The following is a 72,089-nucleotide window of genomic DNA, read 5'->3' on the forward strand; positions in this document are numbered from 1 at the left end:
CCTCAAAGAGGCTGCAGCATCTTTTGTTCCCATCTTTGTGTCCATGTGTTCTCATCATTTAGCTTCCACTTATAAACGAAAATGTGTAGCATTTGGTTGTCTGTTCCTGTTTTAGTTTGCTGAGGATAATGGCCTTCAGCACTATCCATGTTCCTGCAAAAGACATGATCTCATTCTTTTTTATGGCTGCATAGTCTTCCATGTTATATATGCAACACATTTTATTTATATAGTCTATAATTGATGGGCCCTTAGATTGATTCCATGTCTTCGCTAAATTTAGATGCTAAACAAATCATAAGTTTTCTAAATTTGAATCTACTCAAGAACACAATATTAATTTATATAGCTATAGATAGGAGTTTTATCAAATATTTTTCTCATTAGTGGAGATAATCCAAAGAACAGTTAGAGAACTTTAAAATTCAATCTATACATTATTTGAATTCTCATTATTTAACTTCTTTAGTTTGAGCACAGGTAGAGAACTTCAAAATTCAATCTATATATTATTTGAATTCTCATTATTTAACTTCTTTAGATTGACCTCACTTTTGCAAGGATAAATTTTAATGTTTATCTCCAAACTTTGTTTTCAATGATTCAATTTGATAAAGGTTACGTTTTATGGTACTCCATTTGTTGAATACTTTTATTAAAATTTCTATGTGGTTAAAGAAGGGAACAGAAACACTTTTCCAATAATGGTCTATACTACTCTTGAACATTTAGATTGAAATTGTTCCACAAATGCTCAGCATTTCTAAAGTCTGTCTGAAAATGAGTAGCAAAAAGAGAAAAACAAATTGTTATGCTGAAGTGTTTGTTTTTATTCAACAAATTGGAAACAAATTAAAGTCCAGTTCCTCTCTCCCTTCATTCTTTCTCTCTCTCTATGCATATATAATTAAATCCTTATTAGAATTACTACTTGTGGATTTATATATTTAAATAGCAAGTACTATATATAGTTACTTGTGCATTTAATTTTTGGCTTCTAAGTAAATTGCCAAAGCATCTCAGTTTGTTTTACATGCATTGTGAATTGTGAGTGTGCTTCAACTAATTTTATATACATTTCTGTTCCATAGATGCCTTAACTTACTAAGAACATTGCTTTTTACTATGATGCTCTTAACCAGCAAAATCTTTACTTATATTATCGGTACCAATATATTATTTTATTCTTTAACTTTTGAATGAATCGATAACATCTTTTTCAATAATGCCATTTTTGACAGAATTAACTTCTGGAAGCTTTACTTTTTTCTGTAAATTAAATAAAAAATAAATCATTATTAGAATTAACTAAATTCTATTTTAGCAGCGGATGATATTAACATAAAGCTAACATCATTGAGCAATTCTCCTTTTGCTACTGCATTAATAGTCATCACTTCATTCTTTGTACTTATGTAAGAAAATCTGAAATTGTAATGAGCAAAATTAATATAGATGAAGAACAATCAATCTAAATGAAAAGTCATGTTTCTAGAGTGACATGTAAATTAACTTATCAGATACATGTGTTAAATTATTGTCTTTGATCACAGTATTAAAATAACTAATAAATATTCAGCTGCCTAAGCTTCTTAATTTGATTGGTATTTTCTGGTTTTCATATTGTTGGTGTTTTCACTACTGTGCCCTTGGTGGATTGTAAATGTTCATAAACATTTTACATTAAAACATACAGTATTTGCATTCTTAAGAAACAAAAATGCTGTGTTCTTTTTAAATGAAATGTGTGCTTTAGTTCTTATTAAACTTATTGCTGTTGAAATGTTTTAATGCAAAATTGAAAACATTACAAAACAATAAAATGAATAGTTATAGATTTACAGCATAGAGTGAGTATACGGAATGCTGTAGCAAGAAGACACAGCAGAAAGGCTGAATTTCCATCTCGCTTCTCCAACCTTTCATTTCTGTGTTCAGCCCTGCCCTTGGCTGACCTTGTAGCTTCTTGCTTCTTCTAGGCTGGGACACCAAGTGGTCAGCAGGACCAATAATGTCAGATAATTTCCTCATTAATTATTAGAGTCCTCTTTAGGAAAAATAATATAGAATTCTAAATTCAATATTATTATAATTCCTGGAAACAAGTTTGTGCATATGTGGAGCACTTTGTTTTAATGGCCATTAGCTTCATGGTGAATCAGCTTCTGGGTAGCTAATCAAAGGTTTGGGGCCTGGAGTCTGCTCCAGGCCAAGGAAACAGCAAGTATAATTCAAATATTCTGATGTCCAACAGAAAGAGTATTAAGAAATGAGGTTGCTGAGGAGAGTAGGAACCAGATTATGTAAAAATTTGTAATCCATAGTTAGGAATTTAAATAGGATGAAAGGTAAAGAATTAATAAGTGAATAAAGGAGTGGATTAATTGTTCTTAGGAGTAGTAAGTAAGAGAAAGGTCTCTTCTTTCATCCAAAGGTAACAATCAAATGTAACCTTTATGATTAGATCAGGACTGAGGCATGCTGGTATATGCAGAAATCTAAGTAGTTAGATAGGTGAGGGTCCCTCATGGCCATGACTATCCTAGCTTTCTGTTTTCTTATCCAGAAAATGTGAGAGTTAGGCTAAGGTTATTTATGTCTCCAAAATTTACTTCTAAAATTATTTGAAAATGTTCTTCTTTTGATTTTGATATTGATGTGAAGAAAGGTTTTCCATAACTCCCAAATGAATTTAAGGTTTCTCTTTTTAATGTGATACCTTTTCTCGTATTTAGATGCAATGTTATTTGATCATTTAATTTTATGAGATGTTTTATAACATATTCATATCTTTACTTTCTGTCTCAACTATAACCTGCTTTAACCTAGTGACAAGATAGTGACAAGGACCTATCTTTTGTATGATCTTCTCAACAATTCTATTTAATTTTTAATTTTTATGGGTATATAGTAGGTGTATATATTTATGTGGTACATGAAATGTTTTAATACAGGCATATAATGCATAATAATCACATTAGGGTAAATGCAGTATCCATCATCTCATGCATTTATCATTTCTTGGTGTTACAAACTTTCCAATTATACTTTTTAAGGCCTACTCATCTTTGAACTCTGAAAAGTGCCTTTCAAAGTCTCTGGTACATGTCTATTATGTCTCTCATAAAGCCTCTGGTGCAAGGCAAACACCCAAAACTTAGTGGCTAAAACAACAAACTATTATTATTTCTTATAATTCCATGAGTAAACTTGGCATTTCTTCCATTCTGTGCTGGCTTGGTCTAGAATGGCCTGACTCATGTCTGGTTTTTTGTATATGACTTGGTCCATGGGATCTCAGCTGAGATGTCCTCAATGGCTGGTCTCTCTCCTTCTGGTCTCTCAACCCCCAGAAGACTTGTCCAGACTTAGGCGCATGGTGGCAGAAATTGTCTCAGCCCCAAGGGAGGAGAAAAGCCAATCTACAGGCACTTTTCACTCCTCTGACTGTGTCGTATTTGCTAATATTCTATCGGTCACACCAATTCACAAAACCAGCCCCTGGTTCACAGGGAAGATAAATATTCTCTACCTCTTGATAAGGTGAATTTCTTTCAATGTATCCAATTCAATTAGCAGCTGGTGATTTCTGTAAGCATATGTGTGCTTCACCCTGAAGGTGACATTGAAGCAGGAAAGCAAGCTACTTCCATTTTATCCGTCTGGCCCTGACCTGGCTAGAACTACAGCTCTAGGGAAAAGTAAAGGGGAAAAACTGTGAAGAATGTGGCTCTGTTTACTAGGTTAATGGGAGGATAGGAAAGAAACATTTCCAGTTTGTGAATATCTCCAGTATTGTAAAAATACTGGAATGAAATAAAAAATGAACAAGAAATCCTGTGATACTTTACCTAATTGAAGTTCCATAAATACCGTTTGTAAGTGGCTTATTTTATACAGCTAAGGCTTGTTAATGTTCAAGAGTGCAAACACCATACATGTTGCTATTTTCCATGTCATGATTTAAATTCTATCTATGCCACTGCCTAGCATGTGACCTTGAGAAAGGTATTTAAAACAACCTCAGTTTTCTAATTTCTTAAATGAGATCATTATAATTTTTAAAAGACTGCTCCGAAGATTAAACAATATAACATATATGACTCAGGCATGCTAAGCCACCAGAAGTTGGCTCCTTTGTTTATTTTCTTATGTATACTTTGGTTTATGTAGTATTAGGCACTTTTTTGGAAGATATGGGCTTTTAAGTTCAAAGTTTTAAACTGCTTTCTCTGTTAATAACAAACACATATGTACTGTGTTGTTACAGCTCTCAATAGGTAACAAGTGATGTGCTAAGTGGTCTATTAAAAATGAATCAGTAAAACCTCAAAAGAGATCCTTGAAGCTGGTACCATGATTTAATAGTAATGGAAACTGGGGATAGAAGTGTTGAATAGTTTTACCAGAGAAGGAAACCACAAATAGAGATATTGAATACGGTACACATCAGGTAAAAGAAGAAAGAAAAAATGAAGCCGTGGTTGTAATACACAGCAGTGTGTCTCTAGATATGTCCCCCTAACCACAATGCCAGGCTGCTAATTGATGGCGAAGATTCATTGCAGTTAAAATGAATTTTAAAAACTAATTTTAAGTATATAATATTAATTAAAATGAAATGTGATTGTAATTAACTTAAAATAGTTTCCAGATTTTTTCTCTTTATACTTGTACTTATTTCCCCTTAATCCATTCAGGTTGCAATGACAGAATACCATGGACGGGGTAGCTTATAAACAGCAGATGTTTATTTCTCACAATTCTGGGGACTGGGCAATCCGTGATCAAGGAACTGGCAGATTTGGGTGTGGTGGGGGGGTCTTCTTCCTGGTTCATAGAAGGCCATTTTGTCAATGTAATCTCACATAATAGAACAGATAAATGAACTCTTTGAAGTTTATTTTATAAGGTTACTAATCCCATTCATGGGGGCTACACCCTCACGACCAAGTCACTTTCCAAAGCCTGCACATTCACTTATCATCATGTTGGGTACCAGGTTTCAACATATGAATTTGGATGAAAGGGAGTAAACACTGAGTCTATGGCACTCCTTAACTGTTTTAGAAAAAATATCTAGAAAAGTAAAAACCATCTAGATTAAATTGCTTGTTTTCCTATAATTTTTTTGTGAGGTGGCTTAAACTAGAGACAAATTGTCATGGAATTTCAATTTTAATAGGTTCACTATAGTTCCCTGCTGGTCAGAAGAAACAATGTTTTCTAAGCTTGTCCTGACAAGGGTGGGGTGTGTTACACAAGACTATAACTCTGCTCCAGCAAATTTTGGATTTAGAAATGGGTTGTCACTTTGAAAAGGACAGGGATGTAATAAAATATTCAAAAGATCAAAGGCAAATTTTGTTACACCTAAAATAGTTATGCTTTTGCACAAAGTTTCAAATATAAGCCAGGCTCCAAAAGTGTACAGCCCTCTAATTGTATTTTCACTTGTTAAATGCTAAGGATGTTCTTGACAGAAATTCTGATAGAGATATAAAAATATCTGTTAAGAAGAAAAATCTCTCTTACAGAGAAGACAATTCAACTTTTGTCAATTCAGTTTTGTTTAACGTAACTGAGTCAGTTAGATATACTCATATAGTTTGATACAAAAAATGTAATATACTGGAAAAAATCCAGCACCACTCAATTTATGGAGGTGAGAGGACATTGTCTTTCTCTAATCCTGCTTTCTATTTTCCCCTTTCTGCCATTTTTATTCACATCACTGAATGTTTCATGCTCTTCTTTGCCTTCACTGAACATTACTTACTCTTCAATTTTCTGCAGAATTGGCTTCTTGGCCTTCTACACCCTAGTTAACTAAGGGTCAGATTGAAACTAGACCGGTAGTCTTCTTTCTTAACACTGCTGCTTCTTTTGAGATCACTGGCCATTGCCTCGTGCTAAAGTCTTTACATATCTGAGATCCTATTAATGGAATATACAGCAAAACACCCTATCTGGGATCCTATTAATGGAATATACAGCACAACACCCTTCTATATTCCTGTCCTGGACAACCTTATATTTTGGATGACTGACTCAACTCCCCTCTATTTTCTGTTGCTGCTGTGTGTATGGAATAACATAGTCAACATCCACTCTCAAGCTCACTACTGTAGCTACTCACACATACTCTGGTTATTAGCTCATCAGGGTTCTTACACAGAATACCCTGCAGAATAAGCTTCTTGAGGTAGGGGACAGTTTCTCTGGGGTTAAACACTCTGTCTTCAACAATAAGTATAGTATCTGGTATATATTACATACTTAACTCAGTAGTTATTAAATAAATAAATACATAATTACATTATATGAGGAAAACTTACTCCAATATCTTGTCTACATTCCAAAATATCATTATTTTATCACCTCCTATCTTTCCAGCTCTCTTGGGACCCAAATTTTAATCTACATTTTACATCATGTACTATTCCTATCCTTTCTCTATTTTCTCCTACTCTCTCAGTTATTCTCTTTGTTTCATATATTTTACTGACACCAATACGATGAACCCCTCCTTGCCAAACACTCTTTATTATTACATGCCCCTTCGTAGGCAGTACATAGTCATAAGGCAAAACTGACCCAATCCCATAAGCTGCCTCTAATGGCAGCAGTGGCCCATCTGGGGTGGCCACTGCCTAGGCACCAGCTGCAGCAGAGAGGTACAGCCAGGGCTTCATGCTCTGCAGAGTCAGCAGCAGCCAGGATCAGGCAGTAGTCCTACCCCATTTTGAGTTGGTGGGGCAGGAGCCTTGTGCTCCCAGATACAGCCTTAGCCACCTAGCCGTGGCTGTGGACCCAAACATGCCTGTTCTCTCTGGGCCTGGGAAGCTCCCCTGTCCCCACAGGCTTGGAAGTGCTGCTTCTGCTGCCTGGTTTCTCCTCACTCTCAGCACCTGCTCCAATTTCAGAGCAAGATTGTGGCTGAGACGGGGCACTGTCAAAACATGGCTGGATGTATACATGCTCAGGGTGCCACTGACATGCCAGCCCCCTGCTTCCTGAGCCCCTTCTGGAATTTGGGCACTGACAAGCATGGGAGGGAGACTAAGGGGAAATGGAGGGTGGTTCAGGGTTAGGCTACAGGCACCCCTCGGCATGAACAGTCTGGGTGCCATGAACAGTGGCAGGAGGCAGACAGTGGCAAGAGTCAGAGAGGCTCCTGGGCCAAAATGAGCAGGTGCCTGAGTGCTTTTTCTGGGCCAGCCCATGGCCACTGATGTAATCAGCATGTACTTTAACCCCTCTGGAACCCATAAAAGCCTTGGACTCAACCAGACTTAGGCAGATGATGGGACTACCTGCCTGTGGAGAGGAGTTGCCCACTGTGGGTCTCCTCTCTGCTAAGAACTGTACAGTCATTGGCACTGCCTGCCTGCAGATAAGAGCTATCTATCCACTCTGGGTCTCCTCTCTGCTGAGGGCTGCACAGACGTTGGGACTGTCTGCCTGTGGAAAGGAGCTACCCACTTCTGGTCTCCTGGGAGCTGCCCTCTTATTCAATAAAGCACCCTCCAGTTGTCCACTTTGTCCACGTATCTCATTTATTCTGGACACAGGAAAAGAACTCAGGACCTGCTGAATGGCAGGACTGAAATAACTGTAACACAAACAGCTGAAATAGGCCTCTTCTCACCCCACTTGACACATTGCAGGTGATGAGGAGAGAGTAACAGTGGCCCTCTGGGGAACCCAGAGTTAGGAGCTCCCCAAGCCAGGTCTGTGACACCCTCTTTGGGGCTCTGTAGTTCATGGCATCTCCAAGCCATCCCATTCCCCTCTGTCCTCAGTGGAAGACACTTGTGGTACTTCTGGTCCAGCTACTGCAGCTGGCATGCCTGCCTGTGTGCAATGGCTGGAACCCACACTCTTGCCTGCTCACACATGCCTTGCCACTCTGTACCTGGCTCACCCTTGGTAGGTGTGGGATCTGGGCTGGTAGAGCAAGCTGCGCATAGCCTGCCAGGCTGAGTGGGCAGAATGAGCCCAGCAGGCCCTAGAAAAACTCTGGAAAAGGTGCCACTGGCTACAGACGTTTCTGGCTGGCAAAGTGACAGCCCAAGGTTCCCATGACACCTCCTCCAGTCTTTTGCTTAAAATGTCAAGCACCAGCAAAAGAAACACACAATCAGGCATATGAATAAAAGACAAATTGTAGTCAGTTGTAGGGGGATCCTTGATTCCACTAAACAATGCTTTCGTTGTTTGTAATCCCATTCCTCATCAAGAATGTGCTAAATCTTTGTTATTTCTCCCCACCTCCTCACTCATCAGCACACCACAAGATGTGAGTGTACACTCATCAAGTCTGAACTACAACTGCATGACTTCTCCCTTTGCAAATACGTTTGTGACTCCATTCTAATGTTCTTTCTTTCAGATTCAGATGTGTGGCACAACTTTAGACTCTTTATTACAAAAGCCAGTGGATGATTTTTGAGTTCTTCACTCACAGCAACTCTTCTTGAATTTTCACTGACTTGACTTTATCGGCGCCATCTCCTAAATTTTGTTCTAATTCTGGCCTGTCTCAGGAACTCTAATGTAAATCTACATCTTCCCATAGAACAACTAAAAAGGCTATTGAACACTTTTTCTATTTACTTCTTAAAGGTTACTGTTACATAGCTGTTTAGTTCGATTTTAATTTTATGAAAAAAATAAAAAATAGCTTTATTTTATGAGTACCTAAAAGCTACAGGTTTGTATTTGCATACAATCAAAATTTGTCTTAGCCTAATGTACTCTGATAATCCCCAGATTATAATTTTAAATTTACCTGCGAATTTTAGATTTAGTTTATATATGACAGTAGCTAGATAAGGCTGTTTTGAATATAATTAATCTTTCCTAGAGATGTTCCTGCTGTAACTTTTCAGCTTGTCTTTGAGGTGGTATAAAGAGAAGGCAAAGTTAGAATGCAGGAAGAGTGGCCAATCACATTATTATAGACATGTGCTTTGGAAATAGCAAAGCCTTTGATTCAGACAGAACTATGCTAGAATCTAGGAACTGTCCTTTTACTATCTGGTGGACTATGGTAAATTACTTTAGTTCTCTGAGTTTTCATTTCCTCATATTTAAAATAGACACAATAATGACTTCCTCACACAATTCATTTACAAGTATTTTAAGAGCAATGTTTGCACATAATAGGGATTTAGAAATATTACTTTTTCCCCCCTATTTTCTCCTACTTCCATCATATTGCAAGTTAGATTACAATGAAAATTTTTATTTTTTACTTGTATATAGTAAAATTTTCTCTTTTTGGTGTAGTCGAGTTTAGATGAATGATTCATTCATATGAGTATCTCTACAATCAAGGTATAATTTTTCTTTTGAGGATGACTTTATTGTTAACTAACTTAGGTTTTAAGATTCAAGGACATTGAAAGTAGAATTTAAAATGTGGGCTTCTGCAAAATGTTTAAGTAACAAAACTAAATTCAGAAGCTAGTCATATTCAAACAGATTATATTCAATCTTTAGAATTGAAATCAATGTAATTTCCCTACTCTCATTTTAATAATATGGTGACTAGGCATGACTAGGTATACTTTTTTGGTCTTATTTAAATCAATATGGAGAGCAAGCAAAAATAACAGCTCCCTGCTGTAGAATACACCTGCTTCTTCAAATAAAACTAAACCTACTCACTAGCTTATTCATCAAAACCATTAGCTTTGGAAGCAAAACTCATTTCAATGATCACCAATCCAAATGTATTATGCTATTTCCTAACTTCTGCCCATTCCCCATCTAGAGTGGACAACTGTCCAAGTTTTCTCAAGACTTAAGTTTTAGCACTGTAAGTTCCACATCCTGGGGAAACCTTTAGCCCCAGGCAAACCAGGACAGTTGATTACCCTATCTTCCAAAACTTGCCTAGAACGAAATCATGTCCTTTGCAGCAACATGAATGCAGCTGGAAGCCATTATCTTAAGCAAACTAATGCAGAAAAAGAACAACAAATACTGCATGTTCTCACTTATAAGTGGGAGCTAAACATTGGGTACACACAGACATAAAAATAGGAACAATAGACACTGGAGAATAGAAAGAGGGGGAAGGGGGAAAAGGGTAGAAAAACTATTTGTTGGTACTATGCTTACTACCTGGATGATGGATTCATTTATACTATGTACCACAGAGTCACACAATATACCTTTGTAACAAATATGCATGTTTCCTTTGATTATAAAATAAAAGTTGAAAAACAAATCATCCAGTCAGGGCTCCAGTACCCTGTAAATTCTCTTTTAAAATTTATCCTCTTTACCCTCTTAAATTTTGTCAAAACAGCATTCTGTATTACTTCAGTGGGTCTAATATATGCTTTCTTGATCAATAGGTTTTTCTGGTTGATTTTTGGAATAAGCTGTCAACATTCACCAAAACAATCACTGACTCTATTAAGCAACTCAAGAAGTGAGTTAAGATAATTAATAAAGTAAGTTAAGTTGTGTTACACCCACAAATACAAACCAGTGGAATCATTTCTGGGTAACATATTGAGCTAATAAAGTAGAAAAAGGTGTCAATGATTTGAGGTAAAAGATATTGCTACCCTGCTCTTCTTAGGTGGTGATGCCTAAGGAAGAGATAGCACTAGCTGCAATAATGCCCCAATGGTCAAGATGTGCCATTTACTCAAATTGGACCAGGTATGTTCATGGAACTTACCAATCTTTGGTTACAAGTAGGAAGTCTGCACAATCAGCAACTACAACAGTTCTTCTAAAACCAGACAGACAAAAGGCTGCTCTGTCAGGCTATGATGACGTTTTAGCTTTTATTTTCACAGTTAGAGACTCAGCAGCTTTCTGGATAGAAACTGCTGGAGTCTAGGCTATGGCATGCTTGTTTCACTTGCTTGGGCCCTCTTGGCTTCTGTCCACTTTCTTTTTATTGTTACATTTGAGAACAAATATACAGCTTTGTCATTTTCCCAGCAAAAGACTAATTTCCATTCTGGTGTTAATGCTATTATTTTTTTCACTCCTGATGTATAAGAGCAAGAAAATTTAGCTGGGCATGGTGCCTCATGCCTGTAATTCTAGCACTTTGGGAGGCCAAGGTGGGTGGATCACCTGAGGTCAGGAGTTCAAGACCAGCCTGGCCATCATGGAGAAACCCCATCTTTAAAAAAAAAAAAAGAAAGAAAGAAAGAGCAAGCAAATTTTAAGATACAATTCTAACAAGAGTTGAGAGTTGAAAGGGGATTCAAAAATCCACAAAAATGGGTGTTTCTGCTCATGTACATGTATAAAATAAATTGGCAATAGATATGATTCATTTGATATCCATTAATAAGATTCTTAATAAAAGCCTACCATGTGATAGGAATTCAATCAGATTCTCAGAAAATCTTTTATAAGGAAAAATGTGGATGGCTGATCGCTAACAGCTCGGGATTGTAGCTCCCAGTGAAAGTGCAGAGGACGAGAGGATGCCACAGTTTCAGATGAATTTTTGTCACTCATAGACCAGAAGATTCCTGGTGGAGGAGCCCCATGGGTCACCAGCGTGACTCTTGTGGCTGGCGCAGCGGTTTTGCCAGCGCCTTGGTGTGGCAGCTCTTCATGCAGAGTAAACGGGACTGGTTCCCCTTCTGACCGATGTTTGGAGATCCGGGAAGGCAGAGGCACTTATTACAGACTCAAGAAGAAAGCCAGACTGGAGATTCCCAGGCAGAAGAGCACTACCAGTCTTATTGCTGCTGTTTTGGCCGGCACAGTGGGTTGCTCAGATTCCAGTGCTGGGAATCAATAAACTGGACGTCCACTCAGAAACCTAATTGAAAGGTAGTAATTGTAAAGATGACAGATGGATAAATTTCCAACAAAGGGAAGAAACCAGCCTTAAAAGGCTGAGAATACCCAAAATCAGAACCCTTCTTCCTCTACAGGGGATTACAGTTTCTCATCAGCAACAGAACAAGCCCTGATGGAGAAGGACTGTGTGCCATTAACAAAAGTAGGCTTCAGAAGGTGGATGATAAGAAACTTCTGGGAGTTAAGGGAACTTGTTCTAACCCAATGTAAAGAAATGAAGAACTTTGAAAAAAGGTTTGATGAAATGCTAACAAAAATAGACAATATAGAGAGGAATATAAATGAACTAATGGAGTTGAAAAAGACAACAGAAGAACTTAGCAAAATATGCACAAGTTTGAATAGCTGAATTGATCAAGCAGAAGAAAGGATATCAGAGGTCGAAGACCAACTTAATGAAATAAAATGAGAAGACAAGAATAGAGAAAAAAGGATAAAAAGAAATGAGCAAAGTCTTCAAGAAATATGGGACTATGTGAAAAGACCTAATTTAGGTTTGATAGGTGTACCTGAATGTGATGGAGAGAATGAATCCAAGCTGGAAAATACTCTTCAGGATATTATTCAGGAAAACTTTCCCAATCTAGCAAAGCAGGACAATATTCAACCCCTGGTATTACAGAGAACACCACAAAGATATTCCTCAAGAAGAGCAACCCCAAGGCACAGAATCATTAGATTCACTAGGGTTGAAATTAAGGAGAAAATACTAAGGGCAGACAGAGAGAAAGGTCAGGTTACCCACAAAGGGAAGCCTATTAGACTTACAGCAGATCTCTCAGCAGAAACCCTACAAGCCAGAATAGAGTGGGGGCCAATATTCAACATCCTTAAAGAAAAGAAATTTCAGCCCAGAATTTCATATCCTGCCAAACTGAGCTTCACAACTGAAGGAAAAATAAAATCTTTTATGAACAAGCAAGTACTCAGAGATTTTATTACCACCAGGCCTGCTTTGCAAGAGCTTCTGAAAAAAGCATTATACATAGAAAGGAACAACCAGTATTAGCCTTTCTAAAAATATACCAAAAAGTAAAGAGCATCAACATAAAGAAGAATTTATATAAATAAATGGATAAAATAGCCAGTTAACATCAAATGGCAGTAACCCTAAATTTAAGTCAACTAAATCCCCCGATCAAAAGATACAGCCAAAACCTAATGGTATGCTGCATCCAGACCCATTTCACATCCAAAGATACACAAAGACTCAAAACGAAGGGATGGAGAAAGACTTACCAACCAATTGGAGAGCAAAAATAAATAAATAAATAAAAAGCAGGGGTTGCAATTCTCACATCTGATAAAATAGATTTCAAAGCAACAAAGATATAGTGGTAAAAGGATCAATGCAACAATAAGAGCTAACGATCCTAACACCCAGATACATAAGACCCATAAAGAAATTTAGACTCAACAAGACAGAAAATTGATGAGGACAACCAGGACTTGAACTCAGATCCAGAACAAGTAAACTTAATAAATATTTATAGAGCTTTCCATTTTAAATACACAAAATATACATTCTCCACATTAAATACACAAAATATTGATCGGCCATTATTAATACCCATTTTTAGAATAAAGCAATATTTCTGTTCTCTCTCCCTCTTTTTCTTCCTCTTTCTTCCTCTCCTTCACTCCTTTTTTCTTTCTTTTCTTCTTTCCTTTCCAAAAAAAAAAGAAAAAAGAAAAATGTATTCTGCTCTAAAGACTCTACTCATGAGCTGTTTAAGAGACATTCAAACATCGTTTCTCTCACTCACATTGTCCTATAATACAACATGTTGTGAATGTTGTAACTGAGCTAGCATTAAATCACCACCGAGACAAAGATTAGGCCAAATTACAGGGTCTTCATTGCCGGCAGCCCAGGCGGACTCACGTATCTCTCACCTGGGGCCCCAAAAGGAGGGTGTTAAGATCTTTTATGCCATAAACCACCTCCCAGGTAGGGGTGAGGGCGAGGGGCTTCTGGCATTTGGAGGTCCAGGGGACTTTGGAAATTTCGATTTTTACTTAAGTGGTTCACAGAAGTTAAGATAAGGGTTAGTTTACACATTGTCTGGGTAAAGTGGAAGTTACAAATCTTAGTTACTTATTACAAGTCACAGGGGCCAAGATCGCCTTTGTTTGGACTGCTTGCCTGTCACATTAGGGTTACAGAGAGCAGTTTCAATGGAAAGTCGAGGTATGGTCGAGTTATGCAGTTTATGGGGCAATTTCCATGTCACGGTGAAGATGGAAATTTTGACAGAAGTTAAATATAAATGTAAATGTAAATTATAGGACATCAAATCATGGTTATGAAACAAACTAAGTTTATGTAAATAAATGTGTTTAAGCCTGAAAAAGAATGACATGCTAAATTGTCAGTGTGGCTTTATATTAAAAAGAGATCATTATAAATATTTAAAAACTGATGACATAAAGCATAAATATCAATTTAAAGTTAATAAGTATGAGTTCAATCACTATTCGATTTTGAGAGCTGAAATCTGAATGCACCTTGCAAAAGCCATTCTAAAAGTTTGTGCCTGAATTATAGCCTAGAGCAAGTTGGGAAATAATTAAGTACTTGTTTCTTGTGATACTTCCTTTTTCTTATTCAGGGTTCTCACAGAGTGCCTAAAGCAATAAAATTTGGGTTAAAAAGAAAAGCAATTAGCTGAGGGGTTTTGGAGTTCACAGAGACTTTCAGTAGTGAAAAGGTGAAAAGTTAAGGCTGTAAGTTAGGAACCTCACCAGGATCAGTGGGAGTTCTTGGACCAATTTAAAAGTAATCTGATATACCTATGCATCACACTCTCAAAAATGGTGTCTTATTCTCTGACTTTTTCAATCAGTGATTTAGGGAGCCACTGACACTCTAACTCTTTTCAGTATCAAACTTTTTTTTCAGAAAATTGAATAAAATTCCTCTGTTATAATACATAATAAATAAATCACTAAAAGAATCACATTAAATATGTCATAATTTAGTGAAGCCAAGTGTCCATGAGATATGTAACATGTTTAATCAGGAAGCTGAAGAAAGTGGAGTTAATATTATCAGGAAGAAATTAACAGAAACAAACAAAAAAAATGAGGCTGCTGCAATAGAATTTCATTCAAGAATCAGTTCTCAAAAGAAGAGTTGCCTGAGGAAGAAATCAGCATGTCTAAGTGAAATAGCCTTGCAAATGTCATCTCTACTGTTAATCTCCCCCTTATAGTTCATTAGTTTAAGAATTTGGCTTAACACATACATTTTTTTAAAGAGTTCTCTTTTGATTTACACCAGACAGAACCAAAGGCCACAGGAATGCTGACATGATTAGGCCACCCTTGGAAACCACATATTGAATTTAACAGACAGGTAAGGTCCAGATAACTTAGATAACATCTGAAACAAAATTTACAACGGCTCATTGATTTAGAATTCTGTGAAGACTTAATTAGATGTATAAAACCCATTTTATGCAAGAAAAGGCTATATAGATTTTATAACACATACTAAGTAGATCAAGCTATGAAGAATACCTAATGGACTCTAACATTGGCATCCAGGTATTTTACACCAAAACATTAATGACAATTCTTAATCAAAATGGCTAAGTGAAGAGTCTCTAGATTCTCCTCTGGTGGTGTGGGGGGTGGGGGGGGAGGTGGTAAGAGGTTTAACAATGATCTTGATCTATAAATATTTTATTCTTCAAAGTTGTTATTGCTATATCAGACAATTCTTAGGTTGCTTAAGGAAAGGTTTGTAGAACAAAAGATGTACTCGTTGTCACCAGAAATGACTCTACCATGTTGCAGTTCTGACTCTTTGGCCTCAGTGTTTTAGTATGAGCAATCTTTGCTCTAATTAATATGTTTTCACTGTGCAGTCATCATTGTAGGTGTGCTTTCAGAAGAAAGAATCTTTTTTTTGTAAAATAGGCTCTCAGTTTTACACTGCCATGATGTTTCCTCTACAATATCATTAAACATCCTTCAGAAATGTCTGCCAAAACAGATTAATCATTTTATTATCACTTACAATTACAGCATACTTAGAGGGCATCTAGGCAAGCTTCTTACTCAATGTAAAATACTCTTGGGTGGGTGCATGCAGTCTTTTTGGGACAACTCCTAGTGAGAGATGAGTCTGGAGATTATAAGGAATTCCTTTGCATTTTTAAATTACTGTTTTTTATGAAAATTATTTGCATATTTTTATATTATGTTAAGATTAATTTTATCTAACTGGGATTTCCATCCCTTGTTTGAGTTTTTTCCCATGTCTGAAACAACATACAAAAGCCTTTTAATCATTAGAGTACATTTATTACAATCTCTTCCCTCTTCTTACCTCTGATTTATATACATTCCATTCTTTACTGAATAAATAAATTGGTCCATTTTTTTCTCTGTATAGACAGCATTTTTGTAACAAATAATGGAATAAAACCAAGTAATTTAAACAAAAAGCTTAGACTTTTAGAAAAATTTCAGGTATATATTGAAGACTCCTCGGGAAGGGCAGACAAGTTCCTCCACAGATTTTTGAGAGGAAGTAAAAGTCACCAGGAACAGAAACATTTATGCTCTCAGTGTGTCTTTTTTGCCCTTCTGATATTTTTCTTACTTCTGATTCTTGCAGTGGATTGGAATAGGTCTCCTTTCTCTTTGGTGAGCTGGTTTCTCTGGTCATCTTACTCATGGACCACTTTAATTAACTCAGATTCCACTTTACATCACTTCCTTGTTGAACTGACCATAAATAGGCTAGTCTGTGTGTGGTAATTATTCTATGTTGGGGATAGAGATGAAGTGAGCATCTAAACTATCTTAGCCTAGACTGTGGATTAATGCCTACTGACTCAAGAAATTAGTTGAGGTCACATTGCATGAACTTGAAAGCAGATCTTCACCTATGGTTTAAAGTGGGAGTGTTTTTAGAAAAAGGTGAGTGTAAATTAAACAGGTTTGAAAATCACTTTGTCTTTTCCTCTCATAATGATCTAAAGCCTACACATGATATTTTAGATGTGACCTGAACAAAGCAGAATGTGTTGACCAATTCTCTTACTTCCATCCAACACCCAAACAATTCATTTAATGAAGCACTAGAAGGCATTATAATAATATGTCTATAATATTTGTATCTTAATTATTAAAGAGACAAATTATTATAAAGCTTCTGGAAGTCTTCTCATTTATTTGTGTTGTAGTACATGATTAAGGAATACTACTGTATATTCAAATAGTTGCAATTCAAGGTTTATGAACAATTGTTACCTATTGATATACTGAAATAAGAGGACCATCATTAGTTACATGTGTTATCATTGAGACCAGTTAGCTCACAATATCTCTTCCATATGATATTATAATTAGTCAAAAATATTTCAGATTATTAATTTTACCCAATTCTATAAAAATTATTTAAATCACAGTTTTCGTTTTAATAGACAATGTTTTCAGACACATACAAAAATAAAATGAGGTAAAATATCAAATCATTTAACTAATAAATTCTTATTAGTCCATTCTATATTAAAACTCATACTTTGGATTACCTTTTAGGTAATATATTATTGAAAAATAATACATGTGATAGCTTCTATTTTTTAATAGTTTTTTACCATATTCTCAGAAATTTGCTAAGAGAATTGAACAAATGTAACCAAGTGACCAGTGTAGCATCATCAGTGATATCATATATCCCAAAATACAGTGTAAAAGAAAGGACACTGCCTCTGTGGTATTCTTCCTCAAAATATCATCAGTCCAGTCCATTCATAAGAAAGACACCAGGCAATCTCAAATCAAGGCACATTCTACAAAGTTGACTCTTCAAACTGCCAAGCTCTGGGCATGGTGGCATGTGCCTGTAATCCCAGCTACTCAGGAGGCTCAGGCAGGAGAACTGCCTGACCTGAGGAGGCAGAGGTTGCAGTGAGCCGAGATCGCACCATTGCACTCCAGCCTGGGTAACAAGAGTGAAACTCTGTCTCAATAAATAAATAAATAAACAAACAAGGAAGCCTGCTTGAGTCTTCAAAACTGTTAAGGGCAAGAAAAACAGAAACACAAAAATTAAATCTGAGGAATTGCCACTAATAAGAGAAAACTAAGGAAACATTAAAGGAAGGGCAATGTGGTCCCCGGATGGATCCTGGAACATAGAAAAGATGTTAGTGGGAAAATACTGAAATTCATAAAATGTCTTTAGTTTATTCTATAGCAGTGTGCCAATATTAATCCTTGCTTTGGATAAATATAACATGGTTATGTAAAATGCTAACATAAAGAGAAACTAGCTGAAGGGTTTGCAGGATTTCTCTGTGTTTTCTTTGTAAGTTTTCTGTAAATCTAAAATTATTCAAAAGTAGAGTTTATTTTAAAATATATGTTTAATTAAGGATGGTTTTGCACATTACAAACTACACTAGGCTCCATTTTTAAATTTTGTCATTACACTTCTTTATTATTTTATCATTATGCTTCATTTTTGAAAGGAATAAATGAATGGGTATTTGATAATGTTTGAAAGCATTTTGGCTTTCAATTTGTATATGGAGGACAAAGTAGAAAAATAAATAGCTATACAACAGGTCTGTTGTGCAATCCTTTACAAGCTTGGAGCAATAACTGATGTGCTAATATCTTAGAATAGTTTAAAGTGTATTTGATAACATAAATTATAAAAAGGCTGTAATTGTGCAGTATTTTTGAAAGCTTTTTAGATTCGTAGTACAAAGCCTCTTTGAATACCCTGTTATTAATTTCTTTTACCAAGTTTATTTCAAATGTCACACTTAGTGATGTATTCTGAAGGCAGAGTATTGACAATTCACGTTTATAGAGGCCTTGCCCTTGCCAGTGCACTGACAGACTATTTTCTCTACAGAATTAATTTTAATGATACTTTAAACATAAACATTTTTGGGATAATATTCCAGTTGTTTATTCTTTGTACAAAAGGTTAAGATAAGTGGTCAAATCTCCCTACATTGAACACGAATGAACAGTGTTGGTATAGTTGATGTTTATTAATTTGAAATGTAAATTGTCATTTATTTTAAGAACTTTTTGCTACATTTTCCAATGTCTCTGCCCAGCCTTTTTGAATAAGTATGAAATGTATTACCTATGCCCATCAAACTTGTTTATTCCTTCATCCTGTGATACTTGCATCACAGGAAGTGGATAGAAGGAATAAACAACTTTGATGGGCACACGTAATACATTAGGCACTTCTCTAAAAACAGCCTATCATCAAAGGATATCCAAACAGAGTCAGTCTGTGTTTGAACAGAATATCCAGTGCACCAAGATATATATGTGCACATATATATTTATAATCATCAAGCAAACTGACTAAGGATTCTCTATGCCCTTTACAGCCCTCTTTGCCCTGCCACCCTGCCATATGTACTGTTACAGGCTATCTCTGCGATGTAGTCTTCTTAAAAAATTTTATGTCAACCCTGATGGCTGCAATGTTAGTTTTCTATTTTCATAAATACATGCATGTTAAGTAGGGATGTATGTCTACTTAATTTTGTATTCTCCATGGGATGAGTATAGTAATTTTCATATAGAAAATAATCTATAAATATTTATTAAGTTAGGGGACCAATGAACTATGAAAGCTTTCTTTCCATTCCCAGAATCAGCTTCCCTAGTGAAAATGTTGCCTACTGAGGTTAAATAGAACAAAGCAAAATAAAATCTGGAATTGAGAATCAGGAGACGATGTCAGTCTTGTGTAATCCACTAACTTTCAGTAGACACTGAGAACCTTATAAAATACAACCTAAAGTAATTAAAGTTAAACTGAAAGCCATGTAAGACACATGTATGTGTTCTTATTTTCTTTATGTATATTTAACCATCTGTGAAATTGAGATAATTGCAGGGCTGTTCTGAGCCATTGTCCTTCATCATTTCATTCATTCCTTTGTCACGCACTTGCTGATCACTTATGTAGTGAATCACTTAAAAATAATGATATATGCAAATGACAATGTAATAATAAATAACATTATTACCAATCAATTACTGTCACATAAAACAATGATTCACTTTTCTTCTTTTATTAAACTTTGCAAACTTTGGAGAAGGTTAAAATATTCCACTTCAAAAAATTAGGAATGAGTTTCTTTTGTGTGTGTGTGTGTGTGTGTGTGTGTGTGTGTGTGTGTGTGTGTTTTATCATTTTATTAGTTACAGGAGGGCTTTATTTCTCCTTTTGGATTTTCTGTTTTAAAGTTTTCTTTATAGACATTCATGTCATCTATACACAAAGATTGTTTATTTCTTCCTTCCTTATCTGTATACTCTGTTTCCTTTTGTTGTATTATTTCACTAGCTAGAACTTCAGATGTAATGTTAAGTATTAATGATGATAAAGGACATGTTTGTGTTGTTCCCAGACTTAGGGAGAAAACATCCAGTTTCTCACCATTAAGCTGTAGATTATTTGTGGATGCCCTTTATCAAGTTGAGGATACTTCCTACTAGTCCCAGTTTTCTGAGAGTTGGTACCTTCAAGGGTGTTGGATTTTGTCAAATGCTTTTGCTGCATGAATTTATTTGGATCCTGTAATTTTTCTTCTTTAACCTCTTAATGTTCTGTGTTCATGGATTTATTTTAGAAAATGAACCACCCTTGTTTACTGAGAATAAATCCCACTTCCTTGTGTTGCAGAATTCTGTTTAGACATTGTTGGATTATATTGGCTTAAATTTTGTTAAGGACTTAAAAACCTGTATTCACAAGGGATTCCAGTCTGTAGGTTTTCTACAGTCTTTAACTGTTCTTAATATTAGGGTAATGCTAGACTCATAGAATGAACTGGAAAGTGTTCTTTCTGCTTCTATTTTCCAAAAAAGATTATGTAGAATTGGTATTTCTTCCTTAAATGTATGTTAAAATTTACCAGAGAAACCATCTGGGACTGAGGTTTTCTTTCTTTTTTTTTTTAATTTTTTATTGGATTATAGGTTTTGGGGTACATGAGCAGAGCATGCAAGACAGTTGTGTAGGTACACACATGGCAGTGTGCTTTGCTTTTCTTCTCCCCTTCACCCACATTTGGCATTTCTCCCCAGGCTATCCCTCCCCACCTCCCCCTCCCACTGACACTCCCCTTTTCCCCCCAATAAACCCCACTGTTTAGTACTCCCCTTTCTGTGTCCATGTGTTCTCATTTTTCGTCACCCACCTATGAGTGAGAATATGCGGTGTTTCATTTTCTGTTCTTGTGTCAGTTTGCTAAGGATGATGTTTTCCAGATTCATCCATGTCCCTACAAATGACACAAACTCATCATTTGTGATTGCTGCATAATATTCCATGGTGTATATGTGCCACATTTTTCCAATCCAGTCTATTATCAATGGGCATTTGGGTTGATTCCAGGTCTTTGCTATTGTAAACAGTGCTGCAATGAACATTCGTGTACATGTGTCCTTATAGTAGAAAGGTTTTTAGTCTTTTGGATACATACCCAGTAATGGGATTGCTGGGTCAAATGGAATTTCTATTTCTAAGGCCTTGAGGAATTGCCACACTGTCTTCCACAATGGTTGAACTAATTTACACTCCCACCAACGGTGTAGCAGTGTTCCTTTTTCTCCACATCCTCTCCAGCATCTGTTGTCTCCAGATTTTTTAATGATCACCATTCTAACTGGCGTGAGATGGTATCTCAATGTGGTTTTGATTTGCATCTCTCTGATGACCAGTGACGATGAGCATTTTTTCATATGATTGTTGGCCTCGTATATGTCTTCTTTCGTAAAGTATGTGTTCATATCCTTTGCCCACTTTTGAATGGGCTTGTTTGTTTTTTTTCTGTAAATCTGTTTGAGTTCTTTGTAAATTCTGGATATTAGCCCTTTGTCAGATGGGTAAACTGCAAAAATTTTTTCCCATTCTGTTGGTTGCCGATCCACTCTAGTGACTGTTTCTTTTGCCGTGCAGAAGCTGTGGAGTTTCATTAGGTCCCATTTGTCTATTTTGGCTTTTGTTGCCAATGCTTTTGGTGTTTTGTTCATGAAGTCCTTGCCTACATCTATGTCCTGGATGGTTTTGCCTAGATTTCCTTCTAGGGTTTTTATGGTGCCAGGTCTTATGTTTAAGTCTTTAATCCATCTGGAGTTAATTTTAGTGTAAGGTGTCAGGAAGGGGTCCAGTTTCTGCTTTCTGCACATGGCTAGCCAGTTTTCCCAACACCATTTGTTAAACATGGAATCCTTTCCCCATTGCTTGTTTTTGCCAGGTTTATCAAAGATTGTATAGTTGTATGTATGTTGTGTTGCCTCCGGTGCCTCTGTTTTGTTCCATTGGTCTATATCTCTGTTTTGGTACCAGTACCATGCTGTTTTGATTACTGTAGCCTTGTAGTATAGTTTGAAATCCGGTAGTGTGATGGCCCCCGCTGTCTTCTTTTTGCTTAGAATTGACTTGGCTATGCGGGCTCTCTTTTGGTTCCATATGAAGTTCATGGTGTTTTTTTCCAGTTCTGTGAAGAAAGTCAATGGTCGCTTGATGGGGATAGCGTTGATTCTGTAAATTACTTTGGGCAGTATAGCCATTTTCACGATGTTAATTCTTCCTAACCATGAACATGGAATGTTTCTCCATCTGTTTGTGTCCTCTCTGATTTCGTTGAGCAGTGGTTTGTAGTTCTCCTTGAAAAGGTCCCTTACATTCCTTGTAAGTTGTATTCCAAGGTATTTAATTCTTTTTGTAGCAATTGCGAATGGCAGTTCGCTCTTGATTTGGCTTTCTTTAAGTCTGTTATTGGTGTAGATGAGTGCTTGTGATTTTTGCATATTGATTTTATATCCTGAGACTTTGCTGAAGTTGCTCATCAGTTTCAGGAGTTTTTGGGCTGAGGCAATGGGGTCTTCTAGGTATACTATCATGTCGTCTGCAAATAGAGACAATTTGGCTTCCAACTTCCTATTTGAATACCCTTGATTTCTTTTTCTTGCCTGATTGCTCTGGCTAGAACGTCCAGTACTATATTGAATAGGAGTGGTGAGAGAGGGCATCCTTGTCTAGTGCCAGATTTCAAAGGGAATGCTTCCAGTTTTTGCCCATTCAGTATGACATTGGCTGTTGGTTTGTCATAAATAGCTTTTATTATTTTGAGATACGTTCCATCGATACTGAGTTTATTGAGGGTTTTTAGCATAAAGGGCTGTTGAATTTTGTCAAATGCCTTCTCTGAGTCAATTGAGATAATCATGTGGTTTTTGTTTTTGGTTCTGTTTATGTGGTGAATTACGTTGATAGACTTGCATATGTTGAACCAGCCTTGCATCCTTGGGATGAATCCTACTTGATCATGATGAATAAGTTTTTTGATTTGCTGTTGCATTCGGCTTGCCAATATTTTATTGAAGATTTTTGCATCTATGTTCATCATGGATATTGGCCTGAAGTTTTCTGTTCTCGTTGGGTCTCTGCCGGGTTTTGGTATCAGGATGATGTTGGTCTCAAAAAATGATTTGGGAAGGATTTCCTCTTTTTGGATTGTTTGAAATAGTTTTTAGAAGGAATGGTACCAGCTCCTCCTGGTGTGTCTGGTAGAATTCGGCTGTGAACCCATCTGGACGTGGGCTTTTTTTGTGTGGTAGGCTCTTAATTGCTGCCTCAACTTCAGACCTTGTTATTGGTCTATTCATAGTTTCAACTTCCTCGTGCTTTAGGCTTGGGAGGACACAGGAGTCCAGGAATTTATCCATTTCTTCCAGGTTTACTAGTTTATTCGCATAGAGTTGTTTGTAATATTCTCTGATGATGGTTTGAATTTCTGTGGAATCTATGGTGATTTCCCCTTTATCATTTCTTATTGCATCTATTTGGTTGTTCTCTCTTTTCTTTTTAATCAATCTGGCTAGTGGTCTGTCTATTTTGTTGATCTTTTCAAAAAACCACCTCTTGGATTTATTGATTCTTGAAGGATTTTTTGTGTCTCAATCTCCTTCAGCTCAGCTCTGATCTTAGTTATTTCTTGTCTTCTGCTGGGTTTTGAGTTTTTTTGATCTTGCTCCTCTAGCTCTTTCAATTTTGACGATAGGGTGTCAATTTTGGATCTCTCCATTCTCCTCATATGGGCACTTATTGCTATATACTTTCCTCTAGAGACTGCTTTAAATGTGTCCCAGAGGTTCTGGCACGTTGTGTCTTCATTCTCATTGGTTTCGAAGAACTTCTTTATTTCTGCCTTCATTTCATTGTTTACCCAGTCAACATTCAAGAGCCAGTTGTTCAGTTTCCATGAAGCTGTGCAGGTCTGGGTCGGTTTCTGAATTCTAAGTTCTAACTTGATTGCACTATGGTCTGAGAGGCTGTTTGTTATGATTTCAGTTGTTTTGCATTTGTTGAGCAGTGCTTTACTTCCAATTATGTGGTCAATTTTAGAGTAGGTGTGATGTGGTGCTGAGAAGAATGTGTATTCTGTGGATTTGGGGTGGAGAGTTCTGTAAATGTCTATCAGGTTTGCTTGCTCCAGGTCTGAGTTCAAGCCCTGGATATCCTTGTTGATTTTCTGTCTGGTTGATCTGTCTAGTATTGACAGTGGAGTGTTAAAGTCTCCCACTATTATTGTGTGGGAGTCTAAGTCCTTTTGTAAGTCATTAAGAACTTGCTTATGTATCTGGGTGCTCCTGCATTGGGTCCATATATGTTTAGGATCGTTAGCTCTTCTTGTTGTATCGATCCTTTTACCATTATGTAATGGCCTTCTTTGTCTCTTTTGACCTTTGTTGCTTTAAAGTCTATTTTATCAGAGATGAGAATTGCAACTCCTGCCTTTTTTTGCTTTCCATTAGCTTGGTAAATCTTCCTCCATCCCTTTATTTTGAGCCTTTGTGTATCCTTGCATGTGAGATGGGTTTCCTGGATACAGCACACTGTTGAGTTTTGGATTTTTATGCAATTTGCCAGTCTGTGTCTTTTGATTGGTGCGTTTAGTCCATTTACATTTAGGGTTAATATTGTTATGTGTGAATTTGATACTGCCATTTTGATGCTAAGTGGCTGTTTTGCCTGTTAGTTGTTGTAGATTCTTCATTATGTTGAAGCTCTTTAGCATTCAGTGTGATTTTGGAATGGCTGGTACTGGTTGATTTTTTCTATGTGTAGTGCCTCTTTTAGGAGCTCTTGTAAAGCAGGCCGAGTGGTGACAAAATCTCTGAGTACTTGCTTGTTCGCAAAGGATTTTATTTTTCCTTCACTTCTGAAGCTCAGTTTGGCTGGATATGAAATTCTGGGTTGAAAGTTCTTTTCTTTAAGAATGTTGAATATTGGCCCCCACTCTCTTCTGGCTTGTAGTTTTTCTGCCGAGAGATCTGCTGTGAGTCTGATGGGCTTCCCTTTGTGGGTGACCCAACCTTTCTCTCTGGCTGCCCTTAGTATTCTCTCCTTTATTTCAACCTTGTTGAATCTGACAATTATGTGCCTTGGGGTTGCTCTTCTTGGGGAATATCTTTGTGGTGTTCTCTGTATTTCCTTCAATTGAGTGTTGGCCTGTCTTGCTAGGTGGGGGAAATTTTCCTGGATGATGTCCTGAAGAGTATTTTCCAGCTTGGATTCATTCTCTTCATCCCCTTCTGGTACAGCTATCAAACGTAGTTTAGGTCTTTTCACATAGTCCCACATTTCTTGGAGACTTTGTTCATTCCTTTTTGCACTTTTTTCTCCGATCTTGGTTTCTCGTTTTATTATATTGAGTTGGTCTTCGACTTCAGATATTCTTTCTTCTGCTTGGTCAATTCGGCTATTGGAACTTGTGTTTGCTTCGCGAAGTTCTCGTATTGTGTTTTTCAGCTCCTTTAATTCATTCATATTTCTCTCTAAGTTATCCATTCTTGTTATCAATTCCTCGAATCTTTTTTCAAATCTTTTTTCAAGGTTCTTAGTTTCTTTGAATTGATTTAATACATGATCTTTTAGCTCACAAAAGTTTCTCACTATCCATCTTCTGAAGTCTAATTCCGTCATTTTGTCACAGTCATTCTCCATCCAGCTTTGTTCCCTTGCTGGTGAGGAGTTTTGGTCCTTTGTAGGAGGTGAGGTGTTCTGGTTTCGGGTGTTTTCCTCCTTTTTGCGCTGGTTTCTTCCCATCTTTGTGGATTTGTCCGCTGGTCGTTTGCGTAGTTGCTGACTTTTTGATTGGGTCTCTGAGTGGACACCCGGAATATTGATGATGAAGTATTTCTGTTGCTTGGTTTTCCTTCTACCAGTCTAGCCCCTTTGCTGTATGACTGCTGAGGTCCGCTCCAGACCCTGCTTGTCTGGGGTGCACCTCTAGCAGCTGTGGCACAGCGAGGGATGCTACCAGTTTCTTTTTCTGCTATCTTTGTCCCAGGATGATGCCTGCCTAATGTCAGTCTTTTGGATATAGAGGGGTCAGGGAGCTGCTTGAGGAGACAGTTTGTACTTTATACGGGCTTAATTGCTGAGCTGTGAGCTCTGTTGTTCATTCAGGGCTGTTAGTCCGCTATGTTTGATTCTGCTGCAACAGAGCTCATTAAAAAACCCATTTTTTTTTCTCAAATGCTCTGTGTTGAGGGGTTTGGGCTTTATTTTTGGATGTTCGATGAGGTGTCCTGCCCAGCTAGAAGGCAGACTAGCCACTGTTTGGCTGCCGAGGCTCCGCCCTGCTGTTGTGTGATTCGCCCTGTTCCTGCAGGCTCTGCTGTGGTCTCCGCCATGCCCTGCGGCGGAGTCTCTTCGTTGTAGTGCGTTGCCTCAGCAATGGCAGGCTGCGTCAGCAGTGGGCGTGTATCTCAGTAGGGATGGGTTCCTCGGCACCAGCTGGCTGCGTCAGCAGTGGGCATGTATCTCAGTAGGGACGGGTTGCCTCGGCAATGGCAGGCTGCGTCAGCAGTGGGCGTGTATCTCAGTTGGGGCGGGTTGCCTCGGCAACGGTTGGCTGTGTCAGCAGTGGGCGTGTATCTCAGTTTGGGCAGGTTGCCTCGGTAGTGGTGGACGCCCCTCCCCCACAAAGCGTCTCGGACCGTCTGCTCGGGATAGTTTGAAATTGCGGTTTTGTTCGTCCCACTGGGTATCCCAAACGATCTGTCCCTGCAATCCCCTGGGCTGGGCTACTGTCCAAGTCTCGTTCAATCTCAAGTCCAGCCCTCTCATGTCTCAGGTTGCTGGTTCAACAGGGCACCCGGACAAGTGCGCCCTGTGGGGATTGCTGGGTAGGGCCGGCCGCCACCGCCCTGGCTGCTGGCTTCGCCAGGCAGACCTACTGCCTGGCGTCCCATGTCTTTTTATACTTGGGAGTTTCCCCGTTCTGTGGGCAACAAAGATCAGTCTGTAAATGCAGCTCTGACTCATCGTTTGTGGATTCAACGTGAGCTCCAATTTTGGGTTGTTCTCACAGCACCATCTTGAGTCCTCTCCAGGAATGAGTTTCTTAGTAGAAAAAATAAAAGTCATACATGTCCTACAGCATTAAAACAGATAAAGGCTGATTACTGAGGCAGTCTGCCATTACAGAGTCAGTTCTAACCTTATCTGTGTAAAAAATGTAAGGACATTTGCACAGCAGCTAGACAAAACCTGTGGCAGCTCAGCAAAACCTCTGCAAGAAAACTGTGAGTAGACTCCCTCCTTGCCAGGCAGGAAATCTCAGAAAAAATGCAGCAGCACATCAGGTACTTATAAATAAAGAACTACCCTTCCAGGACAAGGCACCTGGGAAAAGAGGTGGTTTTCCACTGCAACAGACTTAAACATCCCTGCCCAGCAGCTCTGAATGAAACAACGGAGCTCCCAGCATAGCACTTGAGCTCTGAAAAGGGACAGACTGCCTCTTCAAGTGGCTCCCTGACCCCTGTATATCCAAAGAGGCACATCATAAAGAGGAGCTCTGGCTTACCTCTGGTGGTTATCCTACTGGATGACGATACAAGAAGAAGGGACAGGCAGCAATCATTACTGTTCTGCATTCTCCACAGGTGATTCCCAGGCAAGCAGGGTATGGAGTGGATCTCCAACAGTCCTACAGCAGAGAGGCCTGACTGTCATAAGGAAAACTAAAAAACAGAAAGAAATAGCTTCAACATGAACAGAAAGCATGTCCACTCAGAGACCCTATCCAAAAGTCACCAACTTCAAAGACCACAGGTAGATAAATCCACAAAGATGGGAAGAAACCAGTGTAAAAAATATAAAATCACCAAAAACGAAAATTCCTCTGCTCCTCCAAGGGATTACAAGTCCTAAGCAGCAAGGTAACAAAACTGTATAGAGAATGAGTTTGACAAATTGACAGGAGCAGGCTTCAGAAGGTGGGTAATAACAAACATCTCTGAGCTAAAGGAACATGTTCTAACCCAATGAGAAGAAACTAAGAACCTTCAAAAAAATGTTAGACAAAATGCTGACTAGAATAACCAGCTTAGAGAAGAAGATAAATGACTTGATGGAGCTGAAAAACACAGCACAAGAATTTTGCAAAGCATACACAAGTTTCAATAGCTGAATTATCAAGCAGAAGAAAGGGCATCAGAGATAGAAGATCAAATCAATGAAATAAAAGGAGAAGGCAAGAAAAGAGAAAAACACACTGAAAAGAAATGAACAGGCCTCCAGGAAATATGGGATTATGTGAACAGACCTAATCTATGTTTGATTGGTGTACCTGAATATGATGGGGAGAATAAATCCAAGCTGGGAATACATATTCAGTATTTTAGGATATTATTCAAGAAAATTTCCTCAACCTAGCAAGGCAGGCCAGTGTTCTGTGTGAACTAATGGGCAAAACCAACTAGTATAAAAATGATAGAATCAAACTCACACCTAACAATATTAACCTTAAATGTAAATGGGCTTAATGCCCCAATCAAATACACGGACTGCCAAATTGGATAAAAAGTCAAGACCCATTGGTGTGCTGTATTCAGGAGACCCATCTCACATGAGAAGACACACATAGAGTCAAAATAAAGGGATGGAGGAAGATATATCAAGAAAATGGAGAGCAAAAAGAAAAGCAGGGTCACAATCTTAGACACTAATAAAGCAGACTTTAAACCAACAAAAAGCAAAAGAGACAAAGAAGGGCATTCATAATGATAAAATGATTGATGTAACAAGAGCCAACTATCCTAAATATATATGTACCCAATAGTGGAGCCCCCAGATACATAAAGCAAGTTCTTATCAACCTACAAAGAGACTTAAACTCCCACACAATAACACTGGGAGAGTTTAACACTCCACTGTCAATATTAGACAGATCAATGAGACAGAAAATTAACAAGAATATCCAGGACTTGAACTCAGACGTGAACCAAGTGGACCTAATAGACATCTACGGAACTCTCCACCCCAAATCCACAGAATATACATTCTTCTCTGCACCACATCACACTTACTCTAAAATTGACCACATAATTGGAAGTAAATCACTCCTCAGAAAATGCCAAAGAATGGGAATCATAACAAGTAGTCTCTCAGGCCACAAAGAAATCAAATTAGAACTCAGGGTTAAGAAACTCACTAAAACCACACAATTACAAGGAAACTGAACAATCTGCTCCTGAATGATCTCTGTATAAATAGTGAAATAAAGGCAGAAGTAAAGATGTTATTTAAAGCCAATGAGAACAAAGACACAGTGTACCAGAATTTCTGGGACACATTTAAAGCAGTGTCTAGAGGGAAATTTATAGCACTAAATGCCATATGAGAAGTGAAAAAAGATACAAAATTGACATCCTATTATAAAAATTAAAAGAGCTAGAGGAGCAAGGTCAAACAAATTCAAAAGCTAGCAGAAGACAAGAATTAACTAAGATCAGAACAGAACTGAAGGAGACAGAGACAAAAAAAAATAACCTTCAAAAAATCAATAAATCCAGGAGCTGGTTTTTGGAAAAGATCAACAAAATACATAGATCACCAGCCAGAATCATATAAAAGAAAAGAGAGGAGAATCAAATAGCTGCAATAAAAAATGATAAAGGGAATATCACCAGATTCTGCAGAAATACAAACTACTATCAGAGTTTACTACAAACAACTTTATGCACATAAACCAGTAAATCTAAAAGAAATAGAGAAATTCCTGGATACTTACACCCTCCCAAGACTAAACCAGGAACAAGATGAAACCCTGAATAGACAAATAACAAGGTCTGAAGTAGAGGCAGAAATTAATAGCCTACCAACCAAAAAAAAGTCCAGGTCCAAACGAGTTCACTGCAGAATTCTACTAGATGTACAAAAGAGGAACTGCTACCATTCCTTCTGAAATTATTACAAAAATACAAAAGAAAGAAATCCTCCCTAACTCATTTTATGAGACCAACATCATCCTGATACCAAAGCCCAGCAGAGATACAACTAAAAAAAAATTTCAAGTCAATATCCATGATGAACATTGATGCAAAATCTTCAATGAAATACTGGCACACTGAATGCAACAACACATCAAAAAGCTTATCCATCATGATCAAGTTGGATTCATCCCAGGGATGCAAGGCTGGTTCAACATGCACAAACTTATAAACGGAATCCATCACATAAACAGAACCAAAGTCAAAAGCCACATGATTGTCTCAGTAGACGTAGAGAAGGCCTTCAAAAGTGAACAGCCCATATGCCAAAAATTCTAAATAAACTAGGTAGAGTCGGAACATATCTCAAAATAATGAAAACTATTTACAACAAACCCACAGCCAATATCATATTGAATGGGCAAAAATTGGAAGCATTCCCTCTGAACACTGGCACTAGACAGGGGTGCCCTCTCTCACCATTTCTATTCAGCATAGTATTGGAAGTTCTAGCCAGAACAATCAGGCAAGAAAAAAAAAAAATAAACAGTATTCAATTAGGAAAAGAGGAAGTCAAATTTTCTATTTGCAGAAGACATGACTGTATGTTTAGAAGACCCCATTCTCTCATCCCAAAATATCCTTAAGATTATAAGCAACTTCAGCAAAGCCTCAGGATAAAAAATAAAAGTGAAAAACACAAGCATTCCTAACCAATAACAGACAGAGCCAAATCAAGAATGAACTGCCATTCACAATTGCTACAAAGGGAATAAAATACCTAGGAATACAACTAACAAAGGACATGAAGGACCTCTCCAAGGAGAACTACAAACGACTGCTCAAGAAAATAAGAGAGGACACAAACAGATGGGGAACAAAAACCCAACCTCATGGTTAAGAAGAATCAATATTGTGAAAGTGGCCATACTGCCCAAAGTAATTTATAGATTCAGTGCTATCCTGATCAAACTACCATTGACCTTCTTCACAGAACTGGAAAAATCCACCTTAAACATCATATGGAACCAAAAGAGAGCCTGCATAGTCAAGACAATTATAAGAAAAAGGAACAAAGCTGGAGGCATCATGCTACCTGACTTCAAACTGTACTGCAAGGCTACAGTAATCAAAACAGCATGGTACTGGTACCAAAACAGAGATATAGACCAGTGGAAAAGAACAGAGGCCTCGGAAGCAATGCCATATGTCTACAATCATGTGATCTTTGAGAAACCAGACAAAAATAAGCAACAGGGAGAGGAATCCCTGTTTAATAAATGGTGTTGGGAAAACTGGCTAGCCATGTGCACAAAGCTGAAACTGGACCCCTTCCTTGCACCTTATACAAAAATTAACTCTAGATGGATTAAAGATTTAAATGTAAGAACTAACAGCATAAAAACCCTAGAAGAAAACCTCAGCAAAACCATTCAGGACGTTTGCATAGGCAAGGACTTATGACTAAAACACCAAAAGCATTGGCAATGAAAGCCAAAATTGACAAATGGGATCTAATTAAATTCCAGAGCTTCTGCACAGCAAAAGAATCACTAGAGTGAACTGGCAACCAACAGAATAGGAAAAAATTTTTGCAATCTATGCATCTGACAAAGGACTAATATACAAAATCTACAAAGAACCAAAGCAAATATACAAGAAAAAAACAACCCCATCCAAAAGTGAACAAAAGATATGGACAGACACTTTTCAAATAAGACATTTATGTGGCTAATAAACATATGAAAAAATGCTCAACATCACTGGTCATTAGAGAAATGCAAATCAAAACCACCTTGAGATACCATCTCATGCCAGTTAGAATGGTGATCACTAAAAAATCTGGAGACAGCAGATGCTGGAGAGGATGTGGAGAAATAATAACACATTTACGCTGTTGATTGGAGTGTAAAGTAATTCAACCATTGTGGACAACAGTATGGTGATTCCTCAAGGATCTAGAACTAGAAATACTGTTTGACCCAGCAATCGCATTACCCAAAGGATTATATATATATGTATATATATGTATATATATATATATATACCCAAAGGATTATAAATCAATCTATTATAAAGACATATGAACACATATGTTCATTGCAGCACTGTTTACAGTAGCAGAGACTTGGAACCAACCCAAATGCCCTTCAAAAATAGAATGGATAAAGAAAATGTGGCACTATACACCATGGAATACTATGCAGCCATAAAATAATCAGTTCATGTTCTTTGCAGGGATACAGATGAATCTGGAACCCGTCATTCTCAGCAAACTGACACAAGAGCAGAAAACCAGAAAATCAAATGCTACATGTTCTCACTCATAAGTAGGTGTTGAACAATGAGAACACATGGACACAGGGAGTGGAACATCACATGCTGGGGTCTGTTGGGGGTGAAGGGCTAGGGAGAGGATAGTAGGGGGTGTGGATATTGGGGAGGGATAATATTAGGAGAAATACCTAATGTAGGTGATGGAAGGATGGAGTCAGCAAACCACCATGGCATGTGTATAACTAAGTAAAAAATCCTGCAAGATATGCACATGTAACCCAGAACTTAAAGTATAATTAAAAAATAAAATGAAAACAAAATACAGATAAAGGCTGACAACAAAATAAAAATAAAAAGAAAATGATTCAAACTATAGGTTATTTTGTGCCCTTATTCCCATGTTTTAATTTTCACATTGTATATGTAATATTCTCATGAAGAATATATTCAGATGACTCATGTTTTTGTAACATAATTTAAAGGAAAATACTCAAATTATAATAAAAATTACTGTCATCATCACTATTATTTTGTAGTATTTGAACAAAGGGATCTTTTTGAAATAAGAAAACATGAACATATTAATTATTAACAAGTAATGCTAATAACATATAATACCAATTGGAGTCAAAGCAAAGCAAATCTGCAGACAAAAAGGATTTAGGTAATATATTCAATGAAATGGAAATGTCTCCTTTTCCTTTCAGTTTAGAGTTTAAAAAAAAAGGGTGGGGGGGATTTAACTTAAACTTTAGCCCTGAACACCCTTTGATTTTCTAAACAATCAAATGTTTTTACAACCACAGAATTAGAGTCAATCTATGGTTTCCTTCAGACATTTAAATAGTTCCATTACCAAAGGTGGTAAGAGGTGTAGTTTCAATAGGTTTTCTATAAAGCTTAGACTAAAGCCACATTCAAAAGCTATATAATGATTTAATCTAAAAAATTTATCTAATCTGAAATTTATCAGTTTTTCATGTTTCTAACAGTTATATATGCAAGATATTATTATGTAGTTTGTAGTGCAAATTGTGAGTAATTCCAACTAAACATTTTACTGTATCTACAAAAGTATTGCTCATTAACATTAACTACTACATGCTATGTTTAAAAATATCTGCCTGAAGCAAAAAAACAAAATAAAACAAAGCTGGAGGTATCACTTTACCTGACTTCAAACTATACTCCAAGACACAGTAACCATAACAGAATGGTACTGGCACAAAAACAAATACATGGACCATTTGGAAAGATTAAAAAATCCAGAAATAAAGCTGCATACCTACAACAATTTGATATTTTACAAAGCTGACAATAACAAATGATAGGGGAAAAAACTCCTTATTTAATAAGTGGTGCCAGGAGAACTGGCTAGCCATATACAGAAGTTTGAAATTGAACCCCTTCTTTTCATCATATAAAAAAATCAACTTAATATGGATTAATGACTTAAACATGAAACCTAAAATTACAAAAACTCTAGAAGAAAATCTAGGAAATACCATTCTGGACATAAGCTGTGGCAGTGATTTAATGACAAAAATTCTAAAAGCAATTGCAAAAAAAACCAAAAATTTATATATAATACCTAGGTAAACTAACTTCCGTACAGCAAAAAAAATAATTGACAGAGTCAACAGACAATCTCATATTGAGAGAAAATATTTGCAAACTATGTATCTAAATCTAGAATCTCTAAAAAACACAAAGCCAACAAGTAGAAAACAAACAACCCCATTTGAAAATGGGCAAAGGGCATGAACAGACACTTCTCAAATGACATACATATGGCCAACAAGCATATAAAAAATTGCTCAACATCACTACTCATCAGATAAATGTGAATAAAAACCACAATGAGATACTATCTTACACCAGTCAGAATGTCTGCTATTAAAAAGTCAAAAATAATATACGTTGGCAAGGTTATGGAGAAATAGAATGCTAATAGATTATTGGTGGGAGTGTAAATTAGTTCAGCCACTGCAGAAAGCAGTTTGGAGACTTTCCAAAAAACTAACAATAGAACTACTATTTGAACCATTACTAGGTATATACCCAAATGAATATAAACCATTCTACCATTAAGACACATAGATGCATGCATTCACTGGCTCACTTTTTATAATAGCAAAGACATGGAATCAACATGGATTTCTATCAACAGTGGACTGCATAAAGAAGATATGGTATATATACACCATGGAATACTACACAGCCATATAAGGAATAAAATCATGTCATTTGCAGCCACATGGATAGAGCTGGAGGCCATAATCCTATGTGAATTAACACAGAAACAGAAAACAAATTATCACATGTTCTCACTTTTAAGTTCAATTAAACATTGAGTACACATAGACACCTAGAGGGGAACAATAGACATTGGAGCTTACTTCAGAGGGGAGGGTGGAAGAAGGGAGAGGATTGAAAAACTATCTGCTGGGTACTATGCTCACTGTGTGGTTGGAAAATTAATATATACACCAAACCCCAGAAACATGCAATTTATCCATGCAACAAACCTGTGCATGTATCCCCTGAACCTAAAGTAAAAAAGGAAAACATAAAGAAGAAAAAACATTAGTACGACCTGTAAAATTTTAATTCAGAAGTTCAAATGTGTGTTTAATTCAATAATTAACTCCATACTCTATGACAACATTTACAATGTGGAGTGACATTTTGTAGCAGATACACAGATACATTTTAAGACAGAATTCGTGTTTTTAAACATCTGTAATTTTTAAAGACAATTTTGTAGGATTCTAATTAGAATGTATAAATGAAGTAATAGACTTTTAAAATTATAAACTTCGATTTTAGTATTCAAAGTACATTGTTTGAAGCCATTTATAAGGGAAAAAGGATAATATTGCCACTTATAAGGTCATTGCTTAACATTTTCAGGGGTTTATTGCTCACAAAATTTTTAAAGTAATTTTTTCCACAGAATAGAGAAACCCATATAAGAACACTTTAATATTTTTCTTATTTTATATTAATTATGAGTCTATGAATACTGTGATCTATTCTTTCTTATTCATAATTAGACAAAGCTTAAACACAATGTGTATTTGGACCTTGTAAAACACTGATGAAAATAAACAAAGAAGACTAAGTAAATTGTTTTACTGTGTTCACCTACTGAGGACTCAATATGGTTAAGATGTCAATTTCTCTCCAATCTAATCTGTAGATGCAATGCAATCCCAACAAAAATTTCCTGCAAGATTCTTTGTAAAAATTAGTAAGTTAATACTATAATTTACAAATCAAAAAACCTAAGTGATCTAGAATAGCAAAAACAATTTTGAAAAAGAACAAAGAGGAGGAAAGACACCATTATATATTAATACTCACTCTAAAGCTATAATAATCAAGACTGTGATATTGGCAAAAGAATGGATACATAGTTAAATGTAACAGAATAAAAAAATCCAGAAATAAGCCTCAAATATTTGTGGTCAATTGATTTTTTATAAAGGACAAAGTCAATTCAATGTTCAAAAATAGTTTTTAACAGATGGTCCTGGATGTTAGATTTTTAGATAGAAAAATAATGGACCTCTATCCATAAACTTCTGATCTATATTTAAACTTCATAACCTCTAGAGAAAAATGAAAGAAACATTATTTTTTAGATTTGATAGTGAAAGCATAATCCATAAAAGAAAATATGATACATTTATAAAATAGACTGTGAAAACTTAAAAGCTTCTCTTTGAAATATATTTTTGGAAACCGAATATACAAACCACAGAATGTGAACAAATACTTGCAAAAAACATATTTTAAACAGGTATATATGTATAAAAAATTATCAAAACTCCTTAATGAAAAAACAAACAGGTAATCCAAAAAATGCGTGAAACATGTGAATAGATAAAAAATATGAATGACAAATAAGTACTAGAAGAGATGCTTCATAACACTTAATATTAGGAAAATATAAACTAAAAATCAATGCTATATCACTACATGCATATTAGAATAACTATAATAAAATTAGTAAAATCAGTATCAAGTGTTGGTTAAGCTGCTCTGTGCAACTTGAATTCTTAAAACTGAAAAACTAGAATTCTCAAACATTGCTGATGGAAAGGCAGGTGGAAACAATTTGGCAGTTTCTTGTCAAGTTAAATACACACTTACATAACCCATCAGTCTCATTCCTAGGGATTTATCTACATGAAATGAAACTTGCATTCACAGAAAAATCCAGGAGTGGATGTTTATAACAGTTTTAATTGTAATCACTAAAAATGGGAAATAATCTGAATGTCCTTTGGCTGCTAGATTAATTAACTAACTGTGGTGCATTTATATGACAGAATGTAACTCAATGATAAAATGATACAAACTACTGATATAGAAAACAAGATGGATAAATTTCAAATGCATTATGCTAAAAAAAAGAAAAGCCAGACTTAAAGGGCTAAATTTTGTACATTTCCATTTACATGACATTCTAAAACAGGCAATCTATAGGAAGAGAAAACTGATCAATAGTTGCCAGGGATTAGAGAAGGGTTTGTGGATTAGAGAAAAATTTGGCTCCAAAAAAGCACTAACACTTTAATTTAATGGGCAGCAGCACAGGCACAGATGGAATAGTTTAGATGTAATAGTATTTTAAGCAATAAGTAGCATTAGTTCATCATTTGGCTCTATTGCAGAATTTTTTTCCCCTGCCCCCACAGAATTCTTAAATTAAAATTATTCATGCTATGTAACTGGTATGCTTTAGGCTGATCACTTTAAATCTAATGTTTTCTGTTTTGTGTCATATTTTAAAAGAGACATTAAAAACAGTTGCCTAGAATTGTTAAGTGTTTTACAACTATTTTATGTTTGGGATATTTGCAATAGATAAGTCATATTTTACCTAAAAAAAAATAAAATAAGATGAGTAAGGTAAAAGTGGCATGAAAAAGTACCAGTCTATAAACTTGTTTCTTCAGGATGGAGAATTCAGACATTGTTGAAGTTATACACACTTGAGCCCTAAATAAAGACAACATTCTAACAATTGTAAGAATCATCACAAGAAGTGCTAACATAACCATACCTGAATACCTTTGGGCAAAAATTTGGTGCCTACATGTTAGAATGCTTTGAAAGAGATTTTTTTTAATTCATAAGCAATTTAACCAGATTAGTCTAGGAGCTGTGTGTGGCCATGACCACTCCTGAGGCCAATATTAAGCTATTTAACACCAAGATTAAGATTAGAATTGTGCACAATTTTTGGGATAGGAACACATGAAACATTCAGTCTCCGCAAAAGAAATTTTCTGAGTCTAATGTAGGAGAGAGGCATGAATATAAACAATTATAATATAGTAATGATAACCACATATAGATTTATGTGCAGAGTATTGATATCACTGAGAAAGATGAAATTGACTAACACGCTCACTCCTCTTACCCTAAGGAAGAGACTATTTCACAACAGAAAATATGTGATCTAAACACATAGAGAGAGGAATTTTGCTAGATGAAGTTAGAGGAAAAAAGTAAAGTGATTGGTTTCTTTTTATTGCATTTTAGATTTTGGGGAACATGTGCAGAACATGCAAGATAGTTGCATAGGTACACATGTGGCAGTGTGATTTGCTGTCTACCTCCCCTTCACCCACTTCTGGCATTTCTCCCCATGCTATCCCCCCCCAGCTCCCCCCACCCGCTGTCCGTCCTCTATTCCCCCCAATAGACCCAAGTGTGTAGGACTCCCCTCCCTGTGTCCATGTGTTCTCACTGTTAATCACCTGCCTATGAGTGAGAATATGCGGTATTTCATTTTCTGTTCCTGTGTCAGTTTGCTGAGAATGATGTTCTCCAGATTCATCCATGTCCCTACAAATAACACGAACTCATCATTTTTGATTGCTGCATAATATTTCATGGTGTATATGTGACACATTTTCCCAGGCCAGTCTATCATCGATGGGCATTTGGGTTGGTTCCAGGTCTTTGCTCTTGTAAACAGTGCTGCAATGAACATTCGTGTACATGTGTCCTTATGGTAGACCGATTTATGGTCCTTTGGATATATACCCAGTAATGAGATTGCTGGGTCAAATGGAATTTCTATTTCTAGGTCCTTGAGGAATCACCACACTGTCTTCCACAATGGTTGAACTAATTTACACTCCCACCAGCAGTGTAAAAGTGTTCCTGTTTCTCCACATCCTCTCCATGTGATGGTATCTCAATGTGGTTTTGATTTGCATCTCTCTAATGACCAGTGATGATGAGCATTTTTTCATATGTTTGTTGGCCTCATGTATGTCTTCTTTAGTAAAGTGTCTGTTCATATCCTTTGCCCATTTTTGAATGGGCTTGTTTGTTTTCTTTCTGTAAATCTGTTTGAGTTCTTTGTAAATTCTGGATATTAACCCTTTGCCAGATGGGTAAACTGCAAAAATTTTTTCCCATTCTGTTGGGTGCTGATTCACTCTAATGACTGTTTCATTTGCCATGCAGAAGCTATGGCATTTCATTAGGTCCCATTTGTTTATTTTGGCTTTTGTTGCCAATGCTTTTGGTGTTTTGGTCATGAAGTCCTTGCCTATCCTATGCCCTGAAAGGTTTTGCCTAGATTTTCTTCTAGGGTTTATATGGTGCCAGGTCTTATGTTTAAGTCTTTAATCCGTCTTGAGTTAATTAGTGTAAGGTGACAGGAAGGCGTCCAGTTTCTTCTTCCTGCACATGGCTAGCCAGTTTTCCCAACACCATTTATTAAACAGGGAGTTCTTTCCCCATTGCTTGTTTTTGTCAGGTTTATCAAAAATTGTATGGTTGTAGATATGTTGTGTTGCCTCCGATGCCTCTGTTCTGTTCCATTGGTCTAGGTCTCTGTTTGGTACCAATACCTTGCTGTTTTGATTACTGTAGCCTTGTAGTATAGTTTGAAGTCCGAAAGTGTGATGCCTCCTGCTGTGTTCCTTTTGCTTAGAATTGACTTGGCAATGTGAGCACTCTTTTGGTTCCATATGAAGTTCAAGGTGGTTTTCTCCAGTTCTGTGAAGAAAGTCAATGGTAGCTTGATGGGTTAGCATTGAGTCTGTAAATTACTTTGGGCGATATGACCATTTTCACAATATTGGTTCTTCCTAACCATGAGCATGGAATGTTTCTTCATCTGTTTGTGTCCTCTCTTATTTCATTGAGCAGTGGTTTGTAGTTTTCCTTGAAGAGGTCCCTTATGTTTCTTGTAAGTTGTATTCTGAGGTATTTTATTCTTTTTGTAGCAATTGTGAATGGCAGTTCGTTCTTGATTTGGCTCTCTTTAAGTCTGTTATTGGTGTATAGGAATGCTTGTGATTTTTGCACATTGATTTTATATCCTGAGACTGCTGAAGTTGCTTATCAGTTTCAGGAGTTTTTGGGATGAGATGATGGGGTCTTATAGATATACTATCATGTCATCTGCAAATAGAGACAATTTGGCTTTCTCCTTTCCTATTTGAATACCCTTTATTTCTATTTCTTGCCTGATTGCTCTGGCTAGAACTTCCAGTACTATATTGAATAGGAGTAATGAGAGAGGGCATCCTTGTCTAGTGCCAGATTTCAATGGGAATGCTTCCAGTTTTTGCCCGTTCAGTATGATATTGGCTGTTGGTTTGTCGTAAATAGCTTTTATTATTTTGAGATATGTTACATCAATTCTGAGTTTATTGAGGGTTTTAGCATAAAGGGCTGTTGAATTTTGTCAAAGGCCTTCTCTGCGTCAATTGAGATAATCATGTGTTTTTGTTTTTGGTTCTGTTGATGTGGCAAATTGCATTTATAGACTTGCGCATGTTGTACCAGCCTTACTTCCCTGGGATGAATCCTACTTGATCATGATGGATAAGTTATTTGATGTGCTGATGCAATCGGCTTGCCAGTATTTTTTTTTTTTTTTTTTTTTTTTTGAGACAGAGTTTCACTCTTGTTACCCAGGCTGGAGTGCAATGGCACAATCTCGGCTCACCACAACCTCTGCCCCCTAGGTTCTGGCAATTCTCCTGCCTCAGCCTCCTGAGTAGCTGGGATTATAGGCATGCGCCACCGTGCCCAGCTAATTTTTTGTAATTTTTAGTAGAGACGGGGTTTCACCATGTTGACCAGGATGGTCTTGATCTGTTGACCTTGTGATCCACCCGCCTTGGCCTCCCAAAGTGCTGGGATTACAGGCTTGAGCCACAGCGCCCAGCCTGGCTTGCCAGTACTTTATTGAAGATTTTTGCATCTATGTTCATCATGGATATTGACCTGAAGTTTTCTTTTCTTGTTGAGTCTCTGCCAGGTTTTGGTGTCAGGATGATATTGGTCTCATAAAATGACGTGCGAAGGATTCCCTCTTTTTGCATTATTTGGAATAGTTTCAGAAGGAATGGTACCAGCTTTTCTTTGTGTGTCTGGTAGAATTCGGCTTTGAGTTAATCTGGACCTGGGCTTTTTTTGTGTGTGGTAGGCTCTTAATTGCTGCCTTGACTTCAGACCTTGATATTGGTCTATTCATTGTTTCAGCTTCCTCCTGGTTTAGGCTTGGGAGGACACAGGAGTCCAGGAATTTATTCATTTCTTCCAGGTTTACTAGTTTATATGCATAGAGTTGTTTGTAATATTCTCTGATGATGCTTTGAATTTCTGTGGAATCTGTGGTGATTTCCCCTTTATCATTTTTTATTGCATCTATTTGGTTATTCTCTCTTTTCTTTTTTATCAGTCTGGCTAGTGCTCTGTCTATTTGTTGATCTTTTCAAAAAACCAGCTCTTGGATTTGTTGATCTTTTGAAGGGTTTTTAATGTCTCTATCTCCTTCAGTTCTGCTATGATTTTAGTTATTTCTTGTCTTCTGCTAGGTTTTGAGGGTTTTTTTTTTTATCTTGCTCCTCCAACTCTTTCAATTTTGATGATAGGGTGTCAATTTTGGATCTCTCCACTCTTCTCATGTGGGCACTTATTGCTATATATTTTCCTCTAGAGACTGCTTTAAATGTGTCCCAGAGATTCTGGTATGTTTCGTCTTTGTTCTCATTTGTTTCAAAGAACTTCTTTATTTCTGCCTTCATTTCATTGTTTATCCAGTCAACATTCAGGAGTCAGTTGTTCAGTTTCCAAGAAGCTGTGCAGTTCTGAGTTAGTTTCTGAAATATGCGTTTTAACTTGATTGCACTATGGTCTGAGAGACTGTTTGTTATGATTTCAGTTATTTTGCATTTGCTGAGGGGTGCTTTACTTCCAATTATGTGGTCAATTTTTGAAGTGGTGAGATGTGGAGCTGGGAAGAATGTATACTCTGTGTATTTGGGTTGGAGAGTTCTGTAAATGTCTATTAGGTTTGCTTGTTCCAGGCCTGAGTTCAAGCCCTATATATTCTTTTTAACTTTCTGTCTGGTTTATCTGTCTAATATTGACAGTGGAATGTTAACGTCTCCCACTATTATTTTCTGGGAGTCTAAGTCTCTTTTAAGTCATTAAGAACTTGCCTTACATATCTGGGTGCTCCTGTTTTGGGTCCATATATATTTAGAATCATTAGCTCTTCTTGTTGTATTAATCCTTTTACCATTATGTAGTGTCCTTCTTTGTCTCTTTTGATCTCTGTTGCTTTAAAGTCTATTTTATCAGAGACGAGAATTGCAACTCCTGCTTTTTTTTTGCTCTCCATTTGCTTAATAAATCTTTCTCCATTTCTTTATTTTGAGTCTTTGTGTATCCTTGCATGTGAGATGGGTTTCCTGGATATAGCACACCAATGGGTTTTGGCTTTTTATCCAATTTGCCAGTCTGTGTCTTTTGATTGGTGCGTTTAGCCCATTTACATTTAGGGTTAATATTGTTATGTGTGAATTTGATACTGCCATTTTGATGCTAGCTGGCTGTTTTGCCTGTTAGTTGATGCAGATTCTTCATTTTGTTGATGCTGTTTAGCATTTGGTATATTTTTGGAATGGCTGGTACTGGTTGTTCCTTTCTATATGTAGTGCCTCTTTCAGGAGCTCTTGTAAAGCAGGCCTGGTGGTGACAAAATCTCTGAGTACTTGCTTGTTTGCAAAGGATTCTATTTTTTCTTCACTTATGAAGCTCAGTTTGGCTGGATATGAAATTCTGGGTTGAAAGTTCTTTTTTTTTAAGGATGTTGAGTATTGGCCTCCACTCTCATCTGGCTTGTAGGGTCTCTGCTGAGAGATCTGCTGTGAGTCTGATGGGCTTCCTTTTGTGGGTTATCCGACCTTTCTCTCTGGCTGCCCATAGCATTTTCTCCTTCATCACAACCCTGGTGAATCTAACGATTATGTTCCTTGGGGTTGCTCTTCTTGCAGAATATCTTTGTGGCATTCTCTGTATTTTGTGGACTGGAATATTGGCCTGCCTTTCTATGTTGGGGAAATTTTCCTGGATAATATCCTGAAGAGTATTTTCCAGCTTGGATTCATTGTCTTCATCACATTCAGGTACACTTATCAAACATAGATTAGGTCTCTTCACATAGTCCCACATTTCTTGGAGACTTTGTTCACTGCTTTTTGCGCCTTTTTTTTTCTAATCTTGGCTTCTCATTTTAATTCATTGAGTTGATCTTCAACTTCTGATATCCTTTCTTCTGCTTGGTCAATTCAGCTGTTGAAACTTGTGCATGCTTCGTGAAGTTCTCGTGTTGTGTTTTTCAGCTCCTTCAATTCACTCATATTCCTAAGTTGTCCATTCTTATTATAATTTCCTCAAATATTTTTTCAAGGTTCTTAGTTTCTTTGCATTGATTTAGAACATGTTCTTTTAGGTCATGGAAGTTTTTTATTACTCACCTTCTGAAGTCTGATTGCATCATTTCATCACACTCATTCTTTGTCCAGCTTTTTCCCTTGCTGGTGAGGAGTTTTGGTCCTTTGTAGGAGGCGAGGTGTTTTGGTTTTGGCTGTTTTCCTCCTTTTTGTGCTGGTTTCTTCCCGTCTTTGTGGATTTATCCACCTGTCTTCTGAGTGGTTGCCAATTTTCTGATTGGGTCTCTGAGTGGACGTCTAGATTGTTGATGATAAAGTATTTCTGTTTCTTAGTTTTCCTTTTTACAGTCTGGCCCCACTGTTGTAGGACTGCTGAGGTCCACTCCAGGCCTTGCTTGCTGGGGGAACTCCTGTAGTAGCTGTGGAACCATGAGGGTTGCTACCAGATTCTTCTTCTGCTATCTTTGATTTTGAATGATGCCTGCCAAATGTCAGCCTGATCAGTCTTTAGTGAGGTGACTTTTTGGAAATACGGGGTCAGTGAGCTGCTTGAGGAGACAGTCTGTGCTTTATAGGAGCTCTAGTGCTGAGCTGTGTGCTCCATTGTTCATTCAGGGCTGCTAGGCTGTTACATTTAAGTCTGCTGCAGCAGAACCCATAAAGCTCCTTTTTTTCTCTCAGGTGCTCTGTCCCAGGGAGTTAGAGCTTTATTTATGAGTATCCGTTGCACTTTCCTGCCCAGCAAGGAGGCAGTCTAGTCACTGCTTGCCTGTAGTGGCTATGATGAGCTGCCGTGTGCTCCATGCTGTTGCCATGGGCTCTGTCCTGTAGTCCTGGGCTCTGCCCTTCTGCCGTGGGCTCCGCCCTGCTGTTGTGAGCTCCGCCCTGGTGCCATGCATAATTCCCTGTCGTCCTGTTTATATGGGTGTGGTTAGAACTGTAGTGGCGATGTTGGCCCACCTCTGTAGTGGCAAACTCTCTCTGTTATGGTGGGTTGCCTCAGCAATGGCAGGCTGCATCAACAATGGCTGAGTACCTCCACAGAGGTCGTGTGCCTCAGTAGTGGTGGACGCCCCTCCCCCACCAAGCTGCACTGTCCTGGGTTCAGCTGTGCTTGCCGTAAAACTCTCAACCCTGAGCGTTTCCAATTGCTGTTTTGTTTGTTTTTGTGGGGGTGGGACCCGCCAAGCCTGCTCACCTGGCTCCCTGCCCCAGAGCCCTTTTTTTTTAGGTTGAATGGTTGACTCTCTCCTAGGTGTTCCAGTCACCTGCTGCAAGGGCTCCAGGATTTATGTAATTTCCCATGCAGTGACCCACTGCACTGGCTCAAATCACGTTGCTGCCTGGGAATCTCCTGGCCTGGCTTTCTGTTTAAGTCCCATTTAATCAGATGAATGTGCTAATCTACCTTCCAAAATCTCCAATTGCCAGTTTAACATGTCAACCAAACCAGTGTATTTTGTATGGAGTGTCGCTGTGCTTCAGCCTCGGCCCAAACAGCCACACTGGCCCAAACTGCTGCACTGGTGGCCCATGGGGCTCTTACACCTGGGAATTTCCTAGTCTGTGGACAGTTAAGATCTGTATGGAAATGCGGTGTCCACTCACCCTCTGTGGATTCACTGGGAACTGCAATCCTGAGTTGGTCCTACAGCGCCATCTTTCCTCTTCCAAGTGATTGGTTTTTAAAGCAGAGAGAATGAAACATTTATATAGTGATTGGTAAGAGATACGCATGTTTATAAACTACAAATGGTATACTATAGCTAGCAAATTGGAAAGAAACATTGATTTGCATACAGCAGGCAGCATATTTAGAGTTTGAAGGCATGTGTTCACATGGTAAATATTAAGGGATGTGTTCCAAGATCCTGAATTCTCTAAATGTGTTTTTAATAAACTGATGTGTCATGGAAAGCACCTTTTTTTAACACCCCATGGGAGTTGAAAAATTGTAGTATAATGGCCTGTGTTGGAATATTCTAAATTTCAATCTATTATGTAGTTGAGCAAAAGGAATAATTACAATTTTCCAATAAAAAAATTGCTGCTGTCTTTAAAAAATATTCTAAAAATGTATTACTTCAGAGGAAGAGAATTAGTAAAAAATACTGAAGACAGAAGAGCTGTATTTTCTTCTAGTGACAAAATCATGGCAAGGTTCTGTGCCTTGCCCGTCTATCTTAGAGTGAGATTTTCCAAGGTTGGGTTAAGCAAGGAGTAAATATCCAGCCTCTAGAAAGCAGGCCCTCTGAATTTTCAGTAAGAGAAAATGCTTGGGGAGACCTCTCATACAGTAGCATCTTGCATGTTTTACATAATATCAATATGAAATTCTTAAAATTCCACTTATACTCCTGAAAGATCAATACTACATTTTCAAATTTAAAATGCTTATAAAAGAGGCTATTTAATGCTTGAAGTGTTCTTGAAAATTTATTCAAACTAACTGAAGAAACAGTATTATTAAAGTTTACTGAGAGATTTATTGGCAGCTACAAATCTGTTCTCATTTTTCCCTCAAATGAAAGTTTCCTGCTAATTGCTACTTGTCAGACACTTTCTGATTATTTACTATTTCAAATCAAATGCATATAACATAGTAGATTAGCTTTATCTGAATGTCATGGATTTTACTTTAAATATCAGATAATGGTAAGTCTTCAATAGGGTCTTGAAGATTTTATTTACCAGTATCTTAATATCTTTCTTCTTTCTTTGGCTACTAATTTCAACACTTTATTTATTTGTTTGTTTGTTTGTTTTTTGAGACAGAGCCTCACTTTGTCACCCAAGCTGGAGTGCAGTGGCATAATCTCAGCTCACTGCAACCTCTGCCTCCTGATTTGAAGTGATTCTCCTGCCTCAGCCTCCCAAGTAGCTGGGATTATAAGTACATGCCACCATGCCCAGGTAGTTTTCATATTTTTAGTAGAGATGGGGTTTTACCATGTTGGTCAGGCTGGTCTCAAACCCCCTGACCTCAGGTGATCCACCCTCCTCGACCTCCCAAAGTGCTAAGGTTACAGGCATGAGCCACAGCATCCAGCCTAATTTCAACAAATTACATTAAATTTTATTTTGAAAAATAGAATAATTTTCTGCATATAGTTTTAGGACAAATATACTTCCAAAATTTAATTGGAAACATAGTATCTTAAAGCTTAGACAATCTGCTTTATTTAATTATGGTTAATTCTTCTCTCTTGTCCATTGATATAATGTTCTCATTCTGTGATAATATGTTTATAAACATAATGGTTTTCAACCATAAAATAGTATTTAAAAATCTAGCAATCGGTAACAATGCCTAGGTATCCATGTTGCTGACCTATATTCCATGCATTTATAAGGCCCTACTAAGTAACCTGGTTGTCCTCAACAAAAAACTTGCAAACCAAATTTAAAAACACAATTAAAAGATCATTTACCATGATCAATAAAGGTTCATCCCAGAGACACAAGATTGTTTCAACATGTATGAATCAATAAACATGATGCATCATGCTAATACAATCAATAACAAGTAATATGATCATTTTAGTAGATGTATAAAAAAATTCATTTAAGCTCAATATTTCTGTATCATAAAAATTCTCAATTAGTTGGATAGAGAAAAAACAAAGCTCAAAATGATAAGAGCCATATATAACAAACTCAAAGCTAATATGATACTGACTGAGAAAAAAATTGAAAGCCTGTATTCTAGTATCTGGAATAGGACACAATGCCCACTTTCACCTCTCCTGAACAACGTAGTATTGGAAATCCTAGCCAGATCAGTTAGGTAAGAGAAAGAAATAATAGGCATGACCACTGGAAAGGAAGAAGTCAACTTATTGTTTTTTGCAGACCACATGGTTTTATATTTAGAAAAACCTAGACTCCACCAAAAACAAAACAAAACAAAACAAAAAAAAAACTCTGATCCAAAAAAATTCAGTCCAAGATGGCTGAATAGGAACAGCTCTGGAGTGCAGTCCCCAGTCACAATCCATAGGGTGAATGATCATCACATTTCCCAATGAGTTTTTACTGCCCAAAGGCCAGGAGATTCCCAGATGGAAAAGAGCCACAAGTTTCCAGCACAGCTGTTTCAGCTAACACAGCAGGTCTCTGCACAAAAACTCACACAAATCTGGGCAGCTATTTCAACTGGCATCTGGAATGCCTGGGAGACAGAGTGGCCCATTTAACTAAAAAAAGGAGGTCTGAAACAGGAAGCCAGGTGATCTGGCTTTGCTGGTCCCACCCCAATGAAGACCAGAAATCTGAAATGCTCTGGACTGAGAGTTTCACAGCAAGCACAGTTGGATCCAAGATGGTCCAGCTCTGTGGGAGGAAGGGCATCCACCATTACTGAGGCAGTCCACCACTACTGAGATGGTCCACCATTACTGAGGCAATCCATTATTACTAAGGCAGACTGCCATTACTGAGGTGGTTCTAACTACAAACCTCTATAAACAAAAGCTCAAGGAAGTTCACACAGCAGCTAGGCGAGACCACAGCAGCTCAGCAATGCCTCTGCTGGCAAACTGTGACTAGGCTACCTCCTTGCCAGGCAGAGCATCTCTGAAAAAAGGCAGCAGCACATCAGGAACTTACAAATAAAGCAACACCATCCCAGGACAGAGCACCTGGGAATAAAAAGTGGTTATGAGTGCTGCTACAGCAGACTTAAACATACTTACCCAGCAATTCTGAATGGAACAACAGAGCTCACAGCTCAGCACTCGAGACTCTATAAGGACAGACTGTCTCCTCAACCAACTCCCCAACTCCTGTAAATCAAAGACACTCATAAAGGACAGCTTAGGCTGACATCTGGTGGGTATCATTCTGTGACAAAGACAACATAAGAAGAAACTGGCAGCAACCATTATTGTTCTGCAGCCAACATAGGTGATCCCCAGGCAAGCAAGGTCTGGAGTACACCTCCAGCAATCCTGCAGCAGAGGGGCCTGTTAGAAGAAAAACTAAAAAACAGAAAGAAGTAACTTCATCATCAACAAAAAAAGGGCTCCACTCAGAGACTCCATCTGAAAGTCACCAACTAAAATGACCACAGGTAGATAAATCCACAAATATGAGAAGTAACCAGCACAAAAAGTATGAAAACGACCCAAACCAGAATGCCTCTCCTCCTGCCAGAGATCACAACTCCTCACCAGAAAGGGAACAAGGCAGGATGGAGAATGAGTCTGATGAATTGATAGAAACAGGCTTCAGAAAGTGGGTAATAACAAATTTCTCTGAGCTAAAAGAACATGTTCTGACCAAATGCAAAGAAACTAAAAGCCTTGAACAAAGGTTTGTTGAAATGCTAATGAGAATAAACAGCTTAGAGAAGAATAGAAACGACTTGATGGAGCTGAAAAACACAACATGAGAAGTTCACAAAGCATACACAAGTTTCAACAGCTGAATCGACCAAGCAGAAGAAAGGATATCAGAGATCAAAGATTGACTCAATGAAATAAAATGAGAAGGCATATTAGAGAAAAAAAAGCACGAAAAGAAATGAACAAAGCCTCCAAGAAATATGGGATTATGTTAAAAGATCTAATCTATGTTTGATAGGTATACCTGAATGTGATGGAGAGAATGAATCCAAGCTGGAAAACGCTCTTCAGGATATTATCCAGGAGAACTTCCTCAACCTAGCAAGACAGGCCTATGTTCAAGTCCAGGAAATATAGAGAACACCACAAAGATATTCTTCAAGAAGAGCAATCCCAAGGCACATAGTCGTCAGATTCACCAGGGTTGAAATGAAGGAAAAAATGCTAAGGGCAGCCAGAGAGAAATGTCGGGGTATCCACAAAGGAAAGCCCCTCAGACTCACAGCAGATCTCTTGGTGGAAACCCTACTAGCCTGAAGAGAGTGGGGGCCAATATTCAATATCCTTAAAGAAATGAAATTTCAACCCAGAATTTTATTGCCAACCAAATTAAGCTTCATAAGCGAAGGGGAAATAAAATCCTTTATGAACATGCAATTGCTCAGAGATTCCATGACCACCAGACCTGCCTTACAAGAGCTCCAAAAGAAGCACTAAACATAGAAAGGAACAACCGGTACCAGCCACTCCAAAAATGTACCAAATGGTAAAGAGCATTGACAATGAAGAAACTGCATCAACTAATGGGCAAAGCAACCAGCCAGCATCAAAATTGCAGAATCAAATTCACACATAACAATATTAACCTCAAATGCAAATGGGCTAAATATCCCAATCAAAAGCCACATTTGGACTTTTTTTTTCTTTATAAAAGGTCAAAACCCATCAGTGTGCTCTATCCAGGAAACCCATCTCACATGCAAAAACACACATAGGCTCAAAATAAAGGGATGTAGGAATATTTACCAAGCAAATGGAGAGCAAAAAAAAAGCAGGAGTTGCAATCCTAGTCTCTGATAAATTAGACTTGAAACCAACAAAGATCAAAAAAGACAAAGAAGGGCATTACATAATGGTAAAAGGATCAATGCAACGAGAAGAGCTAATAATCCTAAATATATATGCACCCAATACAAGAGCACTCAGATACATATAGCAAGTTCTTAAAGACTTATAAGAGAGTAGGACTCCCACAAAATAATACTGGGAGACTTTAACACTTTACTGTCAGTATTAGACAGATCAATGAGACAGAAAATTAACAAGGATACCCAGGACTTGAACTCAGAGCTGGACCAAGTAAACCTAATAGACATTTACAGAACTCTCCACCCTATATCCACAAAATATACATTCTTCTCAGCACCACATCACACCTATTCTAAAATTGACCACTTAATTGGAAGTAAATTATTTCTTAGAAAATGCAAAAGAACAGAAATCATAACAAACAGTCTCTCAGACCACAGTGCAATCAAATTAAAACTCAGCGTTAAGAAACTAACTCAGAACTACACAACTTCATGGAAACTGAACAACTTGCTCCTGAATGACCTCTGCATAAATGAAGAAATGAAGGCAGAAATAAAGATGTTCTTCAAAACCAATGAGAATGAAGATGAAATGAACCAAAATATCTGGAACACATTTAAGACACTGTCTAGAGGAAAATTTATAGCAATAAATGCCCACATGAGAAGGGAGGAAAGATCTAAAATTGACACCCTGTCAACAAAATTGAAGGAGCTAGAGGAGCAAGATCAAAAAAACTCAAAAGCTAGCAGAAGACAAGAAATAGCTAAGATCAGAGAAGAAATGAAGGAGATAGAGACACAAAAAACCCTCAAAAATTAATATATCCAGAAGCTGGTTTTTTGAAAAGATTAACAAAATAGACAACTAGCCAGATTAATAAAAAAGAAAAGAGAAAAATCAAATCGATGTAAAAAAAAAATAAAAGGGATATCACCACGGATTCTACAGAAATACAAACTACCATCAGAGATTACTACCAACAACTCTCTGCACACAAACCAGTAAACCTGGAAGAAATGGATAAATTCCTGGACACTTGCCCCCTCCCAAGCCTAAGCCAGGAAAAAGTTGAAACCCTGAATAGACCAATAACAAGGGCTGAAGTTAAGGCAGCAATTAAGAGCCTAACAACAAAAAAAGGCATTGTCCAGATCAGTTCACAGGTGAATTCTACCAGCCATACAAAGAGAAACCAGTACCACTCCTTCTGAAACTATTCCAAACAATCCAAAATGAGGGAATCCTTCCCAAATTATTTTATGTGACCAACATCATCCTGATACCAAAACCCGGCAGAGACTCAACAAAAGAAGAAAACTTCAGGCCAATATTCATGATGAACATAGATACAAAAATCTTCAATAAAATACTGGTAAACTGATTGCAACAGCACATCAAAAAGCTTATCCATCACAATCAAGTAGGCTTCATCCTGGGGATGCAAGACTGGTACAACATATGAAAGGCTATAAAAGTAATTCACCACATAAACAACCAAAGACATAAACCACATGATTATCTTAATAGATGCAGAGAATGCCTTTGACAAAATTCAGTGACCGTTTATGCAAAAACTCTCAATAAACTAGGTCTTGACAGAAAGAATCTCAAAATAATAAAAGCTGTTTGTGACAAACCCACAGTCAATATCATACTGAATAGGCAAAAATTGAAATCATTTCCTTTATAATCTGGCATTAGACAAGGATGCCCTCTGTCACCACTCCTATTCAGTAGAGTATTGGAAGTTCTAGTCAGAGCAATCACACAAGAAAAATAAATAAGATGTATTCAATTAAGAAAAGAGGAACTCAAATATTTTCTACTTGCAGATGACATGAGTGTATATTTAGAAGACCTTATAGTCTCAGCCCAAAGTCTCCTGAAACTAATAAGTGACTTCAGCAGAGTTTCAGGATACAAAATCAATGTACAGAAATCACAAGCATTCCTAGACACCAATAACAGACTAATGGACAGCCAAATCAAGAAGAAACTGCCATTCCAAATTGCTACAAAGAGTATAAAATACCTAGGAATACAACTAACAGAGGATGTAAAGGACCTCTTCAAGGAATACTACAAACCACTGCTCAAGGAAATAAGAGAGGACACAAACAGATGGAAAAGCATTCCGTGCTGATGGTTAAGAAGAATCAATATCATGACAATGGCCGCACTACCCAAAGTAATTTATAGATTCAACACTATCCCCATCAAGCTACTTAGGACCCTCTTCACCGAACTGGAAAAAAATCACCTTAAACTTCATATGGAACCAAAAGAGAGCCCACATAGCTAAGTCAATTCTAAGCAAAAAGAACAAAGCTGGAGACATCATGCTACCTGACTTCAAACTATACTACAAGACTACAATAATCAAAACAGCATGGTTCTGGTACCAAAACAGAGATATAAAAAAAATGGAACAGAACAGAGGTCTTGGAGGCAATGGCACACATCTACAACCATCTGATCTTTGACAAAGCAGACAAAAGCAATGGGGAAAGGATACCCTAGTTAAAAAATCGTGTTGGGAAAATTGGCTAGCCATGTGCAGAAAGCTGAAACTGGACCCCTTCCTGACACCTTACTTTAAAATTAACTCTAGATAGATTAAAGACTTAAACATAAGACCTAACACCATAAAAATCCTGGAAGAAAACCTAGGCAAAACCATTCAGGACATAGGCATAGGCAAGGACTGCATAACTAAAACACCAAAAGCATTGGCAACAAAAGCCAAAATAGACAAATGGGATCTAATTAAACTCCAGAACTTCTGCACACCAAAAGAAATAATCATTATAGTTAACCAGCAACCAACAGAATGGGTAAAACTTTTTTCAAGCTACCCATCTGACAATAGTCTAATATCCAGAATCTACAATGAACTAAAACGGATTTACAAGATAAAAACAAACAACCCATTCAATAGTGGGTGAAGGAGATGAACAGACACTTTTCAAAAGAAGACATATATGAGGCCAACAAACATATGACAAAGTGCTCATGATCACTGGTCGTTAGAAAAATGTAAATCAAACCACATTGATACACCATGTCATGCCAGTTAGAATGGCAATCATTAAAAAATCTGGAGACAACAGGTGCTGGAGAGGATGTGGAGAAATAGGAACACTTTTACACTCTTAGTGGGAGTGTAAATTGGTGCAACCATTTTGGAAGACAGTGTGGCGATTCCTCAAGGATCTAGAAATAGAAATTCCATTTAACCCCACAATCCCATTACTGGGTATATACCCAAAGGATTATAAATCATTCTATTGCAAAGACACATGCACAGGTATGTTCACTGTGGCACTGTTTACAATGGCAAAGACCTGGAACCAACACAAATGCCCATTGATGATAGACTGGACAAGGAAAATGTGGCATATATACACCATGGAATACTATGCAATCCTAAAAAACGATGAGTTTGTATCCCTTGTAGGGATGGGGATGCACCTGGAAACCATCATTCTCAGCAAATTGACACAAGAACAGAAAAACAAACACTGCATGTTCTTACTCATAGGCAGGTGTTCAACAATGAGAACACATGGACACAGGGAGGGGAGCATCACACACTGGGGTCTGTTTGGGGTACTAGGGGAGGAACTGTGGGGTTAGGGAGTTGGGGAAGGACAACATGGAGAGAAATGCCAGATATCAGTGAAGGCAGCAAACCACATTGCCATGTGTGTACCTATGCACCAACAATCCTGCATGTTCTGCACTTGTACCCCAGAAGCTAAAGTGTAGTAATATATATATATATATATGCATACATACATACATATAAACCCTGCTATAACTGACATATGGATTCAGCCAAGGTACAGAATACAAATTTCACATACAAAAATCAGTAGCATATCTATACACAAACAGCAAATCATCTTAAAAAGAAGTTAAGGAAGCAATTCCATTTTATGATAGCTACCAAAAATACCCAGGAATAAATTTAACCAAAAAGTGAAAACTCTGCACAATGAAAATTATAGAACATTAATTAAGGAATTTGAAGAGGACACACACACACACACACACACGTAAATATATCCCATGCCCATGGGCCAGAATATTTAATATTGTTAAAATGTTCATACTACCCAAAGTGGACTACAGATCCAATGTAATCTCTCTCAAAGTATTAATGACATTCTTCACATAAATGAAAAAACAATTATAAAATTCATGTGGAACTGCATAACCCCAAACAGCCAAAGCAGTATTGAACAAAAAGAACAAAGGTGGAAGCACACTACCTGACTTCAAATTATACTAAAAAAGGATGGCATAGTAACCAATACATCATACTATTGGCATGAAAACAGACACATAGACCAATTGAACAGCATTGACAACCCAGGAACAAGCCCACACATTTACAGCCAATTCATTTTCAACAATGGTAGTAAGAGAATACACTGGAGGAAGGACAATTTCTTTAGTAACTGGTGCTGGAAAAACTGCATTTCCGAATGCAGGAGAATGAAGCTAAATTTCTGTCTCTTACCATATATAAAAGTCAACTCAAAATGGGTTACAGACTGAATTGTAACACCCAAAACTTTAAAAACTACAAGAAGAAAACAGGAAAAATGATTGAAGACATTTGTCTGGACAGATTTTATGCCAAAGACTTCAAAAGCATAGGCAACAAAAAGAAAAATAGACATATAAAACTAATTAAATTACAAAGCCTCTGCACGGCAAAGACAACAGTCAACAAAATAAAGAGACATCCTATAGACTGGAAGAAAAAGTGGGCTAAGGATCTAAATAGTCCTTCCTCAAAAGAAGACATAAAAATGGTCAAGTATATGAAATAATGTTCAATATCACTGATTTCAAGGGAAATTAAATAAAAAATACAGCGAGATATCATTTTACACAAGTTAAAATGTCTATTATCAAAAAGATAAAAAAAATTAACGATACTAGTGAAGATGACGAGAAAGGTGAACATTTGTATCCTGCTTATGGGAAAGCAAATTAGTACAGAGACTGAGGAAGATAGTATGTAAGTTCCTCAAAAACTAAAAATAGTAATTACTGGCTAGGCATGGTGGCTCACTCCTGTAATCCCAGCACTTTGGGAGGCCAAGTCAGGCAGATCACAAGGTCAGCAGTTCGAGACCCTCCTGGCCAATACGGTGAAACCCCATCTCTACTAAAAATAAAAATTTAGCCAGGAGTGGTAGCAGGTGCCTGTGGTTTCAGACACTTGGGAGGCTGAGACAGGAGTATCATTAGAACCCAGGAAGCAGAAGTTGCAATAAGCCAAGATTGCACCATCTTACTTCAGCCTGGGTGACAGTGAGACTCTCAGAAAAAAAAAAAAAAAAGAACTACTATATTTTCCAGCAGTCCTACCACAGGGTGTATATCCAATCAATGAATAAATCAATGAAATCAGTACATTGAAGAGATATCTTATGTTTACTACAGCATGATTTACAATAGCTAAGATATAGAATCAACCCAAATATTCATTAGTGGGTGAATTGATTTTAAAAAATGTGGTATGTACATACAATGGAATATTATTTAGCCATAAAAAAGAATGAAATCCTGTCATTTGCACCAACATGGATGGAAGTGGAGGACATTGTGTTAGTAAAATAAGCCAGACACTGAAAGACACATATCTCATGTTCTTGTGGTAACTAAAGAAGTGGATGTCATGGAGACAAAGAGTAGAATGGTATTTCTAAGAGGCTGAGAAAAATAGAGGGAAGGGAGAGATGAAATAGAGTTTTGTTACTAGGTACAAAAATATAGGTAGAAGGAATGAGTTCTAGTGACAGTAGGGCAACTGTAGTTAACAAAAAAATATTGCATATTTCAAAGTAACTGGAAGAGAAGATTTGTAATGTTCACCAACACAAAAAAATGATAAATGTTTGAGGTGATAAATATTCCAATTACCCTGATTTGATCTTTCTTTTTTTTTGAGGCATCAATTTTTTTTTTTTTTTTTTTTTTGAGACAGAGTCTCGCTGTGTCAAGTGCCAGGCTGGAGTGCAGTGGCATGATCTCGGCTCACTGCAACCTCCGCCTCCCAGGTTCAAGCAATTCTCCTGCCTCAGCCTCCTGGGTAACTGGGACTACAGGTGCACGCCACCATGCCCAACTAATTTTTTTGTATTTTTAGTAGAGATGAGGTTTCACCATGTTGGCCAGGATGGTCTCAATCTCTTGACCTAGTGATCTGCCCGCCTTGACCTCCCTAAGTGCTGGGATTACAGGCTTGAGTCACCGTGCCCGGCCTGATCATTACATCTTTTATGCAGGAATCAAAATATCACATGTACCTCAGCAATATGTTCAAGCTTTGTCCATCAAGTAAATAAAAATTACTGATTAGAGAAACAAGAGAGGTAGGAGGCAAGTGAGAGCTGTGGATTTGGGCATTGTTAAGAAGGACAATGCACAATACTATCAAAAACTGCAGTGAACAAAGTAAAAAAATAACTGAACCACATCTACTGTATTTAGCAACAAGGTCACTGATGATTTTTAATGCATTATATGGCTATATTAAATTGCTAAGAAATTTAAAAATTATCTTGAGGCTAGGAAAGAAGGATACTTCCTTCATCTTTAGTGCTCCCCTAAACAAAGAATTTAGCACAATATAATCATTAACAGGAATTTATCTTTGCATGAGACTTAAATTATTCTTTTTGTATATCTTCTGCTGCTCCTATAACAGAAAATATTGGTTTAGCCCAAAGGAATCTAGCCAATTAATTTTCTTATTCTATGAATATTTTTGTAGTAAACCATGGTTAGAAGTCCTAATTCTAGTCTTCTCTTATAATGGCTTATGTTGAACTTACACATTGCCCTTGACTAATTTTAATAATAGCATTTCTGTGTGAGAACATCACTAGATGTGTGCTTGGGATTTAAGGAGATAGCAAAATTCCTTATTATTTTTAAGACACTGATAAAAAGAACTCTCATATTAATATATTATTTGAAAATTTATTCTCAGAGGTTCTCAGGATTAAAACAAACAATAATATGACTGATTTTCCAATAATATCAAGGTAAAAATACCCTAAATTTTATTGATATACTTTTTAAAGTATATTATTTAGAGGCAAAAATATGGCAAGCAGCCTATTTCCTTTATAGCAGTTATTTGGCATAAAACATATATTACTTATCAATATTAGTGAATTTCTTCAATTTAAAAATAAAAATAAAATTTTCTCCAATTTAAAAATAAAATAAATTGAATAAATTCATTAATGTGTATTAAAACTTCTCAGGATCTACATCTCTAGGCAGACTATGAGCTGAATGAAACACCTCAATTTCACTCAAGTCTGTCGAAGAAATGTTCTGGGGATTTAATTGATGATTTAGAGCAGATTTTCCTGCCAAACTGGTAACTTTTTCTTGGGCTGCAATAGCAGTTTAACGAATACTTAACACTAACTTCTTTAGGTCAAGCTTGTGCTCTCCAGTTTGATGAAAATGTCCATCACGCCTACTGTCTCGGACTCGGGAAATCCACCCAACGGCTTCTATTGCCTTTCTCCCAGACAATCCATTCATTTACTGGCCTAACCCTGAGGTTTTGAGTTTTCCATCTCTAGGGACAGAGTTTAGAACTCTGTTTTCACTGTACTGGATAAAACGTAGGTCAAAGGAAGGGAATTTTAACCTGCCTTGATTTGTAAATAAATAGATAATAAAAAACTCTTGTTTCTTATTTGCCAGCCTGAGCTTATATATTTCAGATTAACAATGATATGACAAGAATGCAAGTTACGTGATATTAATATATAATTTAACAGAAATTATTAGAAATTATTTGTTTGTTCATCAAGTTTCCTACCTTCACCCATAGATGCTTAGGGCACAGGCCCAGGGGCAGTGCAATAGCAGCAAAATAGCTTGATATCCACTTAGAGTTGCAGAGCAGTCAGCATTGAATAGGACATTACTAAGTGACATCTAGGGTAGAAATTGATCAGTTCAGGGTTAGTAAATTTAAAAAATTTTAATTTTATAATAATTTAGATTTATAGAAAAAATATATAGTATAGAGTGTTACCATATACCTCAGAATTGGTTTCCCCTATTAATAACATATTAGTTAGGTGCAATTGTCACAATTAATTAATATCAATACATTATTATTAATTAAAATTCTTACTTTACCTGGATTTCCTTCATTTTTATCTGATATTCTCTTCATGCTCCAGGATTCCCATACAGCATATCATTTTACATTTAGTGCTCATGGTGTTCTTGGTTGTGACAGTTTATAAGAATTTTGTTTTCAATGATCTTGACAGTTATGAGGAATATTGCTTAGGTATTTTGTAAAATGTCCCTTAATTGGGATTTGTCTGAGCTTTTCTCAGGAGTAGACTGCGGTTATTGGACTTGAGAGAAATACTGCAAAAGTAAAGGGCCATTTTAATCATGTCGTACCACATAATAAATACTATCAACATGACTTACCACTATAAATGTTGGTCTTGATCACCTGGCTAAGATAGTTCTTGTCAAGTTTCTCTAAAGTTATTCTTTTTCTTCCTCTTTTGCTTTCTTTGGAAGGAAAAAAACTCATAGCTAAGGAATAGGGGATTGTGTCACGTCCTTGAGGTTTGAGTGACTACAAAATTTATTTGGAGTTCTTCTGCAGGTGAGATTTGTTTATTCTCTCCCATCTCTCGATTTATTTAGTAATTTCTTCATAGTAGTATGGATTATAAATATTCATTTTATAATTTGGGTTATAATATACTACCAATAAAATATTTTATTGCTCAAATTGTTCCAGCTTTGGCCATTGGGTGCTCTTTTATTTAATGCCTGTGTCACTTTGACATACTTCCATTGGAAAGTGGGTTATTTTAATTTTAATTTAATTTTTATTTTTTAGGACTTCCTTATTTTTGGAATTACAAGGTGCTCCAGGATTATTTTGTCTATTTTCTGTTTCAGATAAATTTTAACAAATGACTCTCCAATGGGAGAAAAAATCCTCAATTTGTGGAATTTGATGATTTCTGCACTGTAAATATTCCACCATGGTCAGTTTCAAGCTACCAATATGATGTCACTGAACACAGAGTTGAGAAGAAATGTACAGTAGCTCAATAGTATAAAGTATTTCTACCACACTGCAACAATGGATAAAAATAACCTCAAGAACATAGAAACTATAAAATGTGCTAAAATAATTAGTTTGTATTTTCAGTATTTATTACACTTTATATAATTTGTTTCATTGTAAATTCATAAAGTTTAAGTTTTAATAATGGCTATGTTTAAGAATAAGTTCATAAACTTCCTGAAAATTAAACAGTAGGCTCTTGCAAGCTAGCTGTGGCATACTAATGAACCAGATCTTAGGCAAATTGGCAGAATTCATTATAATTATTATGATGATTATGACAAAGAAGAAGAAAAATGAGGAAGAGGTTAAATCAAGTTGACACATTTTTGTGTTATTAGAGATATGCAAGCAGTTTATATACATTCTTTGTTAAATTTCAAAAAATAAATCCATGGGACAAGTAGAAGCAAGGAAAATTTAAGGGACTCCAAAGCCTAAGTCTGAGTTCTATAAAGTGTAAAATAGAATGATCTTTATAAATCAGGTGTGTGCTTTCCTTTTAAACAATGTGTTTTCTTTTATATTCTCTCCTTCTGTATCAAATTTATAATACATGAAAGCAGGGCAAATATTTTATGTCCCTTTTAATATTTTGAAAATGAATTGGCTCCACTTACATGCTTTTTTAAATTTAAGTAATAGAGGTACCTGAAGCTGATTACTGAGTTTACAGATTATTAAGGAGAAAGATGAGAGAATAAAGAAAATAAGCAAGCTGGCACTAGAAGATAAATGTGTTACAGTAATTATATTTAATATAATTCAGTTTTAATTAGTTGTAACCAATAGATCATAATAATAAATGCAATTTAGGATGCTTGGTGAAACTAGAGCAGTTTTGCATAATTTAAAAGTGTAAAATTTCATGGAACATTTCACTATTAAAGCTTTCTAGGTTTACTGGAGCCAGCATTTTGGATGGGGTTAATAAAGACCACATAATAAAAGAATAAACTAAAGATGGTGAAACCATCTGGAGTTTCTGTACTTTAAAAAAAAATTAAGATGTTTCTGTAAGATTTCTCCATGTAAAATATCTGCTGAAAACAAACTCCCTCCTTAAGTCTCCCATGCCTCATGTCAACTCTGCTAATTAAACAAAAAGTCATTTCTAAAGATAACCAAACAGTGAACCCTTGAGCTGCAAATATTGAAAAGCCAGTGATTTATCAACCTAGGCAATTACAATGTAACCTCCGATGACAAAGATGCCATCTATCCTGCTCAGGCCCTGTGGTGGCTTACTCTGAAGATGATGAAACAACTTTATGAAAAAGTGAGCAAAGGAAATAAACTAACATTTCTCAAAAGAAGACATACAAGTGACAAACATGAAAAAAATTTCAACATCACTAATTACCAGAGAAATGCAAATTAAAACCAAAATGAGGTACCATCTTTTTTTATTGTACTTTAGGTTCTGAGGTACATGTGCAGATCATGAAGGATTGTTGCATAGGTGCATACATGGCAAGGTGGTTTGCTGTCCCCAACCCCCGATCACCTGTATCTGGCATTTCTCCCAATGTTATTACTCCCCTACCTTTCTACCCCACACTGTCCCTTCCCTAGCCCCCCCAACACACCCCACCTCCATGTTGTGTTCTCAGTGTCCAACACCCACCTGTGAGTGAAAATATGTGGTGTTTGATTTTCTGTTCTTGTGTCAGTTTGCTGAGAATGCTGGGTTCCAGATTCATCCATGTCCCTACAAAGGACAAGAACTCATTGTTTTTATGGCTGCATAGTATTTCATGGTGTGTATGTGCCACATTTTCCTTGTCCAGTCTATCATCAATGGGCATTTGGGTTGGTTCCAGGTCTTTGCCATTGTAAATAGTGCCACAATGAACATAACTGTGCATGTGTCTTTATAATAGAACGATTTATAATCTTTTGGGCATATACCCAGTAATGAGATTGCTGGGTCAAATGGAATTTCTATTTCTAGATCCTTGAGAAATGGTGACACTGTCTTTCACAATGGTTTAACTAATTTACACTCCCACCAACAGTGTAAAAGTGCTCCTATTTCTCCACATCTTCTCCAGCATCTGTTATCTCTAGATTTTTTAATAATTGCCATTCTAACAGGTGTAAGATGGTATCTGAAGGTGGTTTTTATTTGCATTTCTCTAATGACCAGTGATGATGAGCATTTTTTCATGTTTATTGGCCGTATATATGTCTTCTTTTGAAAAGTGTCTGTCTATATCCTTTGCCCACTTTTGAATGGGGTTGTTTGTTTTTTTCTTGTAAATCTGTTTTAGTTCATTGTAGATTCTGAAAATTAGCCCTTTGTCAGATGGGTAGCTTGGAAAATTTTTTCCCATTCCATTGGTTGCTGGTTCACTGTAATGATTGCTTTTTTTTTTGCTGTACAGAAGCTCTGGAGTTTATTTAGATCCCATTTGTCTATTCTGGCTTTTGTTGCCAATGCTTTTGGTGTTTTAGTAATAAAGTCCTTTCCTATGCCTGTGTGCTGAATGGCATTGCCTAGGATTTCTTCTTGGGTTTCTATGGTGTTAGGTCTTATGTTTAAGTCTGTAATCCATCAGCAGTTAATTTTAGTGGAAGGTGTCAGGAAGGGGTCCAGTTTCAGCTTTGGGCACATGGCTAGCCAGTTTTCCCAATACCATTTATTAAACAGGGAATCCTTTCCCTATTGCTTGTTTTTGTCTGGTTTATCAAAGATCAGATGGTTGTAGATGTGTGGTATTGCCACTGAGGACTTCGTTTCATTCCATTTTTCTGTATAGCTGTTTTGCTACAAATACCATGCTGTTTTGATTATTATAGCCTTGTAGTATAGTTTGAAGTCAGGTAGCGTGATGCCTCCAGCTTTGTTCTTTTTGCTTAGCATTGCGTTGGCTATGTGGGCTCTCTTTTGGTTCCATATAAAGTTTAAGATGGTTTTTTCCAGTTCTGTGAAGGAGGTCATTGGTAGCTTGATGGGGATAACATGGAATCTATAAATTACTTTGGGCAGTATGGCCATTTTCATGACATTGATTCTTCCTCACCATGAGCATGGAATGTTTTTCCATCTGTTTGTGTCCTCTCTTATTTTCTTGATCAGTCTTTACCTCCTTTGTTGGTTGTATTACTACATATTTTATGCTTTTTGTCACAATTGTGAATGGGGGTTTGTTCTTGATTTGGCTCTCTTTAAGTCTGTTATTGGTGTATAGGAATGCTTGTGATTTCTGCACATTAATTTTACTTTGCTGAAGTTGCTTATTAGTTTAAGGAAATTTGGGGATGAGACAATGGGTTCTTCTAAATATACAATTATGTTGTCTGCAAATAGAGACAATTTGACTTCCTCTTTTCCTAATTGAATACCATTTGTTTCTTTTTCTTGCCTGATTTCTCTGGCTAGAACTTCCAATACCATATTGAATAGGAGTGGTGAGAGATGGCATCCTTGTCTAGTGCCAGATTTCAAAGGGAATGCTTTGAGTTTTTGCTCATTCTACGTGATATTGGCTGTGGGTTTGTAATAAATAGCTTTTATTATTTTGAGATACATTCCATCTAGCAGAAGATAAGAAATAACTAAGATTAGAGAAGAAATGAAGGCGATAGAGACACAAAAAAGCCCTCCAAAAAATCTATAAATCCAGGAGGTGTTCTTTTTTTCAACAAAATACACAGACTGCTAGCCAGAGTTATAAAAAAAAAAGACAGAGAAGAATCAAATAGATGCAATAAAAATGATAAAGTGGATATCACCATAGATTCCACAGAAATAGAAACTAACATCTGAGATTACTACAAACAACTCTATCCACATAAACCAGTAAACCTGGAACAAATGAATAAATTCCTGGACACTTGATCCCTCCCAATACTAAACCAGGAAGAAGCTGAAACCCTAAATAGACCAATAACAGGGGCTGAAGTTGAGACAGAAATTCATACCCTACCAATCAAAAAAAGTCCAGGTCCAGATGAGTTCACAGCCGAATTCTACATGATGTACAAAGAAGAGCTGGTACCACTCCTTCTGAAATTATTCCAAACAATACAAAAAGAGGGAATCCTTCCCAACTCATGAGACCAATATCTGGAGCACATCTGCCAGGAAACTCTTTTCCAGCAAGAGGGTTCCAACCTGGATGGGGGGTGCACAGAAGGTAAAAGGTGATAGATAGACAGGATCTGGAGGGTTGAGAAGCAATGCTTCACCAAAGACTTTATTGTGCTCAGGGTCAGTTTACATACATTTTTGGGTACTTGCATACATCATAATTCCATGAGATAAGGGGTACAGAAAGTCTTAAAGTAGAAAAACAATTTACAACATCATCAAAGGGGCACAAAGAAAAGATCAGATATACAATGGAACCGAGCAGATGGGTCTCATTATCTGACACAATGAAAAGGTCAGCTAGACAATTAAATTAAGCAGGTGACTCGTTATCTTAGTAAGAAGTTAGTCATTACTTTCTAGAAGAGAATCACATGTTTACTGAGAAAGAACTAAATTAAAGGATACAATATGTGTTATTACTTTCTTAGAAGATAGTCACGTTTACTGAGAAAGAACTAAATTAAAAGACACAATGCATCTTATGACGGCATGACCACCTGGTGATTGTCTGCACATGTTTACCTTAACTTAGATCCTCTTTCCATTCCTGCTTTCCCATAGCTCGACTTCCTTTCAACTGGAGACTCTGTGTCTGGGCTCAAGCCCACCGTATCATGTAGCCCAATTTCGGGGGGCCTCACATGGGGGCATTCCCCACAGACCAACATCTGTTTTTTGATACCAAAACCTGGCAGAGACTCAACAAAAAAAGAAAACTTCAGGCCAATATTCATGATGAACATAGATACAAAATCTTCAATGAAATACTGGCACACCGAATGCAACAGCACATCAAAAAGCTTATCAATCACGATCAAGTAGGCTTCATCCTGGGGATGCAAGCCTGGTTCAACATCCACAAGTCTATAAATGTAATCCACCACATAAACAGAACCAAAGACAAAACCACATGATTACTTCAGTACTCAATAATCATTGAGTACTGAAGGCCTTTGAGAAGACCTTTGACAAAATTCAACAGTGCTTTATGCTAAAAACTCTCAATAAACTAGGTATTGAGTTACCATCTTATATCATTCAAAATGGCTCTTGAGAAGTCAAAAACAAGATATGTTGGTGTGGATATGAAAAAAAAGGTAACATTTATATGTTGTTGGTAGGAACGTAAATTAGTACAATCTCTATGGAAAATAATATGGAGATTCCTCAAAAAACTAAAGATAGAATTGCCATTCAACCCAGCAATCCCACTACTGGGTAGTTACCTGAAGAAAAAGAAATCATTGTATTGAAAAGACACTTGCACTTGCATATCCATTACAGCACTATTCACACTAGCAGGATAATGGAATCAGCCTAAATGCTTATCAGCAGAAGAATGGATAAAGAAATGTGGTAATATACATAATGAAATACTATGCATACATTAAAAAATTAAATTATGTCCTTTTCAGAAATATGGAATGAGCTGGAGGCCATTATCCTAAGTGAGATAACTTAATAACAGAAAATCAAATACTAAATGTTCTCACTTATAAACAGGACCTAAACACTGGTACAAATTGGCATAATGTTGAAAATAATAGACACTATGGACTCTAAAAGGGGGAAGAATGGAAGGTTTGAAAAATAGCCTATTGGGTACAACGTTCACTATTTGTGTGATAGGTACACTAGAAGCCTAAAACTCATCATTATACAATTTATCCATGTAAAACACCTGCAAAACATGTAAAACAGGTACCTCCAAATCTAAAATACTAATTTTAAAAAATAGAAGGATATGATGAGATTTCATAGCTCATAGTCCAAGATACCACTCCTGATTGCATACCTCAATGATTTGTAAAAATAATTTCTCATCTTCATTAGTGGATTGTATAGTAAAAACTCATTATGTATTCTTTATTAAAATTAATGGATTTTTAAATTATTTTAAATGTTATAATTTAGACTTTAATATCTGTGATAAGACAGTATTTATATTTAAATAAATGATCCCATGGATAATTTGAAGACATTAAACCTGCATTGTCCCACTACTAGCTATTTGAACCATGAAATGGGCTAGTGAGATGCTGAGATAATAATATTTTCAATATATTGGGTTGGTTAAAATATATTATTAAAATTAATTCACTTGTTTTTTATTTTTAATGTGTTTTTAAATGTGTACTAATACATTTAAAATTACAAATGTTTCATGCCTTATATATTCCTGGGATGCAAGGTTGGTTAAACACATGCAAATCTATAAATGTAATTCACCACATAAACAGAACCAATAATAAAATCCATATGATTATCTCAATAGATGCAGAAAAGACTTTTGACAAAATTCAATAGCTCTTCATGCTAAAAACTCTCAATAGGCCGGTGGCTCAAGCCTGTAATCCCAGCACTTTGGGAGGCCAAGACGGGTGGATCACAAGGTCAAAAGATCGAGACCATCCTGGTCAACATGGTGAAACCCCATCTCTACTAAAAATACAAAAAATTAGCTGGGCATGGTGGCACGTGCCTGTAATCCCAGCTACTCGGGAGGATGAGGCAGAAGAATTGCCTGAACCCATGAGGCGGAGGTTGCAGTGAGCCGAGATCGCACCATTGCACTCCAGCCTGGGTAACAAGAGTGAAACTCTGTCTCAAAAAAACAAAAAACAAAAAACTCTCAATAAACTAGCTCCTGATGGAACCTATCTCAAAATAATAAGAGCTATTTATGACAAACCCACAGCCAATATCATACTGAATGGACAAAAGCTGGAAGCATTCCCTTTGAAAACAAGCACAAGACAAGGTTGCCCTCTCTCACCACTCCTATTCAACATAGTATTGGAAGTTCTGGCCAGGGCAATCAGTCAAGAGAAAGAAATAAAGGCTATTCATATAGGAAGAAAGGAAGTCAAATTATTCTGTTTGCAGATGACATAATGGTACATTTAGAAAACCTCATCATCTCAGACCAAAAACATCTTAAACTGATAAGCAATTTCAGCCAAGTCTTGGGATACAAAATCAATCTACAAAAACCACAAGCATTCCTATACACCAATAATAGACAGAGGGCCAAATCATGAGCAAAATCCCATTAACAATTGCTATAAATAGAATAAAATACCTAGCAATATAATTTACAAGAGATGTGAAAGACCTCTTCAAGGAGAACTATAAACCACTGCTCAAGGAAATAAGAGAGAACACAAACAAATGGAAAAATATTCCATGCTTATGGATAGGAAGAATCAATATTTTGAAAATAGCCATATTTCCCAAAGTAATTTATAGATTCAATGGTATTCCCTATTCAGCTGCCAGTAACTTTCTTCACATAATTAGAAAAAAACACTTTAAATTTCATATGGAACAAAAAAGAGCCTATATGGCCAAGACAGTCCTAAGCAAAAATAACAAATCTGGAGGCATCAAGCTACCTGACTTCAAACTATATTACAAGGCTACAGTAACCAGGACAGCATGGTACTGGTATCAAAACAGATATGTAGACCAATGGAACAGAACAGAGTCCTCAGAAATATTGTCATACATCTACAACCATTTGATCTTTGATAAATCTAAGAAAAGCAAGCAATGGGGAAAGGATTCCCTTTTTAATAAATGGTGTTTGGAAAACTGTCAAGCCATATACAGAAAACTGAAACTGGACCTCTTCCTTACACCTTATACAAAAATTAACTCCAGATGGATTTAAGATTTAAACATAATACCTAAAACCATAAAAACTCTAGAAGAAAACCTAGGCAATACAATTCAGGACATAGGCATGGGCGAAGACACCAAAAGCAATTGAATCAAAAGCCAACATTGACAAATGGGATCCAATTAAACTAAAGAGCTTCTGAACAAAAGACACTATCATCAGAGTGAACAGGCAATCTACAGAATGGAAGAAAATTTTTACAATCTATCCATCTGACAAAGGGCTAATATCCAGAGTCTACAAGGAACTCAAATTTACAGGAAAAAAATGAACAACTCCATTAAAATCTGGGCGAAGGATATGAACAGACACTTTTCAAAAGAAGACATTTATGTGGCCAACAAATGTGAAAAAAAAATCGTCATCACTGGTAATTAGAGAAATGCAAATCAAAACCACATTGAGATACCATCTCTCACCATTAGAATGGCAATCATTAAAAAGTTAGGAAACAACAGAAGCTGGAAAGGATGTGAAAAAATAGGAATGCTTCTACACTGTTGGTGGGAGTATAAATTAGTTCAACCATTGTGGAAGACAGTGGCAATTCCTCAAGAATCTAGAACCAGAAATACCATTTGATCCAGCAATCCCATTACTGGGTATACATCAAAAGGATTATAAATCATTCTTCTATAAAGACACATGCACATGTATGTTTATTGCAGCACTATTCACAATAGCAAAGACTTGGAACCATTCCAAATGCCTATCATTGTTAGACTGGATAAAGACAATGTGGCATATATACACCATACTATGCAGCCATAAAAATGAATGAGTTCATGTCCGTTGCAGGGACATGGATGAAGCTGGAAACTATCATTCTCAGCAAACGGACACAGGAACAGAATACCAAACACCTCATATTCTCACTCATAAGTGGAAGTTGAACAATGAAAACATATGGGCACAGAGAGGGGAACTTCACACACCAGGGCCTGTTGGGGTAGATGGGGGGCAAGGGGAGGGATAGCATTAGGAGAAATACATAATGTAGATGATGGGTTGATGGATGCAGCAAACTACAATGGAACATGTATACCTATGTAACAAACCTGTACGTTGTGCACATGTATTCCAGAACTTCAAGTATAAGAATAAAAAGAGTTCTTTAAAAGTAGAGTCTATAAAAGTTTAAATTGTGTAAACTGTGGCAAACAAGAAAATAAAGATTTTTCTCATAAAAAGTTGTTAAGAGTTTCTTTTGTATTTTTTTTCAACTAGTCATTTTTTACTTTGGTAAAATACACCTAACATAAAATTCAAATATTTATTGAGTGTCTACAAAATGCCAGGCACTATTCCAGGCTTTGGGGATACAGAACAAAAGTTCCTGCCCTCGAGGAGATTACACTGTAGAAAGATAAGACAAACAGAAATTCAATACAATACATAACATTTTGTAAATTTAAAAAATTGAAATATAACTCACATAAACATTCACCAGTGCAAAGTGTAAAAATCTGTGGATTTTATTGTACTCACTATGTTTTATAATTATTGCCAATACTTAATTTCAGAACATTTCCATCATCCCCAAAAGAAGACCCATATTTTGATTTTAATCAACAATCTGAAGTTAGTGAAGATTTAACAAACTAAATATTACTTATTTTTGTAATTTCAATGAGTAGGATAACTGAATAGACACTTGCCTAGTTTTTTTGTTTTGCTTTTTGTTTTCTTTTTTGTTTGTTTGTTTGTTTTTAATGGAGTCTCATTCTGTCACCCAGGCTGGAATGCAGTGGTGTGATCTTGGTTCACTGCAACCTCCTCCTCCCGGATTCAAGCAATTCTCCTGCTTCAGCCTCCCAAGTAGCTGGGACTATAGCCACCCATCACCAAACTCGGCTAATTTTTGTACAGAGACAAGGTTTTGCCATATTGGCTAGGCTGCTCTTATACTCCTGACCTTGTGATCTGCCTTCCTCAGCCTCCCAAAGTGCTGGGATTATAGGCATGAGCCACCACAGTGGCCTCCTACTTTTAATAACAGGGTTAAAGTGATTCTTATTAAAATTCTTTATTATTTAACCAATTAGGAAAAAATGTGTCATTCTCCATATTTTATTCAGTGAGAGTTCTTATAATATTAGTGTATAAAACTATTTTTGTATTAACAATCACATTCAAGTAAACTCAAATTGTATTTTAAAAGTAATAAAACAGGTGGAAGCCTGTGAAACCCTGTGCTCACAGAAAAAAGGTATAAATCTTATTATTTCAAAATGAATTTTTCATTAAGAGAATAGATCTTAATGGTCTCACCACACCCATCAACTAACTATGGAAGGTGACATCAAAACATCAGGTCGTACCCCTTAAAAATATACAATTTTGTCAATATGTATTTGATTCCATAAAACTGGAAAAATTTTTTAATTAATTTCAAAAATACTAGTTCCCTTTTAATGGTCATGGAGGTGTTATCTTTTGAGAATGGAATATAAGTTTTTTGTAAACTGAAAAATGACATATCACATTATCTTGCAGACCACTAACATCACATTATGGTCAATTTTGCTTTTATGTGGCTATAAGGTGAAAGGACAAAACAGATCTTGGAAATGCCAATAATGTCTCATCAGCTTCTAAAGCTGCAAGTAGGTAACAATCAATTCTCTCTTGATGGAATGCTGGAATGAAGATTAAAAGCTTTTAAGAAAGTGTTTATTTTTCTTTCCCTCTTAGTTGTTTTAATATTATTGTTGTTGTTGCTGTTTTGGCTATAAAACATGTAGCCAACACAGATTTAAAGACTTCAGGAAGGTACAAATGCTGCAAAAACATTAAAGATGATTCATTTAAAATGAAGACGGACTAAATGGAAAAGAGGATTTTCTCGTGGCTACTCTGATTAGTGACTCCTAAAATTAAAATTTATTGAGAAATATACTTAATTGGATTCTACATTAGGATTTTCTTAAATGAGATGCAGCTAGTGCAATCCTTTTAAGGAAATGTTTTAAAATCTTGGATTTTTATTGTTCTAGGCTTTCTTTTTCTTTGAGACTGAGTCTAGTTCCATTGCCCAGGTTGCAGTGGGGCAATCTTGGCTCATTGCAACCTCTGCCTCCTGGGTTCAAGTGATTCTTCCTGAGCCTCCCAAGTAGCTGAGACTACAGGCATGCACCACCATGCCTGGCTAATTTTTGTATTTTTAGTAGAGACAGGGTTTCACCATGTTGGTCAGGCTGGTCTCGAACTCGTGACCTCCTGTGATCCACCCGCCTCGGCCTCCCAAAGTGCTGGGATTACAGGCATCAGCGACCGCACATGGCCTAGTTCTAGTTTTTCAAAGACAATTTCAAGTTCTTTAAGTTTAACACAAGCACTTGGATATGGCAAGCATCCTAAATATATGTTATTCCATTTAATATTCATACAACCTTAGGATGTAGGTACTATTATTCTATCCAATTTTAGAGTGAGAAATCTGGGACTTAAGAAGTGAAGTGAAGGGCTCATGGGCTACAGCTGGCAGATATAGTCACTAACCCAGACAGATTAACTCCAGAGCCCAACCTGAGCTCTCTGTAAACTTACTGTACATTCACTTCACCTGAAGAAAATGTTAAAACTGAAGATTCCCAAGGCTCATGACCAAGAAAGTCAATTCAGTATGTTTGGAGAGGGGTTGAGGAATCCGTCTTTTTTTTTTTTTTTTTTTAATTTTTATTGAATTTTAGGTTTTGGGGTACATGAGCAGAGCATGCAAGACAGTTGCGTAGGTACACACATGGCAGTGTGCTTTGCTTTTCTTCTCCCCTTCACCCACATTTGGCTTTTCTCCCCAGGCTATACCTCCCCACCTCCCCCTCCCACTGGCCCTCCCCTTTTCCCCCCAATAGACCCCAGTGTTTAGTACTCCCCTTTCTGTGTCCATGTGTTCTCATTTTTCATCACCCGCCTATGAGTGAGAATATGCGGTGTTTCATTTTCTGTTCTTGTGTCAGTTTGCTGAGGATGATGTTCTCCAGATTCATCCATGTCCCTACAAACGACACAAACTCATCATTTCTGATTGCTGCATAATATTCCATGGTGTATATGTGCCACATTTTTCCAATCCAGTCTATTATCAATGGGCATTTGGGTTGATTCCAGGTCTTTGCTATTGTAAAAAGTGCTGCAATGAACATTCGTGTACATGTGTCCTTATAGTAGAACGATTTACAGACTTTTGGATATATACCCAGTAATGGGATTGCTGGGTCAAATGGAATTTCTATTTCTAAGGCCTTGAGGAATCGCCACACTGTCTTCCACAATGGTTGAACTAATTTACACTCCCACAAACAGTGTAAAAGTGTTCCTTTTTCTCCACATCCTCTCCAGCATCTGTTGTCTCCAGATTTTTTAATGATCGCCATTCTAACTGGCGTGAGATGGTATCTCAGTGTGGTTTTGATTTGCATCTCTCTGATGACCAGTGACGATGAGCATTTTTTCATATGACTGTTGGCCTCATATATGTCTTCTTTCGTAAAGTATCTGTTCATATCCTTTGCCCACTTTTGAATGGGCTTGTTTGTTTTTTTCCTGTAAATCTGTTTGAGTTCTTTGTAAATTCTGGATATCAGCCCTTTGTCAGATGGGTAGACTGCGAAAATTTTTTCCCATTCTGTTGGTTGCCGATCCACTCTAGTGACTGTTTCTTTTGCCGTGCAGAAGCTGTGGAGTTTCATTAGGTCCCACTTGTCTATTTTGGCTTTTGTTGCCAATTCTTTTGGTGTTTTGTTCATGAAGTCCTTGCCTACTCCTATGTCCTGGATAGTTTTGCCTAGATTTCCTTCTAGGGTTTTTATGGTGCCAGGTCTTATGTTTAAGTCTTTAATCCATCTGGAGTTAATTTTAGTGTAAGGTGTCAGGAAGGGGTCCAGTTTCTGCTTTCTGCACATGGCTAGCCAGTTTTCCCAACACCATTAGTTAAACATGGAATCCTTTCCCCATTGCTTGTTTTTGTCAGGTTTATCAAAGATTGTATAGTTGTATGTACGTTGTGTTGCCTCCGGTGCCTCTGTTTTGTTCCATTGGTCTATATCTCTGTTTTGGTACCAGTACCATGTTGTTTTGATTACTGTAGCCTTGTAGTATAGTTTGAAATCCGGTAGTGTGATGCCCCCCGCTGTGTTCTTTTTGCTTAGAATTGACTAGGCTATGTGGGCTCTCTTTTGGTTCCATATGAAGTTCATGGTGGTTTTTTCCAGTTCTGTGAAGAAAGTCGATGGTAGCTTGATGGGGATAGTGTTGATTCTGTAAATTACTTTGGGCAGTATAGCCATTTTCACGATATTAATTCTTCCTAACCATGAACATGGAATGTTTCTCCATCTGTTTGTGTCCTCTCTGATTTCGTTGAGCAGTGGTTTGTAGTTCTCCTTGAAGAGGTCTCTTACGTTCCTTGTGAGTTGTATTCCAAGGTATTGTATTCTTTTTGTAGCAATTGCGAATGGCAGTTTGCTCTTGATTTGGCTTTCTTTAACTCTGTTATTGGTGTAGACGAATGCTTGTGATTTTTGCACATTGATTTTATATCCTGAGACTTTGCTGAAGTTGCTTATCA

Source organism: Callithrix jacchus, chromosome 2 (genome assembly GCF_049354715.1).
Source record: "Callithrix jacchus isolate 240 chromosome 2, calJac240_pri, whole genome shotgun sequence".
Lineage (NCBI taxonomy): Eukaryota > Metazoa > Chordata > Mammalia > Primates > Cebidae > Callithrix > Callithrix jacchus.